The 61762-nt window shown below is 38.7% G+C and overlaps 1 protein-coding gene across 1 annotated transcript; it reads right to left on the bottom strand.

Moving 5' to 3' along the window:
* Positions 1–20574: 20574 nt before the first annotated feature.
* Positions 20575–53138, bottom strand: SLC17A6 (solute carrier family 17 member 6). Its single transcript, XM_036325668.1, has 12 exons — positions 52200–53138; positions 49329–49581; positions 47627–47745; positions 38301–38415; positions 36792–36879; positions 36188–36274; positions 32976–33118; positions 28461–28610; positions 24730–24862; positions 24234–24344; positions 23615–23742; positions 20575–22671 (listed from the first exon to the last, which is right to left on the bottom strand). The coding sequence occupies exons 1-12, from the start codon at positions 52283–52285 to the stop codon at positions 22336–22338; spliced, it is 1749 nt and encodes a 582-aa protein (XP_036181561.1). The 5' UTR covers positions 52286–53138; the 3' UTR covers positions 20575–22335.
* Positions 53139–61762: the final 8624 nt, after the last annotated feature.

Raw genomic sequence — 61762 nt, 5'->3', positions numbered from 1 at the left:
ACCAAATGTTATATATTATAGTCAAGATACTTCGGGGTAAAACAAATGCTATTGTACATACAATAAGCTTTAAACAAATCTTAATGTTTTGCCATATTTGCTTTCAAATTTTAAGATAATGTATTTCAGATAGAAGTTGAGCTACATTTGTATCTCCTTCTCAATCACAGTTTTCTTCTCAATAACTATTTGTTGAATAAATGAACTAATGAACAAAAACACTTGCAATATATCTTCCCCCCTTTCCTTCCTAACAAAGCCATAAGTGCTTTCATCCTCTGCTCTACAAAAACACCAACAGATAAACACACTGCAGATCGGATTGAAGAATCAGAAGGTGGATGTTCTGGCCCACCCAGAGTGTCAAAGAACATTTTTAGGAAATATATTCATTTATTGTAAAGCCCTATTGAAAAACCTTGAATCAGCTCAGACTTTGCTCGATTGCTCAACCAATCTATGATCAATTTACAGGCATTGAATGCATCTGTCATTTAAAAATTGCTATCAGAATCTCCCGAGATCCATTTTTAGAATTATAGAATCACTTCTCTTTAATTTCTAGTTTGATCTATAGGTTGAAATGAGGACTAACGTTTCTGAAAAATCAGTATCCATATGTGGAAGTCACTTTTAGCATGAAAGGTGGGATATTAAACTCTGTTGGAAAGAGCAAGAAAATATAGACATAGGTAACAGAATCACATCAAAGTTTTGTGACCTCCAACATCTGAAGAGCTCCTGTCTTTGAGTTATGCTATGGCTTTCATGTTCATGGAAGAATTGCTTGCAATTGCTGTCTGGCCCTGAACACTGGAGAGATAGAGGAAATAGCTGTTCTCCACCTCGCCAGGGTTCAGAATTCTTCTGTTTAGTGAAGGGAAGTAGAAGTCTGATGTATAGCTGAAAAGAGACATTTATTAAATCAAATACCAATAATAGTCAACAGGTCAAACTCTGAGCTAGGCAAGCTTGGTTTAATATCCTGGTTTTTCACCTGACTAGCCTCATGAAGCCCGAGAAAATGAGCCCTTCTCTATAACTTACTTTCCTCACTTGTGATATAATGAGATAATGATAGTAACTACCTCATTAGGCTGATTTTAATTACATATCTTGCATCTCAAATGCTTTGCATTGTGTGTGACACATAGCTGGGGTGCACCAAAGGTACATAGCTTTAATTAGTATGTTTAAGAACCAGAAAATGTGCTGCCTCTCCAACTCCATTCCCTTTCTAGCAACTCTGCCTTCACAAAGTCATTTCTAGAGCCATCATACAAATACATTATAACCTCACCTGCTGGCCACAGATGATGGTACAGGGGTGGGCATCTGATCAGTCCTTTGCTGAGAATTTTGGAACTAGTACTGAGAGTAACGCTTTGAATTACGTCTGCCAAAGATACAAAACGCTGGAGCTGCCTTCTTGGGAGGCCATGATTATGATGAATAAAATGCCGGTGTTCAGTGGAAGGGCAGTAAAACTTCCACATGCAAATGGAGGTACATATGAGGAGCAATAGTGTGCTAAAGGCATATGAATTGCAGTTGGTTTTGAGATACAGCCACATCCCTGCATTCTGTAAAGTCTTCATGTTTTATAGCATATCCCAATAACTCTCCAATACATTGCCCTTTATACTTAAGCTGAGATTGAGTTTTTATTTTCTCTTACATATATTATCTCATTTACTTTTCAATAATGCCAAGAGATAGATATTATTATCCATATTTTGCAGATAAGGAAACTGAGGTTCAAAAATGATAAGTAGTTGCCCAAGGCCAAATTACTAATCAATTGTAGTACCAGGATAGAATGTGAGCCCTCTGCCTCCAAGCTTTCATTCCTGACTCTCCTTTGCACCCATCAGGTTCTTGCCTTTTCTTGCTGTTCTCTCTCCCTTCACCTAACTTATGTTGGTCCTTCAGGTGCTGTGGAGAGGGGCTACTGTGTCTGGACAGGTTCAAGCTTCAGACTAATAAGAGGACACGATCCTCTCATGGGAAAGCCACACGCAAGTCCCGGCACAATTATAACCAAAGGCTATAGTTGTAAGCTTGACCTTATGGTCTGAACCTGTAGCCCCACGTGGCTAAGTGATATGGGCTGCCGGAGGTACAGCAAGTAAACAAAGCTTGATCAGCTGCATGTACTTGAGTAGATTTGAAACGTGTGAGAATGTTGTGACCACGCCCTTACTTTGCCTCGTGGAATCTGGCTATAAAATAAAGACTCGGGTTACAGGCCGTGGCACTGTCTCTCCATCAGAGAGGGCAGCGTCCCTCCTAGCGCCCAGCTTTATTCTCTTGTCTGTCTTTTCTTAATCCTTCACCACCCCCTCTCAGGCTCATCGAACTTGGCTGTGCCAGCTCGGCACATATAGCGTCCAACCTGGGGCTGAGTATGGGGAACAGGGGCCTGAGTTCGGGGGAACTGCAGGTTCACCCATGGCTGTGCCGGCTCGGCACAAGGTGCCAGTCTATCATTCCTTCGGGAAGCTTTCCTTGGCTCCATGGACTGGGTGAAGGTTTCCATTCCATGCTCCATAGCTTCTGGGCTTTGCCTTATAACACATATCACTTTGTGCCCTGAATGTCTTCTCTTCTGTGTACTCCACTACACTATAAACCATCCAAAGATAAGGGTCTTTTCTCCATCTTTGTATCTCATATCAGACTCAGCCCCAGGCATAAAGAAGGCCTTTATATGTATATTTTGAATTGAATGAATATTTGGAGGAGAATGAGGAGGGAGTTTTCTGTGTCTCCAAATTCATACTAAAGGTATCACCCACTTTCTTATACAGATCAGCTCATCCATCAGACAATCTTTTCCTGGGCCTGATGCTCCTATCTTATATAATACTACAAATCTTCCTTTGACATAGCTGTCCCCTCTTCTGCTCCCCTGAACCCTCACCCCAATCCCCTGCAGCTTTGCACTCTGCTTTAATTGGAGGGTGAGAGTGAAATAACAAATGAAGACAACTTAAACCACTGGTTCTCAACCTTCTGGCCCTTTAAATACAGTTCCTCATGTTGTGACCCAACCATAAAATTATTTTCGTTGCTACTTCATAACTGTAATGTTGCTACTGTTATGAATCATAATGTAAATATCTGATATGCAGGATGGTCTTAGGCGACCCCTGTGAAAGGGTCGTTCGACCACCAAAAGGGTCGCGACCCACAGGTTGAGAACCACTGACACTCTGAGTCATCTCATGACAGTTCTACAGCTTGGAAAAAATGTCTTGGGCTAGTAATGTTTATAGTACTTCTGGTTTAAATTCAGTCATACTGTCCTTTAATCTCCAGGAATAGAAGCTATTGTTTTTCATTAACTTTTACTCCAGAATATAAAACATTACCCAGTTTTTATATATTTTTTTCTTAGCATGTAGGAAATAATGTATTAATATAGTACACACACAGAGAATGTATACTTTGAATAAAATAAATAAAACCTAAAATTACAGTATTATGAAAGATTCTTCAAAATTAAATTAATCCTAATAAAGTTGAAAGAATAGTTTTTAAGATAAAATTTTATTGAGCATAGTCTGCACCTAATTAAACTTTTCTCCCCAGAGATGTTCTCATGCATAGGAAGAACCATTGGAACAGATGCTAAAATGAACTATCAGATGTGTGTGTGTGTGTGTGTGTGTGTGTTGGACTTGGGGAGCCTCACTTCTCAGTTTGATGGAGAACACTGTGTCTTTTTGTGGAGACCATACCAGAATGTTTTTGAATTATTAGAACTTTTGGTAAAGTGTGTCTATTTTGTAAAGGTGAACTGTGCTGAAGCTGTGAGTCTGTCACCATCCTCATTAAATAAAATAGTGAAAGATCACATCCTCATGCAGGTTGGGACCGAAGGTTTCCAACAGCTACTTTGTGGCCCACAGTGATCCAAGTTGTCCTTTGAAAGCATTGTCTCCTAAGCGAATGGAAGGAAGGGGACGAGAGGTCTTTAGCTCTACAGAGGATGGAGCAAACCAGAAGATACGGAGTGTGAGGCTTTCAGAACAGTGCAGCTTAGCTCGGAACACGTGAGATGCCGCCTTCCTTCCTGCAGGCTGGGGGATGGCAGGATGGAAGCAGTCGCAGAAGCACGGAGGTTGACATCCGTAAACAAAAGCTCTCGCAACATAAGGAATAGAATTTGAGGGCAAGAACATATTCCTCAATCACTGTCAAAACTATTTTAAACAGGAGCTTTATAGTTCTCAAGCCCAGAAGACTTATTGTATTTAAAACCTTCCACAAGATGTGTTCCCCTTCCATGAATTTTTTTACTAAAGTTGCTATTTCTAAATTTTGGTGAGATGCAAGAATCTGTTCAGCTGTAGCTCATTTGCTGATTACAACAAGGAAAGGGTTAGTTGTTTCACAAATACAGTTTATCATGAAAGGTGCTAACTCACAGAGATAAATTAGATGGATGTTTGTCTTTATTGCCATGAAGATGAAAAGAGTTACTTGGAAATAAGCTGCAAACCTCCAATCAGAATGCAAGTGGAAATCAATAATTCATTCCCATGCATCTTCCTGCACTTTGCTGGCAATTGCAGACAAAATTAACAACAACCCTGACAGCGAAAAAGAATGACTCTACCACGTTTTCCCAGGAGGCCTATGCCATTTCAGTCCCAGTGACATAGTCTCTACATCTTTCACACCTTTGCTCTGGGTACTTATGAGTCAGCTATTTCCTGTGACAGCTTTATCTATAGTCTGGGCAATTATTATTTTCATGTAGCCAAAAATAATGTTTTTGTTTGCAAGGAACAGCCATTTTGTGGGCATAGCAGAACCAAAACTCAATCTAATTAAGTCAGTCAACAACATTTATCAGCTGTAGGAAGAGTCATCAACACTTCACAAGGTCTGTGGGCTGCAGTAAATGCAGGGTCATCAGGGGTCATATGCAGAAATCACTTGATTTCCAAGAACAGAGAGCCATTACAGCGAATCTAGGTAACGTAGAGTTTAGAATAAGGTTAAAGGGAAGCAATATCATAACCACCTAAGGAGAAAAAATGGAGAAAATATATCCTAGCTTGACTAAAATGTCAGAAACCCCTCTCTTTTTCTCTTGTGGTTGTGGCACAGAAAGAGAATAGATTCCCTGTCTCAGATTTAGTTCAGGTGTTGAAAGTGATAATATCACACACTCCAAGAGACTATAAAAAGATTTATTGTTCACATAATAAAGCTTTCTGGGGAGAGTAGGGCAGGGTCTCAAGCAGTTCCAAAAATGGCTTGAGAGAGCAGGGATGGGCAAGTGCTTTGAGGCTTACAGCTGTTAAGGGGTGGGTGAGGGGGTCTCAAATTGGGTCTTGCCTAGGTGAGACTTTCCACTAGAATGAAGGGAGGCAGCACTGGGCTCTCTTACCAGTGTTCCTAGATGTGGGGCAGAAGAGAAAAGAGGGGGATGCTTGAAAGTTGGCAGTCGTCTAACATAAAAAATGTGGTCAGACTCTTTATTACACTGTCCCTCTCCCATTGGGCCCAAACATTCTGTGATTTCAGATTCTCTCTGGGCATCTGTTCTTTCATCTCTTTTGAGGACCTGCTCCCTCTGTAAGTCTTTTGTTTTCTGTACATGTCTCAGGGCTCTGTTAGGGATGGCAAAAACTATAGCCATAACTCGCCGTGACCTTTTAATATTAGTGTCTATCCCCATGTAAACCTCTGTATTAAATTCAGGAGTGAGATAAACAAAAAGAGAGAGGGAAATAATAAGACAAAGAGAGAGAGAATGAATCCTATGTTTGGTTTTTCCCCCAATCAAGTATCTAGTCTGGCCCATTAGATTCTGTCCAATGAGGTAGTCAAGTGGTTCAAATAGGGCCACTCAGATGCTCTCTCTCTGAAGGTCCTGTGGTCGGGGTGAATTTTAATTAAAAGAAGGCTAACTTAGGAGTGCTTCAAAATACCTTGGTGGTTTCCTTTAACCAAGTCCATACTTTGCAAATAAACCCTGTAATAAACCCTTTTCATTTATTTTGTTTGTGCTGGTTCCAGATACAAACCTGGCTATGTATATACACACATAAACATACATTTTAAATATACTCATATATTTAAAGCAATGAATAGAAACATCTGGAAATTATTGCTTAAATAAAAGCAAATGTTAATTTGCTTTTCCACATTATGGGGGATAAGCTTAAAGTTTAAACTGCTTATTTGATGATCAGGAAATACTGTCCATTGATAACAAAGCCAAATAGTAAGCATCTCCATGGTTAGCCCTGACTTCTTAAGAGATTAAACCCCAATATATCATGTAGGCATCATTGTGTTCATCAGAAACACCATTCTGAACATTAAAAATGCTCAGGTGCTTAAATATTGATTTTATCTCATTATATCACTGTGTGCAATACATCTGATTTGTAAAATTTCTGTTTGTTATTAAATATGTTCCCCATAAATCCAAAGAATAGGCATATTGTTGAATTTTATTATCACTGACACTGTCAGCTGACCTAAAGTCTTACAGAAAGGCAAAGACAAGAAATCAAAACTGTTGTCATATCCAAGCTCAGGTGCGGCCCTCAGGAACATTGTGCGTTTGACAAAGTCCTGGGAGCTCAGACTTCACCACCTTCTCATTGTGTGCCTAACATCCTGTTTTTCTTTCTCAAAACTTACTCTCAAACCTTATTCAGATTTTATTAACTGATAAAACTTGAAATGCCATCTTAAGTAATTTATTCTAATACTCTCCCCTATGGTTTTTTTTTTTTAATTTTTGGAAAATACAATTAACTGAATATATAAATCAAAATTTCTCATGGATAAACACGTATTTTCAATAACTTCACACTCCAACAAAGATGTTTCCATTTCTCTGAAGTCACATAAGTGGTCCTTAATCAGCCCAAGAACTTGGCTAAAATTTTATCCAAGTTATAGTTTAATAACTGGATTTTTACACTCCATTATGTTTTTTAACCTTCTTTATATGGGCCCATCAAAGACCCCCAAGAATTTTGTCACTTATCACTAAATTTCCAAGTCATAGCACTGTTTGTTTGTTTGTTTTACAGATAACCTTTGTTTACTGAGTACTTAACTATATAACAATCTGTGCCCTAAATCCTTAATGCAGACTTTCACATTTAATCTTTACGACCACTATCATCCTACTTCATGGATGAAGTTTTTGAGGTCCCAGAGAGGTGTTTTGCACAAGTTCTATAGCTTTTAAGTGGCTGAGCTTGTTAAAGGAATATATATATGCTTAACAGGAGAAATGGTGCACTTCTGGGTTGTTTCATGGTCCTTATAACTGGCACATGTATGTTTAATACATAGATTTTAATATCAATTACCAGTTCATCCTGATAAAAAAAAATTTGTGGAAATTGTTAGCAAGAAAATATTTTCTGTGTCAATGAGACCTGGATTTCTCTCCTTTATTTCAATTGTTTTTGCAAAGAAAAGCAAAAGTGCCTTGTGGGCCAAAGGACTAATTGTGAAAGTTCTCTTGATCATGATTTTATAGACAATGCTATTCACATCAAGTGGGTTTGGAAAATGGCAGAACTTTAAACTGTCTTCATCAAGCCGTTCCTTAAATATACAGTCTTTTCTAGTATTTAAAGAGCACATATTGCTGTGGTTCTTAAGCTTATCAAAAGGTCAGGCCAAGATAAATTGTAAGTGGAACAGAGGAGAAATGGCAAGGGAAAGGAGTAGGGATTTGAAGCAAAGAGAAATAGCAGACCCAGCAGGGAGACCTTTGGATCAGCGGGGGATAGTCAGGGTTGATGAATATAAGGAGGAAAGCAATCTAATTGCTATAAATGACCATATTTGTAGGACTGGAAAGGGCAGGTCCAAAGCATAGTCATTCCAAAGATGTCTTTCTTACTGTCTAGAAAAAGACCTGCCTGAAAAGGGCCTGAGCCCCCTCATAAGCCCTGTCTGTCGTTTATTGGGCAGTCTGGCCTGCGGGGTCCGCATCTTACCAGGGTATCAAGGCCACACAGCCTGGGAAGCAGCAGTCTTCCCATCAGGATCTTTTTCTTGTTTTATATTTCTTGGCTACTTTTTATATTATCTGTTTGTTTCTCTGAATCTCCTAGACATAAAAACCTGAATGGTTGGCAATTTCCTGATATCCCTTCTGCTCCCCATTCTTCAAAAATGCATACCAGATTTTTTAAAAAAATATTTTTTTATTGATTTCAGAGAGGGAGAGATAGAAACATCAGTGATGAGAGAGAATCATTGGTTGGCTGCTTCCTGCATGCCCCCCACTGGGGATTGAGCCCACAAACCAAGGATGTGCCCTTGACCAGAATAGAACCCAGAACCCTTCAGTATGCAGGCTGATGCTCTAGCCACTGAGTCAAACCAGCTAGGGCCATATCAGCTTTTGGAGCTAATTAGATTTCTCTTCAGGTTCAGGTGTAGAGTAGAAAATTCTTCACCAATATTATCATGAGAGGTTTAATCGAGATTCCTCTTTCTCCCTCACCTTATCATCCAATATTCACTGAGAAATCCATTAGCATTTCCTTCAGAATATTCTGAAACTTTAACAGCTTCTCATCTTTACTATGGCTACTGTCTTTAAGTCCAAGCCCCATTATCTATCAACTGCACACTGCAGTAACCTAACTGGTCTCTTGCCTCTGTTCATGCTTCCCCTACAACTTATCCTCCACAAGGGAGCCTCAGACTTATTCTGAAATTTAAGCCAGATCATATCACTTCCCACTGAAAACCTTCTGTCACCATATAATTGGCCCCCTTTACCCTTTGTTACCTCTCCCCACCCTTCTTCCCTCTGGTAACCTCCATACTGTTGTCTGCATCTATGAGCTTCAGTTTTATCTTGTTTACTTATTTATTTTTAAAAAATCTGTCTCCTGGACATGTGCCGGAAGCCGGTTCATCCTTGCTGCTTGACACAGTCGCTGCAGGAAAGAAACATCTGCACAGCATATGTTTCAAGGGACCTGGCGTATATAGCATACTGTTCTTAATATGTTTGCTCCCCTTAGCGCTGTGTGTTTTAACCAAGGTCACCTCTCCAAGAAAGGTTGTTTCCCCAGGTAGGAATTTTTCCCTGAAGTCAGGGAGGGGATGCCTCTCCGAGAAAGGTTGTTTCCCCAGGTAGGGATTTTTCCCTGAAGTCAGGGAGGGGATGAAACTCCTTAACTAAGTGCCAGGCAGGCAGTTAATCACTACAAACAATCATGCTTAAGCTACATAATCTTTACTCTCTGGAATGGAGATAAGAAACGCCCTAACCTTTGTAATAGAAATTGACAGGATTAAAATCAACTGGGATAAATACGGATGTAACAAGACAATAAACAGCAGAACTTCGCTGGAGATCCAGACCAGAACTTGGCTGGAGATCCTGGCTAGAGATCCTGGCTAGGCTGCTGATCAACTGAACGCTGTCTCTGTGTCATTCCTTCTTCGCCGACTCCATCCACACCTTTGGGGACCCCTGGACCTGCTGGGGTTGGACTCCGGCAGACATGTAATAAACTCCATGACATACATACATATACTTGGAAAAGCACCTGTCGATGTGTGGTCACAGTCAATATTTGTTGACTGAATGGAAGGCAGACTTTACACTCGCATGAGGAGGAAAATGCTTTCTCTCTCCGAACTTCTTACTCTCAAGTCTGGCGTCTGAAGTGGGTAGCTGTTTTTGAGCATAGCTGAAGGTTAAAGGGAAAGGTGACCTCTACCATGAGAAAAAAGGCTAAGAGCAGGGCAGGAAGTTCTCCTTAGGTCTTGCCAGGAAATCAGGCCTGTAATGAATGTGGGACATCCTGTAAGAAATGCCTAATGAATTCCCAAGCCATATAGCCCCTAAAATTGCCAGTCCACAGGTTGTCAAGTGTGAGCCTCAGGGCCAAATTCACCTGGAGATATTTTGTTTAGCTCACATTGTTAAGTTGCCCTTATATTTGCTGACAAAAATAAAAAACAAAAAACAAACAAACAAAAAAACCCAGTTGTGAGATGTCACAGAAACACCTGATTTTTAACCTCTCTTGAAAAATAGTGACATTCTTTCCACATAGCTACCGTCAACGGGAACCAAGGAGCTGCTGCCCCTTTTCAGCTGGCCGTGGTGGGTTTTCCTTGTCAGCACATCCCCACCAGCCTTCCTCCTTCATTTGCATATATGCTTGGTCCTTATAAGCCTTTGAGTTTCTAACTCCAGTTGAAAAATTGCATGAAACTTCTATAATCCTGGGTCCTTTCTCTGATGAACATTTGTAAACTCTTCAGTTTGCCTTGAGCTGTGCTATAAGTAAAGGAAAGACTAGAGTGGCAACTGGAACAAAGGGACAGGCCTTTATGGTTGACACCCAGCCAGACTTCTGCATGCCAAGCAATGTGCCCTGACACCAGGAAACCAAAGCAAAAGGTATCCCTTTCAAATTTCATTGGCCTCATAATAATTCATTGGCCAAGAGCAGCTCATATGTAGAGGGTGAGAACTGGGTAAGCAATGCCCAGTCAGGCCAGCATGGTGAGAGCAGAAAGAGTTTGAGCTGAAACTTTTAGTAACATTGGGTAGATCAGTCCTTTTGCACCAAATGCAACAGAAGCCCAGTCAGTGACTCAGTCGGATGTTACAGCTCAAGGGAAGCCCCCCAAAACGAAAGTTCAGCATTGAGTCAGGAGTAGACTTTAGGTTGAACTGCTGTGTGACCTCATTAGAACTCAGAAGCAGAATGACTTAGAGAGGTTCTGTTTTATTGACTTTCTGGCAACTTACCAGTTTCATACACTTTGAAGATCTCACACTAAAATATATATCGTTGTTGATTCTTAAATAAATACCTACTCCAAAGAATAGCTCTACCTCCTGCGGTGACTGAGTTGTCATTATATGGAATCGCTTCACTGAATTTTCTGAGTGATGTTAAGCACAGACTAAGACACAAACCATCACATGGAAGAAGTCAGACTCATGAATGATTTGGGATACCAGTCACACAGCCAAATACGCTTGTGTTATGCCCTTGTCTCTGGTGCTCATTTTATTTCTTGCCCTTTGATCTAGGACTTCTGCCATCTGATTCTTGAGGGGATCGACAGCGTGTCTTGTCAGACTGACTCCTTGTCAGCAGGATGGCCGCACAGCATTTCTGTGATGTCTTCCTTATTGTCCAGAATGCAGATTAAGTGAAACAACCATTTGCAAGAGTCTTAATACCCATAGTAAAGGGGAGAAATCGAGACATTGAATAGTTGCTTTCTAGTCACTAATTGCACAAGCTCTTAAACAGTTAAGACCAGAGGGAGGTTGTTATGAGTTGTATTGTGTGCCCCCCACCCCCATCAATTTATATGTAGAAGTTCTAACCTGAAATACTTCAGAATGTGACCTTATTTGGAAATAGGGTCATTGCTGATGTAAAGTTAAGATAAGGTCATACTCGACTAGTCCCTAAGCCAATATAACTAGTATCTTTATAAAAAGAATATTATGTAAAGAAACAGACATGCACACCAGAGAGAAGAATGCCATGTGGAGACTGGAGTTATGCTTCCATAAACCAAGGAACTACCCAAACCTAGGAGAGAGGCCTGGAACAGATCATTCCTGAGTGTCTTCAGCAAGAGTATGACCTAGTCCACACCTTGATCTCAGACTTCTGATCTCCAGAACTGTGAGACAATATACTTTGTTGTTCTACACCACCCAGTTTATGATACTTTATTACGATAGTCCTAGGAAACTCACACAGAGGTGTTCTGAATCCCCCTCCACTTGATTCTGTATTTATTATGTGAGAAGTATAGTTTGGGTTCTGTGTGAACATACGAAGATAAATAGGACGTGATTCCTACCTTTGGTGAGTTTGCTCGGGAGTGCAATTTTTAATTTTTAGAGTATGTTTTTATTGATTTCAGAGAGGAAAGGAGAGGGAGAGAGAGAAGGGAACATCAGTGATAAAAGAGATGCATTGATCAGGTGCCTCCGACATGCCCTCCACTGGGGATCGAGCCCACAACCCGGGCATGTGCTGTGACAGAGAATCAAACCATGACCTCCTGGTTCATAGGTAGATGCTCAACCACTGAGCCACGTTGGCTGGGCATTGGGAGCACAAATTTAAGCACAAAGAATAAGACACTAAAAATAAGGACTGCATGGAAATAAAAGTATCTTGCTGCCAGTGAGCAGAGAAAAGAATGACATACCAGCCTTTTAGTCACATCCCCTTCCTTCTCAGTGCTCCCTCTCTCCTCACCCCACAGAGGGCTTCCTTGAAGTCATGAGGCTGCTCCTGCCCACATCCACCCAGGGGTACCCCTATGAAACCCACCATTCCTGAAGAGCAGCTCTGTCCAGTGACCACCTGTCTTAGGACTTACTTCCCTTGGGTTTATCCTATCCAAGAATGAGTACTGTGGTATATCTAAATTAGCACTAGTTCTGGATTCTAGCCCCAAATCTAGCCCCTAAGTCTCTTTTTTCTGTTTTTTTTTTTTTTTATTTTAAAAAAATGGGAATAAGGATCTTTCTCCATTCTATATCGCAGCACTAGAGTGAAGATCAAATAAGGGAGGATGTCTGCAGGCATTTATCAAACCTGTAATTTATCATAGTTACTAATGGTCTAGTATGTTTACATCCAGTTAAATACTTTCCTTTTATTGGGAGCCTTTTGCAAAGAGCTGCTACCTTCACCCAAAGGGATGAACTAAAAATCTCTGCAATTTTTGGCGCCTTATAAAGATCTACCAAGCTTGCAAATCAAGTTATCTTCCTTAGCCAGACACTGTGATTGTATTCACATGAAATTCTAGTACAGGCAAAACTAATCTAAGGTGTAAGAAATCAGGTGGGTCTGGTTGGGTGGCTTGGAAATGTCTGGGAAAGAAATGTCTTTCTGGGATGATAAAATGCTCTGTATCTTGATAAGATGTGGGTTACATGGGCATATACGATTAAATTTATTCATTAAAAAAAGAAAGAAAGAAAAAAAATGTTATCTTCCCTGATGTTCCCTACAGTTCACAGAGCTGTGCATCGTTCTGCCTGCTTTGCAGATGGGGATACTGAGCTCCAAGTGGTTAGAGGCGTAAAGAAAAGCCAAATCCAGTGCTCATCTCATAGGACTTGGCAACCCCGAGTGAGGGGGGTGTTTTGGATTACCCAGCCCTTTCTATGTTTTTAAAAATAAACCCTTAATACAGGCAACTATAATGTCCACCATCACTGATGAAGCACGATTTTGATAGTGACAACCCTCTAGTGATACATCAAGGGTTTATTTATGTTTCCAGGCACATCATAAAGAATCATGTCTGTCCAGAAAGGAGAAAGAAATATAATGAAAAAACGCACAAAAAATGATGGGGATATGGTCAGAGCTTAAGTTGAATCCACCATTAAGAGTCTATTGTTCCCTGGGTTGAGGGCATTGATTTCCTTGAGGAAAGAGACTAACTTGGTTGGGTATACCTCTGGAATAAATCTGTCCCTAGATATGAGAAAGAACATAAAGTAAAAGATTGAGACACTTTGTCTTCTCCTTGTGTATAACCTTGAATTTCAGACAGTATTTTGAAAAAGAAGAGAAAAAAAATGTTATCTCATAAATATTGCCTGTAGTTCTTTTTGAGTAATTTTGGAAGCAAGAGACAAATAGATCACTATACCTTGGAATTATTATGCAAGGGGCAGAAAGCATGAATCATGTACTTGTGAATATATTTTGATTATCCACATCTGCTCTTGGGTTTGAGTTGGAAATAGGTAGATATGGAAGGAATGAATATGCCAGGCCCTTGTCTTGACATCTTGAAAGCATCATTGTCCCCAGGGCAACCACCCCTCGCCCACCCAAGTCTTCCATGGCACTGGTGTACAGAATCAGCTCCCAGTCTCTCCCCACTCCTTGCAACATTTTGCAAGACAAATCTAATCATCTCAGGCCCCACTAAAATGCCTTTAATTATACAATAGCATCTGAACACTTTAGTCTGGCATTTAATGCACTGCACAGTCAGCTTAATTGTCCCATGTAGGCTCATATATGCTCCTAAGTACACTTGATAGTTCACCACATCCCCTGTTCACACCTCCAAACTCACCATGATAGCTACACCTTCATGATCTGCTAATGATGTAGCCTCTGCCTCTATGTCTTTCCTCTACTTATAAGGTGGGCAAACATCTATTTCACTTTCAAGGCCTAGTTCAATGCTTTCTCTCTATCTTTCTCTGACTTCCCTTCTGAAAAGAAGAAATAATTTAATATGGAGGATAATATCATTTTGCTTGCATAGCAAATATGCCATGCATTCTTCCATTCATTATTTGTTGAGTTTCTAATCTATGTTTAGTTGTGGATGCATTATGAAAAGCAAAAGATATGGCCATGGCATTTATGGATTAATTGAAGAAAAAAAATATTTTAGGGTTAAAGTCACAAGCAAACAAATAAATGCCTAATTGCAAATTGTGGTAAATGACATGTAAAAGTGTTCTGAAAACTATAAAATGGTGTACTTACAAAAGGAATGAGCTTGAATACATGTTGATATGCAGACTTTGCTGTCCGAATGAGAGATTTCTTTTTTTTTTTTTTTGCTTGGATGACATTCTATACTTATTTTTATTTATATTCATATTTTTTGAAACTACAAGTTTCTCAAAAGCAGAGACCATGCCTAATTTATTTTTGTATTTACACAGTACAGTTATAGGCCTGCACACAGTTTAATAGATGTTGAATGTAGTAATGATGAGCAAATATTATAGCTCTTGGAAAGATGTCTTAGTATGCTAGATTTAGGCTTAGCTGATTAGCACTTCCACATAATAAATAAATCCCACTTTTTCTATATGTACACCCACTAACGTTTGAGTAGCATTAACATTAAAGTACTTACCAAGTTCTTTCTAGCATGGGGTCCTGGCAAATACCATTTTCTCTTTCTGAAACTTTCTTCCTGTCACGCTCTGCCAGGCTAACTCACACTCACCTTTGAGGTCTCACATTATATGTCACATCCCAGAGGAAATTTTCCTCAATCCATAGACTAGGTCAAGTTCCCCATTTGAAATTATCAAAGCACCTATACTTCTCTTTCAAAGCATCTATCACAACTGTAATTGATTTTTCTGTTCATTTCTTCACTGTCACTCCCACTATATTTAGACTTCTATGAAAGCATAGAATTTAGTCTTTTTTCCCCATTGTATTCCTAGTACCTGCCACATAGAACATTCTCAATAAATACTTATCGTTTGAGAAATTCTCTAACTTAATGAAAGAGTGGTTCTCAATTACCTCAAAAGCACTATTATAAATCTCTAGAACAGTGGTTCTCAACCTTCCTGATGCTGCGACCCTTTAATACAGTTCCTCATGTTGTGGTGACCCCCAATTTCATTGTTACAAATTGAACATAATTAAAGCATAGTTATTAATCACAAAAACAATATGTAATTATATATGTGTTTTCCGATGGTCTTAGGCGACCCCTGTGAAAGGGTCATTCGACCCGCAAAGGGGTCGCGACCCACAGGTTGAGAACCACTGCTCTAGAAGTAATTTCATGCTACCCCTCCATTACTAACTAGTTGGGTAAACTTTAACTAGCCACTTCACTTTTCTAGCTGCAGCTTCCTCATCTAAAATGAGTGGGTTTAAGCAAGCATTTCCATCATTTTCAATGCCAGGACTTTATAATATATCCCATTAAAATAGTAAAAGTTGAGTGTGACCTGTTATTAAAACTTAGATTCATGCTTTCACATAAGGATTTCAACTCATTGCAGGGTGTTTGGTTAATGAATGATCCCATGATATCCTCAAGTCCCAAGTTCTGTAAGAATGTGCAAGGTGTTCCCTATGAGCCAGGAAGAAAGGAGCATCACAGAAAGAAGACCACCAGGATGACAGAAGCCTCCCATTTTGGCCGTACTGTTAGCTCCATTCCTAATTCAAGTCAATAGGAATGTAGGCCGAAAGTAAGCATTTAGTCTTATATTTAGTGGAATTCTGAGAACAACTATAATACTTTTTCAAGTTGGCTTGAGGAACTCAGCTATTTGTCAGCAAGAACAAAGTCAGAAAATATCAGAGCTTCAGAGCTGGGAGGATCTTTAGAAATGATCAAAGCTAACCAACTCCTTTATTTTCCAGGGGAAGCCGAAGCCCAGAGAGCTAACGTGACTCACCTTAGATTATATAAAGGGCAGTGGCAGATCTAGGGCTTGAACCCAAACAATTATACTTTTTCTGCTATCCCACTGCAACTGGAATTGAAAGAGTTAATGTTCCTTTAGACCAGAGGTTCTCAACCTGTGGGTCGCGACCCCTTTGAGGGTCAAAGGATCCTTTCACAGGAGTCACCTAAGACCATCAGAAAACACATATATAATTACATATTGTTTTTGTTAATCACTATGCTTTAATAATGTTCAATTTGTAACAATGAAATTGGGGATCACCACAACAGGAGGAACTGTATTAAAGGGTCGCGGCATTAGGAAGTTTGAGAAACACTGCTTTAGACTAATGATGACATACTAATTCTCACACTATATTCATGGGCAGAGACATATCCCTAACACCCCCTGTTTAAAATCTTTGAGAAACAGTGCAGTAGACTCTGACAAGATCTGTCAGAAAGACGGCTTTCATAGGTGACATTTAATCTCATGCAGACTTTTGTTGGCTCTGTGCAGAACTTCATTTGGATTCATAACCCTGCTCATAAATGTGAAAAATTCTACCCTTACCTTGACTTTGTGAAATAAAAACATTCTCCCAAAGCGGTTGCATTAAATTATATAGCTTCTGAAAACTGTCAAATACGCTTGAAGATCATGATATTATCTTCAGCGGTAGCCCAAATATTTAAAAAACAACAACACACACACAAAATACTGGAGAGAAATAAGACTTGTGTTCACTGAGGAAAATATTTTCTCTGATTTTTGCTTGCTTTTCCATTTTACAATAGAGAAAAGCACCATAAAGATATAACAAAAAGCCATATATAAATTCTAAGAATAAGCCAATATTATTTTCTCATATTTGCTTCATATTCAAAATTAAAAAATAATAATTTTGAAACTTCTTTAATGCTTTTCCCAAGTTCATTCTTTTTTCCTCTCGAGACGCAACCACTATGAATACTTTTGTGTGTATCCTTCCAATTCATGTCTTTATGCTCACATTTTTAGAATTATATATTTATTGTATATAGAGCACCCTATAGTACCTATTATTCTGTGCCACATAAAACCTATAAAATACAATTGGAAAAATAAGCTAGGTAACCAACCTGAGTAATTTTTTATAAGAATATAAATATCTCAAGATAGTTTCCAAAATGGCCCATTGTGATGAATCTGACATTGAAATTATAATTGAGTTAATACCTTATATTTACTTATCATTATGTGAAAGGGGAGGGGAAGTCAGATTTGTTAAACTCTTACTAATGTACAGGGTGCTGAGCCAACTACTTGATATGTTATTTTATTTCATTGCAAAAACAGCTTGATATTAGAGTGCCATATTAAGGATGAAAAAACTGAGTCTTGGAGAAATTAACTTACCAAAGTCACACAGCTGCTTAGCAACAGTGATGAAAAGAACAAGGTCTGGAGCCAGAGGGCTTGTTTTCACATTCGAAATTTACTCCATCAGCTGCGTGACGTTGGATAGATACTTAACTTCCCAGTGCTTCAGTGCCTTCATTTATACAATGGAGTTAATAATAGTACCTAGCACAAAGATTTGTTTTTTAAATATTTTTAAGATTAAATGATTATAAATATAAATATAAGTAATCCTGAGATCGGCCCCTAGCCGTTTTGGCTCAGTGGATAGAGCATCGGCCTGAGGACTGAAGGGTCCCGGGTTTGATTCCAGTCAAGGGCACATGCTGGGGTTGCAGCTCAACCCCCAGGAGGGGGCATGCAGGAGGCAGCCAATCAATGATTCTCTCTCATCATTGATGTTTCTATCTCCCTCTCCCTTTTCCTTCCTCTCTGAAATCAATAAAAATATATTTTAAAAAAGTAACCCTGATCTAGACACTCTATCTGGACATTTTTCACTTTAGCCATATTTCCCCACCAACTTGTTATTTTTCTCTCAATAAATTCCCATTCTTTTTCTGGAAAAAAAAAAAAAAAAGTAACCCTGAGAACAGTTTCTGGTGTTTCATGTACCACATATGAATAATTACTATCATTATTATTATTGGATCCCTCATTCACTGCCTCTTTTAAAAGAAAGTCAAATAAATAACAACTAAACAAACAATGAAAAAAACAGAAACTAAATAAAACTGAGGAAGGGAGAGAAAAACTGCAATTGAGCCAAAAAGTGCGTCTCTAAAGCTTCTTGTGGAGACAAAGGAGATGTGGCGGCCCCGTGCCCTTTCATACCTAATTACTGACAGTGCTGTAATGCATCAGGACAGCATTCTCCCAGCTCCTAGAACTGTAAGCATCTTCATCTTCTGCATATTGAGCAGAGCAATAAAACAGGTCCTCAGACGTGATTTAACAGAAGTACAGAGTCTCTTCATTTTGCCTGTTCTTGGTGAAAGCCGAGGAGGTGTTCATTCAACAAGAGCTGCTGAATTTGGATGAGGGACAGGGTGATATATCCAGATTATGCAGCTTTTAGGTGCCTGGCTATAATGAGGGTGTATGAAGAGGGGAGAGCATAGAGAAGCTTGAGCTTTAAGGAACTGAATAGTGTAGATCAACCTACATCAATAAAGTATTTTTGATAGTAGCTGAATGACAATTCAATTTTGAGGTCTTGCATGAGAATAGAGAGAAAAATAATAATAAAAACCCTCACCCTGATCATTGTATCACTATAGTAGAATGAAATATCAACAGCCACTATTTGTTATTAAAGCTGATGGAGGCAGCATGTACATAAAGGGGGCGGGGGGAGGAGTGAAAATAGATAGATTATTAGAAATCCAGGGGAGAAACAGAAACAAAAGCAATTTGAAGCATTGGATGGAAAATATGCTTAATAAGTTCAGCCCATCCATCTCCCCTCCTGCAGATTCAGGCACCGGAGAAAAATGATGCTGATCTCCCCTCAAGACCTACCCTCCCTGCAGCATGGGAATGTCTGAGGCTGAGAAAAGCATTGTCACCTGAAACTATTTTTAAAATGACAAGGGAGCACCTCGATAGCAGCCCCGCTTTGGGAGTTTAGGGGCTTCAGGAAAATCCTTCCTCAGGAAGCTTAGCAAGGGCTGCATGTCCAAGAAGAGTCTCTTGGTCACATCTCTGTGGCCTGACTGGGCAGCTGGACATGCTGCAAACACCTTAGGGAGGAGACTGGCTTAAAGGTCCATGATGGTAGAGTCTGGATCTGTTTTCTCACCACTATATGCCCAGGGACTTCTTTCACAGTATAAGGGCTTAATAAACACCTGTCCTATTGAGTGAAGAAGTGAATTCGTAAATGAATCCCAGGAAAGCCAATAACCGGTAGTCCTCTCTATAGACAAACACAGGAATAGTAAACTATAGATAGTAACTTAAATATCCATCATGGTTATAAATGTTAAACATACTTTGCATCCCCCCATGCAGAATGAAAAAGAGAAAAGAAGAAATACTCATAAGTAAGGTATTGGATAAATAAATACCTTAAATATCGCTCATGGTATGTAATATTAGACTACAGAACTCTGTTACTCAAATAGAAATATTCACATGCTGAGATGTCAAATGGAAAAAGTAGATTGCGATAATAGAGCAAGTATGAGTTCAAATTTGCAGATTACAAAATATATGTGAGTTTTCTGTATATGTATTTTTTATAGAAAACATTCTGTATATATGGTTTTAACACTGATTATGTCCGGATAGCAAGGTTATTGATTATCTTAAATTTTTTTTATTTTTAATACTCTACCTAACAAAGGTCCCCTTTTACCCCATACTACCTTTATAATCAGAAGATTAATAAAGTGATTAAAAAGTGAAAATACTGGTGCTGAAAGAAAACTCTTTATTGCATCCTTGTCTGGGGATTGTGCAAGTGGCAGCTGTCACTCAATAGCACAGTGGGGAAAAAAGTGAGCCCTAGCCTGTTTGGCTCAGTGGATCGAGCATTGGCCTGCGGACCGAAGGGTCCTGGGTTCAATTCTGGTCAAGGGCACGTACCTTGGTTGCAGGCTCCTCCCCGGGACAGGTTCTGGTCGGGGCATGTGCAGGAAGCAACCAGTTGATATGTTTCTCTCACATAGATGGTTCTCTCTGTCTTTCCCTCTCTCTCCCACTCTCCCTAAAAATCAATGGAAAAATATCCTCGGGCAAGGATTAACAACAACAAAACAACAACAACAAAAATTCTCTCTACAGAACCATCTCCCACACAATTTAAAGAATTTCATGTTTCTCCATTAAATCTCGAGTGGCTAAAATGAGGTTCTTCTTGAGCCAAGATTTGGCTTCATTGGATCATACACAAGCTAAATTCACATTAAAACTACAATCTCAATAAAATCAACCCAAATTAAAGTATTGCTTTTTTATAAAAGGATAAATAGAGCATTTTATTAACACTTTTTTTTTTGCAGCAACAAAATGAAAGCCCATATCTTTTCATTCAATACAACAAAAGCTGTGATCACATAACACCACTTTGAGACACAAAGCAAGAGATATGGTTTGCATTTTTAAAACAGACTTTATGTTTTATATTTGCAGTAGCAGAGCCTCCAGTCACTAGCACAATACAATGAACAGATCAAATATCCAGAATAGACAGTTGAATACACCAATAATATTTTGAGTTGAATTGGGAAATGCATTATTATCATTTTAGAACACGAAAAAGAGGTCTGATGTTATTTTTTTAAAAGAAAAAAAAGAATCATTCCAACCACCCAAAAAAGCTACCACAAGCAAAATAAAGATAAGATACAGACAGGAAATTTTATGCATTGCACTTATTGCTTGGTACACAAATGTTGCGATTACTGTTGAGTTATATTAAGAAGTGACAAGCAAAATGCCTCTGCCCCCATCTAAAATTCTATGACTCTATGAAAGTAGAAATTTCAATCCCCTAACCCAACATTAGGTGTATGCTATTTTTTTGTATGAAGATTGTTTATTATGTTTCTGTGTATGGATATGTATAAGATATACAGATATATAGAGATATAATTTTAATATAATTTGTTGTCCTATATAAGACAAATATATTTTAAATGGGACTTTAAATAATAAAATTATCTACTTACAATCTCTCTATTAAATTTATCTTTTTATATTATATATAGCTCTGTGGCACAAGTTTTATATAGCATTTAATTATTAAGGAAGAAGAATATCTAAACCATTTTCTATTTCTTTTGTTGTTAATATTGCATTTTCAGGGCTCTATTTCCATAGTAAATTTCTCATTAGATTCTTTATGGTGTGTGCATCTTTTTTTTTCCTAATTCAAGTTACAACCTGTACAAAGTTGTAATAAAAATACATTGAAGTCTTTTTCTAATTTTTTTGCAAAAAAGTTATGTGATATGCTACATGAAAAGTCCGATTTATTAAAATGTGGAGTGTTTTATACTGTCAGGTAAATAAATGGAAGAACATGAAGCATACCCCACACTTTACAAGTTCTCGTTCACAGGTATGTGTTTGTGCCCAGCATTTCATATAAACCACTGCAAGACATTCCTTTTGATAACCAACAAAATAGCCCACATTATGTAATAACAATTATTTAGTATGCCTTGCTCATTGCTAGCCCATAATGTTCTCTAATTGAGAGATATTCCAAGTTCATGATTTACACCCAATAAACGTTGTCAACATCTGCTGCAGCCAACATGACAGCATTATATTGTTGTGTTTTGTTTTGTTTTAACACGACTTCTGCATGAGATCTTGCAATACAGTGTAACAAATATAGAAGTGCATTTGACATGATCAAGTAGCTTTGGCTTCCTAACTTTTGTAGGATGAAATGTGCCAACTGTTTTAGCTGTGCTTTATTAAATGGCGATGAGTTTTAGCTCCTATAAATCCAATGAGTAACTACTTGTTTCTACAGTTTTTGATCAGTCAACCTTGAAAGCACAAATGCAAGAATAGATGACCTGAATGGAAAAGATGGAATTTCACAACTTCTACAGATTGCACTTGATGGTAACTTCATGAGTTTGTTTTCATTTCATTTTTACAGCAAGACTTGCTTGGTTGATATGTTTACATGTTCACACCACATATTTTAAAAATTTTTGTGCAATCACAATTAAGTTAATCACAGACACTAAAAATAAATCCAGCGATTAGTTTTGTTATGAATACTCATCTCGGTCCTTATAGGTGTATGTGTCTTGTCCTTCTTCTTGTACAAATTCCTCTTTCTTTTCCCAGCCATTGGGCCAACCTCCATTGGCCTGTGTTGTGGCACCATAAGACTTGGTGGTACCATAATTGATATAATTTTGAGTAATGTCCCCTGTTTCTTCATCGAGTTCATCTTCATGGATAAACCCACATTTTTCTTCACTGGTTTCCTCAGGGTCTGCCCACGGTTGCTTCTCTCCTGAGGCAAATATTCCATAAAATATAACTCCACCGTAGTGGACGAGGGCAGCAATCAGGAAGACATATTGCCACTCCTCGCGTGACTGCAGGGACAAAAGTGGCTGTGTGAGAACAAACTCCCCATGTGTGAGACATCTTCTCTAAATGTTCCACCAGCGAGCTTTTCATAAAATGCTAGCTGTAGGGGAAACCTCTCTTCTTGATCATATGAAGCAAATCCTATGACAGAAACTTCCTATAACACTGTAACTTTCATTATTTTAAAAGTAATTCAAATCTCATGTTTTGAAATAATTCCAAATATATCTGTGGTCAGCTAATTTTAAAAATATTTATCATTGAATTACTTAATATCCTCTTCTCACTCCTTTTATTTATTTTCCTCTAGTAAACCACAATTTTGAAGCTCTACACATAAGGACAACTAGCTGATAATTAAATTCTTCCCCTGATAACTACAGAAGGGTCCAAATTGAGTCTTGTAAATAATGCTCAGAAGATTTCTCTTGCCTATTTTAATAAGCTGAGGGCAGAAGGTTTGATTTGTTAACTACATCAGAAGTATCAGAAATATGACAAGGTGCCGAAACCGGTTTGGCTCAGTGGATAGAGCATCGGCCTGCGGACTGAAAGGTCCCAGGTTCGATTCCGGTCAAGGGCATGTACCTGGGTTGCCGGCACATCCCCAGTGGGGACTGTGCAGGAGGCAGCTGATCGATGTTTCTCTCTCTCTCATCGATGTTTCTGACTCTCTATCCCTCTCCCTTCCTCTCTGTAAAAAATCAATAAAATATATTTTTTTTAAAAAAAGAAATATGACAAGGTGTTAAGGAGCATGTTGCTTATTGGTTGGGAAAGAGGGCTCACTCAGAGTTCTTGGATATTTTTTTCTGAGCCTCAATCCTCTCCCCTACTCACAAGTGTGGGGAGTGGACCAGAAAAGAAATGCCAAAGAGAATGTATTAATCCTTTCCCAAACCATGAGAGAATCTTCTACAACTAATCATCTCTTTTGTTCCATCTTACCTTATTCTTTGTCATTGCACCCACAATGATAGGGCAAACCATTCCTGACAATGTGCCAACACCATTCGAAATGCCCATTAAGATGCTGGCATATCTTGGAGCAATATCCAGGTGGTTAACATTGAAACCTGAAATACATGTAGAATCTTTAATTCAGAGAACCCCAAGCCTCTTAGAAGTGCCTACAAAAATATTCTCTACCATACTCACCACCCTCCTTAAAACATACTAGGTACACAGCAGGTGCTTCATAACTACTTTTTGCTAATTTAGCTCAGGGATATAATGAGAATAAAATGAGGTGTACTTTCTTATATTATGCTTAATATGTGATGCTCACTCCACAGAAGGAAGGAGATATGTTCTCATAACCAAAAAATAAATGAACTAAATAAAAAAGTCAGAAGGGAGAAAGTGAGTAGTAACAAGTCTAAGTAATGATTTCTAAACGTTTTATTATTTTTAATATAAATTTTAGTGGAAATATGTTCAGTAAACGTTCTTAACTCAAAATATTTAAATAGGAAAGTAGACTATATGGAGATAGATGGATAGATCGTCTTATTATCACCAGCCAAAATGAGATGTCACAAGTACAAATTTTAAAAATGTATGTTACCAGATATAGCAAATCCGCTGAATCCCACTGCAAGTACCAGGAAGGAGATAGCTACCCCTCTAGTGTGAGAGTAGCCAACGACCAGGAGCAGGGTTGCCTCCATGCCAAAACCTTCAGAAACAAATACGTGAACACACTTCAGAAATTTGTGTAAATGTTTCCAATGAGCTAGAAATGCTCTAGCAAACCACTTCTGGCAGCCCACTTAAAAATACTAACAACACTGATAATTTATATGCAAAGGTTCCTGAAACCTTCCATGTGCTGAGTAAAAACATCAAAAGCAACCTTAAGTTTCAGTGGTGGCAAGGTCAAGTTAGTTATGCAGTTATTTAAAAGTAGGAGTTATGAAAATCTAAAATAAGATAGGAAAATGTTTATAAATGAACAATGACACAAATGTAATGGCGCATGTGATATGTATAGAAAAAGTTACGCAGATTAGAACTTCATGAACTAAAAGTATGTTTTTAACATCATGGATGTAGGTACTTACCACCACAATTCATGATCTTTCTTACTGTAGTAGTTGAAAGAATTTGCCTGCTTCTTAGAAAGTCTGCAATCTGCCCTCCAATAGGTACAATAATTGTCATTACTAAGTGTGGCACAGCAGACAGCATGCCAACCTGATGACAAGAGGGGAGAAATATATGTGATCATAAGTAATGTGAGCAATGTAATGGTCTTGATTTTCTTGAACATCATCATAAAACTCTTCATGGGCAAAGGCAGGAAGAATACTATCTCCAAATGACCACTTATTCCTAGAATAAGTAGTAACTTTCACAGAATAAATGAGAAAAGCCAAGTAATTTTATTTGTATCCCTTTTTGTGTTCTGGAGAATACTTTTCTTCTGTGCTATGAGTCAGTACATTTTGAGTTTCTGAATAAGCTACCTTGAATCTTATCACAGAGTGATTCACATTTATGTGCCCATTTTATATTCTTAAATATGTTTTCAAAAATGTATCATTAGCGCCAAAACCGGTTTGGCTCAGTGGATAGAGCGTCGGCCTGCGGACTGAAAGGTCCCAGGTTCGATTCCGGTCAAGGGCATGTACCTGGGTTGCGGGCACATCCCCAGTAGGAGATGTGCAGGAGGCAGCAGTAGGAGATGTGCAGGAGGCAGCTGATCGATGTTTCTCTCTCATCGATGTTTCTAACTCTCTATCTCTCTCCTTTCCTCTCTGTAAAAAATCAATAAAATATATTTTAAAAAAAAAAAGTATCATTAGCAAAAAGTGGGGAGTAGAAGAGAGAGAGACAGAGATAGAGAAAGAGTCAGAAGGAAAAATATAGTACATTCGACAAAACCTTGAAGAGGCTGTAGTTTAAATTCATTTTTAAATTAATAATAAGTCTAACAATGTTTATAGTATTTAAAAAATATATATCTTATGAGTTTTATATTTAGATTCTATAAGAGCCCAGAAAATATAGATCAATTATTCAATTTTAGGCATTTTTTTTATGTCAAATATCAATATTTGGTCACATTGCCATACAATAAAATATATAGAGTGTGCCAAAAAATATATACACACACTTTGAATAATTACAAAGGCAGTGTTTTTTAAAATACATTTCATTTTCAAAATTGAGCTATCAGCTATTAAAGTGTGTATGCATTTTTTGGGACACCCTGTAGTTTCTATGCAATCTAAAAATCTAACCCACCTGCACCAATTCAACACAGAGTTTCTTAGCAATAATTATGTGCAAGGCACTATTCTCTAGACATTATGGAGGCAGGAAGTATAAATAAAATGCATTTTAATTATGTACTGTATTACCACATATGTGGACTTAGTAAATTTTAAATATAAGCATATAAGGAGGTTTTTCACTATGTATACTAGTACTTTGAAGCACAGTTCCTGACAAGTGCAGGATAAGTTTATTATTTGATGTAACTATGTCTTTCAAATTAGACTACTGAAGGTTTGAGACAAAGACTGTGTTTTATTTTCCAAGGTGTATAATGTGGCGCCATGACCAAAGATTTGGGTTGTTTGGACGATTAATTAAGATGGTGAATGACTCTAAAATAGGTTAAATGTCCAAGCTACTTAATTCTCTCTTTCACTTTGGATAGAAGTGTTTTATATTGTCATTATTATAGTTTATCGTAGAGTTTAGTTCCTGAACCATGTCAGCCTAGATCCAAAGCCCATGATCTATTTCCTCCATCACCTCCTTTACATGTTTTTCAGGGAAGTCTAGAGTCTTTTTTTGTTGTTGTTATCGGTATAATCAAAATCATCAAGCCAATCTGTGTGTGTAGAAGTTATCCATAATTTTAAAATATAATAAGTGAATCAAATCAACCCATCTGGTTATTATATTTAGTTGTTGTAAAATACCATTGCTTTCACTCACGCATTTTCAATTAATTGGAGCTCCAGGGCCAGAATGACCATGCAGTTTCATTAACATCAGTTGGTTCCTTCACTCTCCCCCGGGAGACCTGACTTTATTAATAGCCTCTCAGTGTCATAGTTGGCCCAGATTCTGAAAATGGACTCACACCTCCAGCAGCCTTTGTTGAGAAGTGTAACACCTCTCAGAGCTCCCAAAGGCTACTCTGCTGTGTTTGATCAGCTACAGGGAGAAGAGCCTTGTCTAAAGCAGCATTATTATTCTCAATAATGGAGGAAACAGTTTCCTTAGAAACAGGGATGACAAAAGGGCTCTTAGAATAGCTACTCCTAACTCAGGTTGCCTTCAGTTCCAGGCCTCAGATAATCTTTCAAGTAGAGGCATAATATGAATAGTGAGCCCAGCTGGACTTAGGTAATGACATGAAGAGAAATGGCAAGTCCATTGCCAGCACAGACAAGTGTATTCAGGACTCAGCAAAGGGCTAGGCGCAGAGATGGCATTCAACGAATACTTGCTAAATGCTTAAGTTAATATATGGTTTACCTGAATTTGAATGGCACAGTAGAGGGAATTGAAACAAGTCAAAGGATCTGGGCTTAAAGTTGATTCTGTCATTTATCACCAGCTTGGCTTCAGGCAATTTAAATGCTATCCCTAGCTTCTGGTTCTACATCAGTTCAAGAGAAATGGTGATAGTTACACCCTATTTAATCATACAAGGTTGTCCATGAATATGAAAGGACCTTGGAGATTTCAAACCCTTATATAAAGTAGTAGTATTATCTTCATTTAATCCTTATAGAAAACCTCAAAATGATTATATTATCATAGCTATGAATATATGCCTAAATATAATAGCATTTAGCATACTGTAATTGGTAGCGTCCTCTTTTTTTTTTTTTTTTTTTTTTTTTTTTGGTCTACACCACCAATCTATAAATTCTTGAGGACAGAAAACATATTTTTATTTCTGAATCTAACACAAAATTTCACATATCATGTTCAACAAATGCATAAATTGGAGAAACACCATGTAAGCATGTTTTCAAATATTTTTTGTTATCCTCAAATCTTTTAGCCAGACAAATTTCTGAGAGCACTGAAGAAGAGTTAGCTTGGTAATAGCAATTCCACCTTAATGAAGTACTTTTACATTCACTGTTACATAGTCTCTGATATGATTTAAAAGAAGTTATGTTTGCCCTGGCTGGCCAGTGTGGCTCAGTTGGCAGGGAGCCATCCTGTGCACTTTAAAGTTGTGGTTTAATTCCCAGTCAGGGCACATGCCTGGGTTTCAGGCTCAACCCCGCAAACCCCCCCCCCCCCCCCCCCCCCCCCCCGCCCCTGCCCCCCACCGTGGGCCTGTGCAGGAGGCAGCAGATGGATGTTTTGCTCTCATGTTTCTCTCTCTCTCTCTCTCTCTCTCTCTCTCTCTCTCTCTCTCTCTCTCCCTCCCTCCCTCCCTCTCTCCCTCCCCATTCCCTCCCTCCACGCCTCTCTCTCAGCATGTCCTCTGGTGAGAATTAAAAAGAAAAAGTTATGTTTAATTGCAGAGAGAGGGCAACACTGCTGCCCACCCCAACTGGGATGTAAGCTCCACGTGGGCAGAGAGTAGGTCTCTTTTGTCTGTGTTCCCTGCAAAAAAGGAGAGCAGATTCTAGCAGATATTTGAAGGCAGTAGATAAACATCGTGCTTAGCCTTTGTTTCCCAGAAGTTACTTATTGACCGAATATACAAATAACTCATGAAATTTAGAAGATAAAATCTTGATAAAGAAACTTAATATTCACATAAGTACAAAAAGTATGCACTAGTTACATAGAGATAATTTTCACATACCTTGCTGATTTCAAATCCAAAGACTTCCTCAAAATATGCTGGCTGACTAATAAGCAATAAATAGAAAGTCCAGCTTCTACAGAAATTGGCGACAATTATTGCATAGACTGGCATAGATGTAAAAAATTTCCTCCATGGAGTCTTGAATTTCTGAAATCCCAAAAAGAGAGCCATTCTGACCATTTCAAATATATTCTAACGGGCTTTGCATTTTTATGATATGTATGTTGGGGTATGAGTAGGATGGTAGACAAAAAGTAGTGAGTCATTAATTGCAACAGTCCAGTTAACCTTAGTTATATGAATGATCATTAGAAGAGAAAAAAATGTATTATTAGCTTCATATTTTGATTAAATTGTTTCAGTGTTGGGGATATACAAGATTCCATATTTATCTAAAACTAATTCCAGAAGCACAGATCTCAGTTTTTAAGATTTCTTTCTTTTTTGCAGTGACAAGATCATGCCTCAGCTAAAACTCACTGTAACCTTGTTGGTATCCAAACCGGTGACCTTGTTGGTATCCAAAATATTTTGTCTAGAATATTGAAAATTCAATGTACTTATAAAAATAAGAAAAATTGAGTGCAATAACCTAGACCCTATCTAAAGACAATGATACCACTACTTATCTATAAACACTCTTGCTAGTCAATGGATATCGGTATAAATTCTGTGACACTGGAGTGCAAGGCTCTATAAAAGTTACATGATGGATATTTGGTTAAAATATTTGGCTTTAACCCAGCATACCATGCGCACATCATAACTACAGTCATGCATTGTATAACAACATTTTGGCAATGGTTTACCACATATACTATGTGGTCTTATAAGATTACAATAGAGCTAAAAAGAATTCCTATCGCCTAATGACACCGTAGCCCAACACATTGCTTGCATGTTTACAGAGATGCTGGTATAAACAAGCCTACTGCACTGATAGTCATATAGAAGTATAGCACATCCCTGGCTGTGTGGCTCAGTTGGTTGGAGCATCATCCTGTACACCAAAAGGTTACAGGTTCAATTCCCAGTGAGCACACATACCCAGATTGCATGTTTGATCTGTCAGGGCACATGCGATTTTTCTCTTTCACATTCTCTCTCTCTCTCTCTCTCTCTCTCTCTCTCTCTCTCTCTCTCTCTCTCGTCAATAAAAATCTCTTTGGGTAAGGATTAAAAAGAAAAATACCGCACATACAATTACAGTAGCAGGCTGTGCCATCTAGGTTTGTGTAAGTGCACTCTATGATGTTCGCACAATAACTAAATCACCTAAAACTACTTTTTCTCAAAATGTATTCAGTCATTAACTGCACATGACTGTAGTTATTTATGACATACAAGACATTCAAAATTAACAACCTAAATATGATTGGCTTTGCTTATAATACCCATTAAAAATTGCATCCAATATACTTAAAGATTCTGTGTTTGCCCAAATGTACAAGTATCCTTCCCAAGACTAATTTTTACACCTTAAAATGTCTCTCATATTTCTAAACACTTTTCAATTACTTTACTTTGAACACCAAAATACTGTTTGGTGAAGAATCAATAGACTACAATAATTTTGATTATTTCTAGCTTGGGATCCTTGACCTGACCAAAAGAGTAAAAGAGGAGGCACTCATCAGTGGAATATAAAACTGAAAGAAACAAACAAGACAAACAAAAACTCTTGGACACAGACAGTAGGATGGTGGTTACTATTGTCTGGGTCTATGAGGAAAGGAGGGTGAGGAGGGGGAGAGGGAGATTTGACTTTGGGTGGTAAGCAATGCAATATAGAATTGTACACTTGAAACCTCTATAATCTTACGTCACCCCAATACATTTAATAAACATTTAAAATTAAAAAGAGAGGAGGCAAACATGCTTTTTACACAGATTTAGTAATTATTTCTGGATGGAGAATCCCATCATTGCTATTATTGATTGTGATTCTAATGAATCATTTTAAAGGTCACTTTAAAAGTAACATAGTAGAATGCTATACTGTGGTGATTACAAATATAATATATAATATAAAAAAGAATCAAAACATCACAAAAGCCCATCCTAATAATATGTAATGAGTTCTATGGCTTTGGATAAAAATGTTAAGTGTCAGCATTAGAGACGGGTTCCAAAAGTGCAGGGTTGTTGTTTTTTTCTCCTTCAATTCAGAATGTTCTGGAACAATGGTGCCAGATGAATACACTTATTCACTGATAATAAAAATGTCCAAATAAGGAATGTTAGCATTATAGATATTTGTACAAGAAATAAGTTTAGAATATTATTAGAAGTAAATAACTTTTTCTTGCTCGACTGGCATTTCTTTTATTTACATCAGGGCCCTGAGGACTTTATTTTTCAGGTTGCAAAACATTTCATCAACCATAAGAGAAAAGTATCTAATTTCATACCTTAAAAAGTGGTTGGGGGTTGTTGGAGGATTTATGGTATTCTGATAACATTCTACTACAACACAGGTGTATTTAGTTTATTAAAATTTAGCAAGCTATTTGCTTATGATTTTGTGCATTTTTTCTGTATATATGTTGTATTTAATTATTTTTAAGAGAGATTCAAGAAACATTAGAGTCAGCTGCAATGTGTGTGATCTTTAATTGGAGCCATACTCAAAACAAATAGCTATAAAAGACATATGAATATAGACTATGTATTCGAATTTGCACTGGATATTAGAAATTTAAATATCTAGGTATTAAATAATGCTAGGAAATTATTTCTAATTGTGTTAGGTATGATACTAGTACTTAGATTCTGAAGGAGGATATTCTTATTTTCTAGAGACTCATGTGAGATATTCATGAATAAAGGTTTATGATATCTAATTTACTTTGAAATTATTCAGCAAAAAAATGAAATAAGTAAAACAAGATGTTAACAACTTGCATCTATGCAGTGGGTATCTGGCTGTTCTTGCATATTAAATTTGTTCATAATAAAAAAGTTCAAAATAAAATGTAAGTTCTATCACCACTGGTATATTTTGAATAATTTACCTTGAAGCTAAAGTATAAAATACCAATAAGTCATAAAATATTATGTTTAGAAAAGCAGTAAGATATAGAAAATGGGAATTTTGAGATTATGTTCTTTTATCCATCTGGCTGTTCTTTTGAGGGTTATTTCAGAAAATTTATGCCTGATCTAGACGCACAGTATTTCAAGAACTGGTAAATAAAAGAAGCACATTTAACTAATGAAGATACAGGCTGGTCAGGTTGTTTTGGGCAGAAATTGAAGCTAAATTCTGAACTCACCTTGGACCAACCTACTTTTAGCTTCTGCTCACAGCAACTGCGGCTGGTGGGCACCAGAGCACACTGCCAACACCCACCCCACCCCCACATTTCCTCCTATCTTTTGAGTAGCCACCACTAGAAAGAAATTATCAATCCATTTACAGAAGGAAACAGGAAGGGGAAAGTTTTAAATATCAGTCTACTCAGCTCATGGAACAACTATAATGTAAGGATTATTTTTAAGTACTGAAGTTTAACTTCTGAATAATATCCAACATGGAATTTTTCTTATTCATTAAAAGTCAAGATACATGTCTTCAGTAACAATGGGCAACTGACCTTTTACTAGAATGATATGTCAAAGACAGGCCTTCTCTAACAAATGAAGTAGGGAAACAGAGCTGGAATAATATACAATTCAAATGTGGGAGGAGAAACATAATGTATAAAGGGCATTGGTTCCTCAGCCAGTGAATGTCACCTTCCCACTCAGCATAAGGAAGTTAGGTTACTGATTAAATGCTGAATTACTAAACCTGTCTAAATACATGACTTTTCGTTTACTAGATTTATCGTAGTATCATATGGCTATCTGCTACTTACTATTTATGATTTATTAATGTCACATGTACTAAAATAGTTGCATTATTGACATATAACTTCATTTCACTCTCTATAGGCAGATCCTGTCCAAGAAGCCCAATCATAATCAGGAAAAGGGCTTTACAACATTATCTATATAATGATCTCCATAACAATGATTCTAAAAATGGATTATATCAATAAAAGGATTATGTTAATAATATTTTCACATCAGCTCTCTGTTATCAGCATTCTAATGCTTTAGGACTTACTAAACCACATGTAATATAAATACATATGTATGAAACCAACATTTAGACTATTTGACGAACAAAAAAAATCGCCTTTTCCATGACTGAATTAGGTGATTTGGCATTTCCTACAATCTAAAATTAACTATTGGTTGAATTTGTTTAAATTATGGCCCATATTGAACTGTTTTTAAAAACTCACTTAGGTTTATAATCATAGCTATAACACAGGGCAAATTTGAAAATACTTAACAAAGATAAAGAAAAAAATATAGCAATAATTCCCAAGTATATCAGGGAATATGAATGAAGTAAAGAAAACACTCATGATTGATACCATATTAGTTTTGTTGAATTGGTTGGTTGAAGGGAGATGAGATGGAGAATAGGAATAGAAATATACACCATAATAAAATTCTTACTTCCATTGCACCTAAAAGATTTGCACTCTCTCCAATGCTTTCTTCTATGTACCTACGTTCTTCATCTGTAATAGTAGGATGCTTTGCAGGACTCTCATAAGACACCAAAAGCCAAAACATGTACCAGACCATCCCAAAACTTCCTGCAAGCAAGAGTTCAAAAGGAGCAAGTCAAAGAAAACCATTATAAATACTTCCATTTAAAAGTCATTTGCTGAAATAACACTACAAAAAAATCTCATGACAATCATATTCTATAGAACGTGAATTCAAGTTTCTGTTTCTACAACTAACTTTAGTCACCTCTTCTTGTCGTTTGCCACCAGACTTCAATCTTCCTGAAGGGTGGTCCTGGATTTACCTCTGTCTCTAAATAATGCTGATACGCAAGAAACTCACAACAAATAATTATAGAATGGTGTGGTCTGGAACACATTCACCCATCCAACAAATATTTATTGAGAAGTTACTTTCCCAGGCACTCTCTTAAGGGAGAGAAATATGAGGAACAAGACAAAATCCCTGTCCTCAAAGAATTCTAGGAGGTTGATCCTTTTGTTATTGGCCTGTCTTGAATATAGAAGAGGGGTCTGCATTTCCAGAGAAAAGAAATGCCCCTTTACTTCTTCTGATAGCATTTCCAGATCTAGTAAACAGACTATTAAGTAAAATAGAGAAAATTATTTCAGTCTTGAGTGGCTATTGTACATTTAAAAATGGGCTTCTGTAATTAATATAGGAACATTTCCCACTTTATGTGACTGAATACCATATTATTTTCGGGACATGCTATTGCCTATTGATCATTTTTGGGGGGCAGATGAAAGTTATAAATTTCAGTACAATAAACTGTTTGCAAGTTCTTTTCATCCCCTTCTTTATTTACCTCTCTCACCATTAAACATGCCCTTATTTTGTGATATAAATCTGGACACATTAATAATACAAAGAATTTCAAGTGATTTATTCTTGTTTCCCAGCAGCTGGCCATTTCATTCTTGCCTCAGACTGTTCTTTCTCCCTTGGGCAACAATCCCTGATCCCCATATACCTTTTTTTTTTTTTTTTTTGCTTGCTCAGTCTCTCCGTGTCCCTTAATAATGCCATAGTTTCTGATGTGGCAAGCTTCTTTCAATTACTAAACATGACAGTGAAAATCTGATATAGTGTACTGGTTATGGAATATGGCTCTCCCAGATTCAAATCCTGGCTGTGTCATTCATTAGCTACATAATCTGATCAGGAACTGAATCTCTCTAAACCACCACTGTAAAATGAGATAATAATTCATTTTTTATGAGATTGTGGCAAAGTAAAGTTAAGGCAGATAATGCATAAAGCAACTAGCACAGTGGAGGGCTGAAAATAAGAATTCAATAAATGGGAGCTCTTGTGATTTAGAAATAATTATCATTACTCCTCTCTGAATGCATCTGAAGTGCCTAATATGCAGCTAATTGCTTTTTACAGGATGTAGCAAAAGAAGGTTTACAGTTGTAAGTACCTGAAACATAGTTTATCCTGGTATTATTATTTATTAATGAGTGTATTATTTTCCATAAGAACAACTGTAAATCTACTTTTGCTCCCACCCTGCATGCATTATCTTTTTAAACCTTAGTCACTACACAAGTCTTATCTTACTGAGTTTTAAAATATCAATATTAAATGTATGACTCAAAGACCCAAATTTTGTTACACACAGCAACTGAGCAGGTACCATGATAGGATATTTTCAGATTACCTAATATTTAAACTTTGAACCATTCAAGGATAAACATAAAATAAGTTATAACTTGAAATAATGTGGCTGATTTTCATACATGCTTTGTGGAAATTAGTCTCCTTACTTTAAAGCCACACCATGTTTTCAGTCAAACACATCAGAGGGTTTAATGGATGGCCCTCCCAACTTGTACTCTATACCCTAGAAATAAATGCTTAAAACTTCTTTGAATTATGAACTCTTAAAAATCTAATGAAAGATATAGATTAAAATCTGATAAAGTGATCTCTCCAGGGGAAACAATGTACAAATGCATGCATGGCTTATAATTTAGAGCATTCATAAATGCAAAGCCATCCAGGGCTTTTGAACCAGACTAAGAGCCCCTCCTATAAAGTATATTTAATAACACTCTACAAACATAAGTGTTTGCTCTGATGAGAACATTTCAAAATGGAAATGGATCTCAACAAATTTGGAAACAGCCAGATAACTATTCTGCTCAACCACATGGCTTCATTAATCTTTCAGGTTCTCATGCTCATGCTCAGAGATGGTATTAATCAGTGACAAAATCAGTTGGAATCCAGCTCTCTTATGTTTTTCCTGTCCTCATTATTATAAAAGTGTCTCTCAGAAACCTTAGGGCAGCAGTTCTCAACCTGTGGGTCACGACCCTTGGGGGTCGAATGACCCTTTCACAGGGGTCGCCTAAGACCATCAGAAAACACATATATAATTACATATTGTTTTTGTGATTAATCACTATGCTTTAATTATGTTCAATTTCTAACAATGAAATTGGGGGTCACCACAACGTGAGGATCTGTATTAAAGGGTCGAGGCATTAAGAAGGTTGAGAACCACTGCCTTAGGGGGACTTTCATTGTTAAGTTTTCAGCTTCTAGTTAGAAAGTAAACAGAAAGGGAGTTTGAATTTAGGGTTTCTTGTATTTTTTATTTCCATGTGGGGGCTTAATCTCCTTTAATGCAAAAGAAATGAGGACTCAAATGTGCTACTGCTGCAAGGGACTGCTAATATTTCTTCACAAAATTGAATTGTTACATTAGCATTACTATAGCCGTCCAGCTCTCTAACACTGTTCAGACTTGAGGAGGCACAATCAGGGAAATGACCAAGGAAACAGTAGTAAGAAAGAGAAGTGGGGGCTTCCTAGTTCTTTCCTCTTATTCAGCTTTGACTCGAGCTAACTTAATTTTATTATTCATAATCAAGGGCAATATCCATCATACATCACAAAGTTTCCATCAGCAATGAGGTTGCTTTTTAAAAAACAATAAAAAACAATGTAGGAAAAATCATAGAGGTAGAACATTTTCCTTGATCTTCCCAGAATATAAGGAAAGAACTCATAATGGGGAAAAAAATTAGTAAGTAAACACAGAAGTTACATTTAGTGACCTATCTCATTGTTCTAGCTTATGCAGAGTTCTTTGAACTCTAGGGTATAGAAATGTAACATACCATAGACATAGAATACTGAAGACCAGCCGGTATACTGTACAAGAATGCCAGCTAAAGGCATTGCAATCACAGCTCCAGCATAGGAACCTAAAGGAGGAGGGAGAATGGGGAAAAAAAATTAAATGAAATCAATAAAAATTCTTGACTTTATTTCATGTTCCTTGATTCACTCACACAAATTTCCACTTATACACTTGAGTACATGCACACTCACACTCATATATGCCTACATATTTAGCCACGAATACAGGACTACACAAGTAGATATAACTTGCCCAAGACACAGCAAAGATTTAAAAATAATAAGACTACAATAAAAATTAAATTTAAAAGACTATAATAAAAATAATTCATAAACAAATTTGAAAACCTAGATGATGTGGATGAACTAAAAAAACAACAGCAAAGCACAAGAAGAAATACAGGATGTAAGGAGACCAATAAGAATTAAAGAAATTGAAATGGTGGCCCCAAACCTTTCCTCATATACACACACAGGCACTCCCCAATTGGTTTTTCAGGTGACCTTTACTAATTTAAAAATCTTATTCAAGTCGTTCCTAAACTTTCACCCACCACAACTACATTGGCGCATAGTATTTACCACAAAAGGAGGTGGTTGCCAATCTACTTCTCTCTAGAGGAGGGGCCCATTTGCTCCATATTCCATGACATGCTGGGTAGGTGACACCCTGTGATGGAGGAAGATATATATCACCATTTAGGATCCAGGGTCATTGGAAAATAGGCACATTCCCTTCTCTGATGCAGTTTCCTTAGAATGGGCACAAGGGAAAGTTGCTATTCATGAGACTTTGCTGATTCCCTGAAATCCCATCTTAGAACTTTCAGCCCAGACCAGGTAAGGCCTGGCCTCTTTTTAGCGACCTGTTCAAATTTCCCACCCTTCAAGTCTGATTTCTACCTCAATTTTCTTCTGATCAAGGCAAAATGAGAGATCTTACACTATTCAGTTCATATGTAATTCTGAACAGTTTGGGAAATTTGGAAGACCTTCCTGTGAGGCATTAAACTCAGTGATTCTTAATATAAGGAATCCATACAAAGGAAGTTAAAGCTTAGACCCTTGAAATTCACACTTTCTGAAAGTAGTATCTAGAACTTAAGACTCTTAAAGCATAGTCAGCCCTCTGCAGCCACAAATTCTACATCTGCAGATGCAACCAATCTCAGCTTGAAATTTTTAGGGGAAAAAAATGCTACATTTGTTGCTGACATGTACTATGTAGTTGGGCCTACCATGGTTGTGTCTGTACCAAAAATGTATACATTTGTTTTTCTTGTTATTATTCCCTAAACAATAGAGTATAACAACTATTTATATAGTATTAACATTGTATTAGATACTATAATTAATTTAGAGATGGTGTAAAGTACAAAGGAGGCTGTGCACATGTTATACCCAAAGACTACACCAGTTTAAAGGACTTGTCATCCGTGAAATTTGGTATCCAACAAGGGTCCTGGAATGACTATAATTCTCCTTTTTCTGTTATTGCGATCCTATTAATTTTTCCTTGTTTTTGGAGAGAGGAGATTGTTTTCAGTGCCTTTATACTTATCTGACTTATCTATTCCCACCATACTCCATAGAAAGAGAAGGGCAACAGGTAGGCCAACCTCAAGTTTTTAAATGCAATTCTTTCAAAGGCAGTAAGCTGATGGAGCAAAAGTCAGTCACTAGAGTTACATGCCCATTTCAATAAAATGCATCAGTGAAAACTCAAATAATGTTTCAAAACCAATAGAGTGACTTGGTATAAAATTCCCAAAATTCAGTATTGTGGCCAGCAAAGAATACACTCAAAAATTTTTATTACAGCACATTTAAAAAATGCCTGTTTTTTTAAAAAGTGAAATAGTCACTAAACATTTCTTTAATACCACTCAATTCTAGAGAAGGGGAGGTAAGCAGTCACAGTTGTAATTTATCATCACTTAAAGACAAAATAGCTGATTGCCTAACTTTTCCAATATTTTACATGATGTAGACACAACCAAATAAGACATATTTATTTGTAGATCAAGACAAAGATTGCTGGTTCTTAATAACATGGCAGCCTTAGCATGCTGTCATCCTGCAGTTTCATACCTCAACAAGTCCCTGCAATATCCTAACAAATATGACACATCCATAATGCACTCTGGCTGCTGATGGGATTAGCATATTCAGAGTAGAGGTGAGAAGTATGGCAGCTCCAAAAACCCTGAAAAACAAAAGAAGTTAATAGATCTAAATTTCTCTGGTTAAGTTAATCACAAGCACTTTTTAAAGTAGAATTTTTTTTTTCTCTCAAAGAATAAAATACGTTCTGGACTTGATTGGCTCGAGCCATTGCAAACAGATTTGTGGACTAACTCAAAATGCTAGGAATACAAGAAATAAAAGGAGAATCTAATAAAACTGGTTATACTTACTTGTATTTATCGTCTTTGTAGATGTACTTACAAAGTACTGCAAATATTTAATGAATCAGAGAATATGTTTTGGTCTGTATCTCCATCTACAATGGAAGCTGCTTAAAGGATAGAGTGTGTTTTCAGATACACTGTTATATCCCCAATACTAGGTGCCAGGCATATAGCAGATACTCACTGAAGAGCTATTGAAAAAATAATCAATGCCTAAATGGAGCTGTGCCTTACATTATACAACTATTGTTATCATCCTTAAATCAGTATATTCATAAAATTTTGTGGATGATATCATATTGTAAATGCTCCAAGGAATCACATGATCAAATCTCACAGCACGTTTTTGTTTTTTGCTTTTTAAAATATTTTTATTGATTTCAGAGCAGAAGGGAGAGGGAGAGAGAGAGAGAAGCATCAATGATGAGAGAGAATCATTGATCGGCTCCCTCCTGCACGCCCCCTACTGGGGATTGAGCAACCTGAGCATGTGCCCTTGACCAGAATTGAACCCAGGACCCTTCAGTCCTCAGACCGATGCTCTATCCACTGAGCCAAACCGCCTAGGGCAGCACATGTTTTTATAATCGAAATAACTATTACTTAATATATATGTCTCAGTTTTGTTTTTTTTTGTGTGTGTGTGTTTTGTTTTGTTTTGTTTTTGCATGTGGGTAGGTGGGGAGATGGTGTTTGAGTAGCATCTCTAGATGCATACATATACATTACAATTCAAGAAAAAATTGCTGAAAATATGATGCTAGGCCTTTTATCCATCTACAAATAAAAAGTCCATTTCATCACAATACATTTTTTAATGTTCATACTAAAGCAAGAAAAACATCCCCCAACTGAGTGATTTTAGAAATATCCTCTTGCCTGGAAGTTTTGTGACATATTATCTCTAATGAGCTTAGCTGTGTGTTCTATGCAAGTTTTCTTAAGGCGCACATTGAGCCTTTTACTCAGTCAAAATTTGGTTGCCTCAGAGAACCTCAGATTCTTCCAGGGGCACGTTGAAATGTGACTGTGAAAGGCTTGAGCTTCTGTAAGGAGCCTTGATTGTGATTCACCTGCTACTGAAATGTGAATGACTTTATGAAGGGTTGAAGAAGGTAAGCTCCTTTTCCATGAATCAAAGACCTGGACTGAGCCAAATACTTTTGTTTACTTGATGCAGCCAAATAGCCCCTGTCCTCAGAGAATTCTCTCCAGCGAAGTAAAAGGTGACTCAGGAGGTGAATGTCCTGTTCCATTTTCCCTCCGTTCTGTCCGCTGAGTAGATATCTTTGTGTTTGTGTAAAAACATAATTTATTTCCTAACTCTTTGACACCAAATAGAAACTTTCTATTTCTAGAAATAACTCTTCCCATGAAAATGCCACACACCCAGTAATATTAAACTTCTGCTAAATATAGATTTTTTTTTTTCAGAAAACAAATGCAAAAATCCCAGAACCTGTCTTGTAAAATAAGAATCTAAAATTATTATAAGAATTGCTTTTAAAGTATTTTAATCCTTAATTATTCTTTTTGAATTAAAAGAATTTTCACCTCTCTTAAGTCTACAATCTCAATGTTCTTGTGTGCCATCCCCAGAACACCTTGGGTCCTTTAGGGCTGAGAGGAAGTAGGAGGGAGTCTTTGGGGCCTGTTTGAGGGACCTGGTGTTAAACGGGGCGTGTTCCCAAAGGCCAGTGAGGCAAACATATCTTCCCACTTTTCTAGGAGTTTGAATGTGGTACCTGTGCAGCAGAAAAAATGAAGGTGGAAAGAACAAATGGCACAGGAGTTCAGGCCACGTGGGTAAGCTGTCTGGGTGCTGGCAAACCCGTGCTGTCTTTCTGAATATCCATCCCACTTTGTTCATTATCATTGATAATAGTGAAACTGACTGCTTAGGGCTTTAAGGATAAAGAGAACCAAAGCTACATAATGCTGCAGGATTCTTGAAAGTGTTTGTATGAGTTATGCATCCACTCAATTCAGCCCTTTCAAAGAATTCTTGCAAACTGTCATCTATAAGCCAGATGCATTAGAATTCGCTGAGTGCTCATTAAAAATGTAGATGTCTCCCTCCACCCGCTCCTCCCCCCCAAAAAAGAAAATATCATTTCACATCGAAAGACAAAGAGAGGAAAGCAGTGTGTGTGTGTGTGTGTGTGTGTGTAGGCTCTATATTAATAAAGAGATTACCAAAATTGAGACCCACATAGTATGGCTGATACAGAAATCTTGGGAAAAGGAAAAGCTGTTGTTGAAAACCTGTGCCACATCCTGCCTGATGATAAACCTTCAGTGTGTTCCAAAGTGAGTTAGCTGTGGGATTCGCAGTCATACCCTTGTTTGATGAGCCATAGCCGCAAACCCCGCACATATCAAGCCCACCCCACAAGGATTTTCCCGGAAGAGGTGACAGAAGCACTGGTGACTTGTCACTTCTATGGATTATATCCATTTTCCCGGAATCAATCAATCAATCTCCATTTGGGCAGTGGCTTGTCACTAACAGGGAACTAGTGTTCCGCACCCCAGGTGTGGCACTAATCCTCTCCGAGAGCGTCTGCAGGAATAGAGTGATTCAGGCTGTTTAATCTATTTAGTCTAATCAAATCCGTGCTCAGCCACCTCCCTTTGTCACATCCGATGCCCCCACTCCCATATTAAATAAGGACTACACCAGCACACCAGCCCTCGGGCTCCCTTGGTACATCATTAAGTTGTAAAAATGACTTCATCACTCATGACAGAGAAATTGGACAGCCCCAACAGCGGCATATGGCAGAGGGGAAATCATTCTACCAGCTGCCCACCTCTCTCCTCCCTCCCCTCCAGGGGCTGCCATTGTAGGATGTGGCCACAGGGGAAGACAGAGCTGGTAAGGGGTGAGAGGAGGGGAAAATGAAAGGCCAGAAAAGCTGAGAGAAGCTCATGTCAGCAAACCACCTGCAAGCCCTTAGGGACCCCTCTCCCTCTCCCTGCATCTATTCATCTTGTGGAAAGGGTATTTCTTTTGTCAGAAAAAGGAAGGCCTCTTCTGCATTGCCCTAGATACCTAACCTATAGGGCCCACAATGGGAAGGCAGCTAGATGTTTGATAGGCAGCTAGATGAGTGAGATAGAAATAGTCACCTCTGACCCTAAGAGACTGAATGACTACAAACTGTTTTTCCATTATAGCAGGATAGTGGTCCCTTGCAGCAGGCTTTATGTTTATGATCTGAATTATTGTCTCACACAAAAGGAATTTGCAAATGTTTCTCACAGGAAAGGTTAAGGAACCATAGCTTGTAATTTACTTCAATGTTGTAGAAAACAAGTAAAAGTACAGAGGAAAAAAGATGAGACATAATAGATATATATATAGATGATAGAGATAGATAGATAGATGATAGATAGATAGATAGATAGATAGATAGATAGATAGATAGATAGATAGATAGATAAGAAGATAGGGTGTATTTGTATGTGCATGCGTGTTTGGCGATAAGACTTAAGATTTCCAATAAATGCTTGTTCCAATAAATAAAACACACTTTTATTGTTTTATTTCTCTGAAGGAAAAAGAATAGCTCCAGCAAAATGGTTTCTTTCTGGGCTTAAAATATGAAGGTGTTGTGTTTAAAATATCTTTGTTTCTCTCTTTCTGAAAATCACTCTCAGCGGGGGATTTTTCATAATTAGGTTAGCGAGAATATTTAAAACATATCAAATTTTCTTTCTATAGATGCAAATGCACATTAATAAACAGTTTTAAAATCCATCCATTTGAATCTGTGCATGTGTAAGCCTAAGTTCTCCCCTCTTTTATATTAGTAGTATGAATTAAATTGGGCCATTTGAAATCCCAAGGAAGAACCCTTCTTCTTTGACAAAAGGTCTAAACTCCCCCACTCCCCCAGACATGCTGGAACCCCTACAATCTTCCAGGAGCCCAAATTGCCACAGGGGCTGAGTAGGGAAGAAAAGTTCTAAATATCATGTTTTCCTCTCCAGATAATTATACTCTTTGTTTAAGTCATTATCAAGTTTGGATATTGTTGGATGTTGCCTTTTGTAGAGCGAAGAACAGAATCGCTCATGTTGTGGCCAAATAGTTTGGGAGCCAGTACACACACACACACACACACACACACACACACACACACACACACAAATACAGTATGTTTCTCCTGCCACAAAAATCTAAGGATCCCGTGGGCCTACTAAAAGCTTCTCTCTCTAATTCACGGATTTCTGTCCAGGATTTGGGGCATGATAGATTGTAGGCACTGATTCAGAGAACAGATGGCTCAGCCTGCTGCTGAAAGTGAACTTGGAGATGAAGCCCATACCATCAGGCAGAGATGTTCAATTTCAAAGTAGCTGTGGCTGTGGTCATGTACTAGGGGACGTCTGAGTTTTAGTCTCAATCTCTCTGTGACCTTGGGCCAGTCACCTCCTCCCTGATTCTCTATTTCCTTTCCTGGTCTGTAAAATGAGAGGATTGGATGTGATGAGTCCTGTCCAGCTCTCATATGCGCTCCTTCTGGTTCAGGGAGTGAACTCCATGGGACAAACATATGCAACCCTCAGTCTCTTCAAATACAGAATTATTTTTCTTTAGCAAAAGTCAAGTTAGAAACCCAAGAGATTCCCTGAAAGACAAAATGTTGCAGTAGGAACTGAATCTTCTTTAAATAAAGAATGGGGCAAGGGAAAAAGAAATAGTAGCTTTCAAGAGAGTTTAACCTCCAGCCTGTGGATTTCTTAGTGCATTTACAATGCCTGGCTAGAATTCAGACATCGCATGCACTGGAGTACCAACACTCTCAATACTCTGGGCTGAAGATATTTTTTAGGACAGCTCTTTATGAGACATGATATTTCCGGTGAACAGTAATATGAATAGTGTGTAAAGGAAAACAACTTTAAAGTAAGAAATCTGATCTGAAAAGAGGCATTTTATCACAATAAAAATAATCCTTTGCATTACTAATACTTAAGGCAAATTTAAACACAAGCAATGCTGAATGTTCATAAGAGCTTTTTTCTTTTAATGTCTTATCTGGATTTAAGATTTTATTAATAATGAATGACAACAGCAAACAATTATTGAGTGCCAGACCCTTCTAAGAATCTCACACATGTTCTCTTATTTAGCTGTCATGATAACCATATCAGGTAGGTATTTTGGTGAGTCCCCTTTTACAGAAAAAGAAACTGAGGCTTAAAGAGGTTACACAATGTGTAATGCCACTCAGTTATTAAATAGCATATTTAGGAATCTGAACTTACACCGTTTGCTTTAGAACCTACATCCTAACCACTACGACGTGATCCTTTTCTTTTTAAGCCACAAACATTCTGTTGTGATGTTCATTTTATTTGTTAACAAGGATCTATCATGGACCAGGCACTCTCTGAGATGTTAGGTATATAGCAGTAAAAAGAACATGAACAGAAACACTTGCTTTGTCATGAAGCTTACTTACATTTTATTGGAGAAAGGCAGATATTAAAGAGAAAAATAAGGAAACTATTGGAATGGCAGGTGGCAATGAGCGCTATCTAAAACACTACAGCAGGGTTGGGAAATCCCGGACAGGAGCATATTAGGGGCAATTTTTAAATAGGGTTTAAGTAATATTGCCACCTCGAATAAAGAGGCAAGAATAGTCTGTGTGTATATAATATCATCCATTAGAAATGTCATGTTGGCCAAACTTCCTTTGGTAATTCTGACCTTCTTTGGTTATGCCCACTGCAAAATCCTGTTGTTTCTCACATTAAGTATTTGCCCAGCAAGGTTCCTCCTCATTCTCTCACTGCAAGGTACAAGCAGTCCTTAGCCATCACTGGAAGCTCCAGGCTGCATTGTTTAAAGGCAAAGTTAATTGTCCCCAACACCTTTCAATCACTATGTTAAATATGTTCTCATCTGAAAACAATACAGATCTTGTGAGAAGTCTTTCTTTGATGCCCCACCCTAAGGCCCTCCATAGAGGTGACTAAATTCTCCTGACCAGGATGTGCACTAGCCCTTTAAGGAAAGACAAAGGAAAAAAATGATGCATTTTTGAGTTTTCTCTTGGGAATTGAATTTTCTCTTCCAGGGACTCCCTCATTTCCTCCTCTCCATGAGTGGGAAGGCAAGAATGTTTAGAATTTGACCAGAAAAAAAGAACCAATAACCTGTATTCTGTCCTTTTGCTTCATCCTTAAAATAGAGGCACCAAACCATTGCTGTTTGTTTTTCATTGAGAACTGCCTGGAAGTGTAACCAGGAGCCCTTCTCTCTTGAGGTGCTGTCTCCACACACCTCAGTTCCTCTATTCTATTTCCACCCGACACAGTGATGGCAAACATTTTCCAAAGAAGCTTCTTTCATACCTGGAGGGAAAGGAGTCTGTGCCCAGTATCCCACCCAAGGGGAATTTTATTCTATTATTAAATGATCTCTAGGGAGAATCTTATTTGAATGGGCCTCAATACTTGTAGGTGGAAAACTGGTCTTGCTGTGCTGTTTTTACTGTGTTTATAATAGAAAACATACACTTTTCAACCCAATTCTAAAAATCTCTCAGATTTTGTGTTAAAACAAAACCAAACCCTTCTAAGAGTAAATTCCATGTAGCAGGTACAAGACTAATTAGGCAGTCACCAAAATGTTAATAATAGGTGACTCTGGGTGATTAAATTATTTACAATTTTATTATCATTTCTTTTTTAATATATTTTTGTTTAGTATGTCATGCTTTTATAATTAGAAAATGGAATGTTAACATATTTTTAAAACCTGTTTTCACAGGAAGTTTCAACTATATTTGTACTGTTTTGCTATATATTTTTTCAAATGTAACCAAGATCTCAAAATCCTACGATATAACAATGAGCCAGTCAATGATTTTTCCATCGGTTCATAATATTTTACAATGAACTTTTAGTTTTCTCAGTCTGGTAGAACACAAAACATTGCATGTGAAAATATTAAGTTCCTCTCCCTTGAATACCCATTTAAAGGTAAGGTGTATACAGATCCAAATAAAAATTTTAAAATTCAGAAAAAGTTTCCTTTGTGGAAAAATGTACCAAATTAATGAGAACCTGAGTCAGTATTAGTCAATTCTTTGCTAAACATGACACAAATGATAGCAAATAGCTTGCAAAAAAAAAAAAAGCAACAACAATGACAAAAACTAATAGAAAAACCTGTTTATTGACCTCCCAGTCTTACAACCAGAAAAGCTGGGACATCCCTGGTGCTGTTTTCTTGGCAGGAAAATGTTAACACTGTAACATTTGGCAAGCTGGAGGCTTTGACTCTCAAAACACTTACAGGCACAGCCATTATATTTTCATTGCACATTACATTGAGTTCCCTGAATCATTTTTGGGTTTTGGTAAATTTTTTGTATATTTATCCCCTAAAGTGAAAATATTTCATGTATGTATTTGGAGTATCTTTCTGGGGAAGTTTAGTTTGTTTTAGAAAATATTTTATAGGACAAAAAGAAAGATTCAAAACACAACATGTTAGGGACATGAAAGCCAAAAATGTAACAAGTTCATTACCAGTAATATTTAAGGGAATATTTCCTTAGCTTTTTCTAATATAATTTTTCTTTGATTTATCCCATTTAAAAATTGAGTCCTCTACACAGTTAATGATTTTCATTTTAAACTGATTCCTTAAAAAAAAAAAAAAAAGAATATTTGTCTCTTGTTGGGTCTAAGTGCTAGCCATCCATAATCTCAGAGTAAAAACAATATTCAAAGGGCACTATTCTTAATCAATTGCATTGTCCTCTTAACATTTTGAAGGATCGTCCCAAAATATTCACCATAGAATCATTAAGCCTAAAATAAATTTCCAAGAATTCCTTCCTAGGCCTTGGAAAGGACTGGAAAATCTTGGGAAGGAAGGCACGGCTAGGAATGGGACTATAGGTAAAAAAAGGTCCTGGACTATTTCACTGAGAGATGAAGAGGGATATTTCACTGAGAGATGAAGAGGGGCCAGTTTACAAAAGCAGAGGAGATCAGACTAGAGAGGTGCCCGATTCTAGATTACTTGCCACCTTTTGGGGGGAAGAAGGGGAGTAGTCATAGGTACAGGGTCTGATGGAAGACCCAAGTCTCTGTGCAGCATTACCTGGCCGGGCGAGTATTCTTTATCAGTTCAACAATTCAGATTTAAAGAGCCCTTCCTTTTATTTGTCATCATTCACACAGTGAAGGAAATGAAGCCGTCTCTCACCCTCGGGTGGCTGGGTTCTTTGATACCCCCACCCCACCAGTTCCTATGCCCCGGATTTGGGGTGCCTCTCCAGGTGGCGCTTGGGGCAGTCCCGGGGGCCGACACTAAGGCCTGGGCTCGCAGCCACCGCGCAGCAGCAGCACCGCTGGAGGCCGCAGGCCGCAGGTGGCGCCGCCTCCACCCCGCCCCAGCTCAGCGGAGCTCATTAACAGGTGGAATCTCCCCCCCCCCTCCCTCCCCGGAGCCTGAAATCCCTCCTGCCTCCATAGAAACAAATCCTTCAGACCTAGAGCCCCATCTGGGCGGGCGCCCCGACTCGGCTTTCCACCGCCCTGCCGGGGGAGGGGGGGGGGTCAGTGCCTAAAGGAGCCGGGGCAGCGGGGGGACGAGCCGGGGCGAGCACGGCGCGTGACGCCCCCACCCCTGTGTGCATCTGGCCTCGCTGTCCCAGCTCCGCCTGCTCGCCCCCAGGCCTCAGCTCCCTCCAGGCCTTAAGGCACTGCCTTCGACTATTTTGCGAAGGGCGGATTCAGACAGGGCGCAGAGGAAGCGACAACGTGCGCCCTCCCCGGAGACCCCAAATCCTTTAGGGCGCCTTTATTCTGGAAGGAGGCCCCAGCAATTCCTGCTCCGAGAGGAGGGTGCCAGGGAATTAGGAGACCTGGCCCAGGTGTTCCCAACCCCCACGGGGCGGTGGTCCCTGCCCCAGTCTGCCCTTCTCTGGGTTCCACCACCCCGACCCGAGCCGGGCCCGCTGGGCGCGTTACCTGTTGGCCGCCAGCCGAGAGGCGATGTAGCCGCCAGGAATCTGGGTGATGATGTAGCCCCAAAAGAAGGAACCGTGGATCATCCCCACGGTTTCCGGGTCCCAGTTGAATTTGGCTTTCTATGGGAGAAGGAAAAAACAATTAAATAAAATTTAATTTACAAAACTGGGGTGGAGGGAAAGGGTAGAGTCAGCGCCTGGGCTGAGGGTCACTTTCCGTGGTTCGCCAGCCGAAGAGCCCCCCGTTCCCGGGCACTCTCTGCATTCGGGGAGTCTGGGTGACTTGATTTCGTTTCTTAACAAAACAGAACCAATACCTTCTTATAGAGAGGAAATGTCTCTTCTTAGCGGAAAACCCGTGCTCATTTGCAACGTATTGTGATGAATTGAAAAACTAGACTCCCTAGCTTTGCTCTTGGAACCATGTCAGCTGGGTGGACACTCCTGGACGAGTGGGGAATGCTTAGGGCTCCGGTTTGGGAAATGGGACTTCCCAGGGAGAGATTCCGTTAGCCCGCTGGGGGTAGAGACCCTGCCGGGGCGCATTGATTAGACGCCAGCCAGTGCGGACCCTAGTGGAATGGCTTGGAGAACGGAATCCAATCCAGGAAATTTTGGGGAAGGAAAGTGGGGAACTTGGGGTGGAAGGTGCGGAGGCCCATTGGAGGAGTTAGGAAGGAGGATGGTCCCAGCAAAAGGGGGATAGGCCCGGGCAGGAAGGACTAAGAGTCGCCCTGGGGATTTGGGGAGTCAGTGGAGAGGGAGCTGTTGCTCAGGGGTAGGTCAGGAGAGCCCAGAGGGGTGTGCCTGAGGGACAGGGCCCAGCTCTGCCTTCGCCTGAGCAACTGGGGCCCCCTTTCTCCCTTGGAATAACATTCTGAAGCCGAGCGCACTTTGCAGGGCCTCCGGGAATCCCCAGGGCCGGTCAGCGCTCACCGCTTCCCCTCCAAAGCCAGTGCCAAATGAATCCTCCCAACCCTCGCCAGGTTTACGGTGGCCGCTCAAATCCCTAAACTGGAAATACAGACCCACTGGTTCCTGCGACCTTGACATTGACCCTTCTCTCCCTAGGGGTCACACACACACTGTACGGGAAGAGGATTGGATTCCAGAGACCCCAAGTTGCCCTGGGTGGCATCCCCTCTCCTCTCCCCGCTAGCCACGTGGATTTGCTTTCCTTTTCGGTTTTGTTTCATTTTCATTATTAAAAATGTTTGGAGGAATTCGGCGGGAAATCATAACTGATATGCTGCTCCATTCCTTCGAGTAAAAGAAAAATACTTTGATTTTAGAGTCTGCGGATATGACTAAACCCCAGCTTCTTGCATGAAGTTACTCTTCTCAAAAACCTAGTGAACTAAAACAAATAATAATAATAATAATAATAATAATAATAATAATAAGCCTAGTGAGCTACACGCGCGTTTCCATTTTGCAGGTGAGAAAAGGAAGGCCCAGAGGGCAGAAGCCACTTGCTTCAGGAGCAAAAATGGCAGGTGATGATGATCCCAGAGGGTCCATCCTGGAAGGGCGGTCTTAGAAGGGCCCTAGAAGGGCCGAGGGGCACCCAGGCCTTCCGTGTGTGTGTGTGTGTGTGTGTGTGTGTGTGTGTGTGTGTGTGTGTGTTGGGGGAGCCGAGGGGGGTAACCGGGCTCTAACAGGGGCTGTGGGTTAGCGCAGCCGCGCGGCCGGCTGTCGCCCACCTCCTTGATGACCTTGCCCCCTCGGTGGATGGTGCTGTTGTTGACCATGTCCACGATGGCCACGCCCAGGTTGCAGCGGATGCCGAAGGAGATGCAGAAGCCCAGGCCACTCATGATGGCGATGATGTAGCGGCGCGGCAGGCCGAAGCACGTGCAGTCGCACAGCGGCGCCTTCTTCTCAGGCACCTCCAGGGGCTTCCCATCCTCCGTCAGCTCGATGGTCTCCCCGGTCTCCTGCTTCTTCTCCAGCACCCTGTGCGGCAGAGCAGGGGGGCGGGGAGGCAAGGACGCCTCTGGTTAGGCACCCCAGGCGCCCTCCTGTCCCCAATTCCCAGGGCCAGGCAGGGCTGAGGGGAGCGGCGCTGACCCACTCCCCGTCCCTCCGGGATGAGCGTGCTCCGGCCTCTCCAGCCTCTGCCGGTCCCCTCCCCCCGGAGCCACCCCCGCAGCACCTGGATTCACATGCACAGGCCGCTTGGGCCTAACTTTTTTGCGGGGTGTGCAGTTTACGAGGATTACCCCAAAGGCGGCTTCTGAGCGCCTTCTGAGCAACTGTGTGGACGCCTCCCAGCCGCGGTTAGTGCTTTCCCCGGGATTTTTTATCCAGCTGCCCAGCCGAGGCCCCGCACCCGTCCTACCCCTTCCTTCCCAGACAAGTAGCTTTCCGGGATGGGGACCCCGCGATCCCGCCCACAAAGGAGCCCGGAGCCTCCGGGGACTAAGACCTCTCGGGTGCGGGGCCCACGCGGCAGTGGTCTGTGAATGAGCCGCGCACTCTCCGGCCCCTTCCCCCAGCCCCAGGTGCCAATCCAATGTTTTCTCTCGGGTTACACATTTTTTTCCTTGTTACTGGAGTTGGAAACAAAGGCCTCCGCAACATATGGCCGACACCTAAGCCTCCTACTGCCAGAACATGAATAATTAATTCTTCACTATCTTGCGTCATTACTATCTCGGTTACAAACACTGAAAAAAATGTCACCGGCCCATTTCCAAAGGTTTGAAATGCAACTCCCAGGTATACAAACGTGCCCCCATATCAGCTCTGGGAGGATGTTCCATACCCGGGTAGAAGGTCTCACATTTAGTTTTTATTTTGCGTTTCTTTTTTTTAAAAAAAAATTAGCGTAGCATCTCACCAGATTCCACCCTTCTGATTCCTTTTAGGGTTTTGTCCTTGGGGGAAGAGGGTAGGGAAAAGCTGAGCGACAGAAAGCTTTTGCTAAAAGCCGATAGTGTTGTTCTAGTCCACCATTTAACTGTGAAATGTCTGTTTTAAAAAAAGCATGTGAACGGTAACGTTGCCATGGACCCTTGAGGTGAATACTCTCAATATTTAAACAAAGAACCTCCCCGTTTAAAATGGGCAGGTATTTCCAATCTACCATATAATGGCCTTTTATGCGTGCCCTTTAAATGATATATCCAGACACAATTGTTGTCATACACACGGGTAAAGCAAATGAAATTTTAATATCAATTCCAAGAATGCATGGCTTGGGAGATGGCTGTCAAGCAATCTGAGGCTAGTAGGGAAAAAAAAGTCGAATTTCCAAATTCTGTAAGTAACACCTGGGAATAGGTCACAAACATACTGTTGGCTCTGTTTGTTTATTCCTAAAGTCCAATCCCAATTGTAGAACACAGGGCAACAGATACTGGGAGAGAAAAAGGGAACTAATGGGATTTTATTTATTTATTTCACTTTGGCTTTCTATACTCATAATGCAAAGTCCAGCTCTGCACCTGAACTGCCCACCTGATGGCAGTTGGGCTGGAGAGCAGCTCTTTCCCAGGCCGCTGCGGGACTGCAGGGCCCTTGCAGTATGCACTGCCGCATAGGTGCATGACCGAGCCTGCAGGAAGCCCACCAGAACCAAAGAGATTTGGAATGTGGGGAGGCACATTGGTCAATTTCTTTACATTTCCTATACATTCCCAAAGGCTTCCGTTTCCCAAATGTGAACATTAGCGCTCTCTTGAACTCATTTATCCTTTCATTCCTGCCCTCTCTTCTTGATTTGGCTCATATTAAGAAAGGGTGTAGTCATTCAACATCTTGAAAGGGTATAAAGTGGTAGAATTGGCAGCATAATTGGTGCAATGACTATAGGGAGGATGAAATTATTTTTTAAAAATTTCCAGTACTTTCAAAGTCATTTAACTGGTTATTGTTACGGTTTTTCTTATAAGTAATGTGACCTTTCTCATACAAGAAATAGACTTCTATGAGAGGTCAAATAATAAACACATACACTGTTCTGGGTTCAGAGAGAAGAACTGCTTTTGCTATCAATTATTGATATGTTTTGATTCTTCTTCCTTCTTTAAAGAAGGATAATTCCACTGGGGGATTCACTACTCAAGTGGTTTTAAAGCTACAATCTAAATTTCTTTTTTTGCCATTACTCTTTGGAATTTCTTGATTCATTTTTAAAGGGTTGTATTTTTTATTCATTTGTCTGCATAAATTTTTTTTTAACTTGGTATCACTATAAGCACCAAAAAAAAAGGGTTTTTTTGTTTGTTTGTTTGTTTGTTTGTTGTTGTTTTTTTTTTGAACAGGTACTGGTCATTTTTCAATTGTAAAGAGGATAAATCCTGGGCAGGAAAGGATGAGAATCTGCAGGTACAGAAACAAAAATCACACACACACACATACACAAAGCAGACAGGTTCATTTAGTGCAACATTCCTGAATAAACAAGCAGGTTTCCAGAGCAGCCCCGCTCCAGCAATGAGCAAGAAAAAAAGACTTTCCGATCATATTACAATCTCTCTAAGCAACCTAAGCAACGGGGTTTGCGGAAATAGCCCTGCAGATTTTTTGCATGCCGAGCCCCAGGCAAATATGGGTTTGCTTTCTCTTACCTGTAGATCTGGCCGAGGGATTTTCCAGCAAGATTCTTTAGCCCCTCTTTTCCTGGGGTCAAAACCCTTTGTTTTACGGATTCCATTCTTGCAAAGACTGGTGCAGGGCTCTTGCCAGGTTTAAATAGTGATCGCTATAGAAGGCGAGAATTGCGCATATTGTCTTAACCCCTTAAGGTAGTTGTGGGTTTTTTTCTTCTCAGCGGAATGGTATTGATGTGCCTCCAGCAAGAGTGCGAGTGAGCAAGGAGAGGGAGAGTGAGAACAGAATACAACAGAATAGCTGCATGCAACCCACGGGTTTCCTAATAGGAGAGTTGGTAGACACAATCAGAAAGTCTCATTGGAAGGGGAGGTTCCGGTGGCAAAGGGCGCATGGTATTTGGGCGGGCGCTGATGAGTTCTTGTCCTGGAAGTCAGTCCACTGAAAAACAATTTAAATTCCTGGTGCTGAAGCCTTATTGCTGTCCAATCTTCTGGCTTTTTAAACGGAAGGGTGGAACTATCCCAGAACCATTGTGTAAGGACAAAGGCAAAATAAAAGCACTTTGTAAAAATATGTGTATTTGCTATGAGGAGCAGAGCGCTTGCAAAACTCATGGGAGCATCTTAGGTCTCAGGTGAGCAATGCTGCTATTCGTTTTGTCTCCTTGCCTATGATCTCCTCCCACCACACCGGCGCAACTCTGCTCTGCGGTAGAGTCGAATTAAGATGGAGAAAGCTCACTGCTCTTTGAGGACGCGAGTCAATAAGAGACTCACAGTTCTTCTGATTTGGGCAGCTTCAGGGAAGATTTTTTTTCAGCCCAGCTGACAGCGCTGCCGTCGCAGCGCCTTCGGGGGCGCGGCTGGGCAGAATGTTTCAGCACCACGGACAGAGTTCCAGGAAATGGGGATGCTTCTTTTGGCTGACCAGATTGCCAACTTTCTAGGGGAGCTGGGCGGGTCGCCCTGAACAAGAAGCCTTCTGGGGATCTTCAGACACGGATGCTATGGAGACCAAGTGGGAAGATGTCATCATCGCCCTAGTTTGCAGGAAGAATGGTGCATTTGGCGCTGCAAGGGAGGAAGACTATAAAAAATTGACAAGTGACTTTTCTAATCTCCTGCATTTTGCTCAGCACGCTGACACCAAATCTGTTTGTTGTAAGGAAGGAAGATAATATATTTTACTTAAGTTTGTGGTATTCTGGGGGCACCTGGGATCCGTTGGTTTAAAATATATGTACAGAAAATGCATAATTATATTGCTCCTGCTTTTTGTTTTAACCCCCGATAGGAAGGAAGGAAGGAAGGAAGGAAGGAAGGAAGGAAGGAAGGAAGGGAGGGAGGAAAGAAGGAAAGAAGGAAGGAAGGAAGAGGGAGAAGTGGGAGGGAGAGAGAAAGGCAAAGGAGAGAAAGAAAGAGAAAGAAAAGAATACCTGCAACCTCAATGACCTTGGTTAAATAAAACACAGGTAGTTTAATATATATTCCTTGGAATTTTATGATTCCTCACTTAATTCACAGCACACCACTGAGATATCAATATACTGATGAAATTTGTGGCCATACATTGTGCTTGTCAATAAATAATTACTAATGATATTTTCAAGATTTATTTTAAGTTACATATATTCCTTTAAAATATGATTTTTGTCTCATTTTCTCCTAAAGCAGAATTATAGAAATTCATGTAAGACTTGTTTTCACATATATAGGTAAAACATCAATGAATCTATTTCATTAAGTAAAGCAAGAAAACTATGCTAATTTGATGTTAATTATTAATGCATTTGACATGAATCACAGTCCTCTTAGATGCAATTCAGGCAAACGATTACAAAACAGTTTGTCCTTAAACCACATTCTCAAGGTTGAAATATTTGGATTTTATTTAAACCAACAGGGGGAGTAGATTTTTCTTAGGGATCCTGGGACCAAATCTCAGAAGTATGAATCTACATACAGAATCATGGAAGAATGTTCCCTGAACAGGCCAAATAATACAATGGATATTAATACACAGAATGGATAGCTGAAAAACAATGTAAAAAATAGCTAATACGATCTACCATTATTAAATCTGATAGTCATCATATAAATATGTATTAAATATATATCTTCTATAAAATAAGAAATCATATTTCTAAAGCTATGGAATGCCTGAAAATAGTATCTATCCCCAATGGTGATTAAGAATGAGGAGGGGAAAAAACCTAACCCAACATTAAACTACCTCCTTCCAAACAAAAGATTCAAGCTAGTCAGGACATGACTCATCTAGGTGCTTTTCAAATCGCCTGTTTCCCAAATCATTAGTGATCAAATTCATTACATGTATCCCTAAAATCATTTAGGGACACCCATGATTTTGAAATTCTGGAAAGTTATGCAATAAATAGAGGTTAAATGTGTGTGGAGTTTAGGTGGTGATAAAAAATGATTCTCCTACGTGCACTGAGAATGCCTAGAGATCTAAACCACCCAACTGCTAAGTCTGCACTATACATAGCTCACGGGACACAAACAATACAGATCCAGCATGAAAGCACTGTTTTCTAGAGTAAAATAATTACATTCACCTTTATTGAAATAAATGTCATCTGGATCTTTCCTCCATTCTCTCAATAACTGGGTGGGTGCTTGAATAAGAATTACTGCTGATATTGATGTATTCATTCTGAAACTATTCACTTAGTGCCTAGCATTGCACTAGAGTCTGAGAATGTCCCCTGAAAGATTTCACAAGCTAGATGGGGAAACAGACAAATTACAAATAGTTATGGATAAAGTTGGACAAGAAACCCAGCCTTGGAGTGAAAGTACACTGGAAAGATTTTAGGGGGTGATGTTTCCTTGTCTGTCTTAAGAGAAACTTAGCCCTAGGAAGGTGAAGGCAGCCTTGTGGAACTGAGTCGGGGATAGGTGGGGAAAGCATCCCCACCAGAGGGGACATTTTGAGCAAAGTCACAAACAAATGGAAAATGCTGTGTGCGGAAAATTACAGGAATTGTTACTAGGCCACCTGAGACCAAAGAATGCCATTTAGGCTATTCTGAAATTAATAGCTACTCCCGATATAAGAGACATATATTCAGACATTGCTTACCAACTCAACAAATTTTCTTCAACTGTGGTTCCAAAATCCAAACACTGAACATGTACTTTTGTGATATTAAGTTCATCAGATGTATCTTTATGAAAGGAAATATTAGTGGGTATACATTTGGTATTGATATAGTGATATTGAAAAAGCCTTTCCTCCTCTGGACACTCTCCCTTATCCCTAATATCTTCCATTCAATGTTAACAGTGCTTTCATTTGAATTAGTAGACACCTCTTCCTATAGGAGAATTATCCCCTCTTCCCAAGCGCTCTTTTATTGTTTTTGTTAATCCTCACTCGAGGATATTTTTCCATTGATTTTAGGAAGAGTGGAAGGGAGAGGGAGAGACAGAGAGAAACAGAAATATGAGAGTGACACATTGATTGACTGCTTCCTGCAGGTGCCTGGGCCAGGGCCGGTGATCAAGCCTGAAACCAAAATATGTGCCCTTGACCAGAATCAAACCCATGACCCTTCAGTCTGCAGGCTGATACTCTATTCACTGAGCCAAACCAGCTAAGGCTTTTCCCAAGCACTCTTAAAAATAAAAGGAGAAGTTTCACTGACTACAACTAATAAGTGTAGCATATTAATATTTACAAGTGACTTTCACTTACGTGATTTCATTTATTCCTTGTAATTATTTTTCAGAATAAACTAGTTTTATTCTAATTTTATTGAGGAAGAAAATGAATTTTAATGAATTGCCTGAAGTCATGAAACCAGTGATGAAGAAGCAGCATGTGTTAAGAGTAGTTTCTCACCATTTAAGATCTTGTTAAAATACAGATTCTGATTCATCAGATCCACAGTGGAGCCCAAGATTCAGCTATTCTAATAAGTTTCCAGGGCCGCTTGCCCATGGATCGCACTTTGAATATCAGCAGTGTAAAGTATGAAATGTGAAACTAGCTGACCTGGATTTGGGTCCTGACTTTGCTGATTATCATCCCTGTGACTTTGAATCAATCACTGAACTTGAATAAACTTCAGTTTCGTAATTCGTACAAATTTATGCTGATAGTAAGTGATCTCTAGCATCGCTTCCACTTGTAAAATTCTATGACTTTTTCATTAATTTCTTCATTGATATAATACCATGTTTTCTTTGTTCCTTTTACCCCAAGATTTTATTATTGTATATGGTTATAACCATTTTCTAAATGGTTAATAATGAACAGAGAAAATTGCCAATAATATAGAGAAATGTGCTCCTTTCTCAAAGTTCAATCTTCTTATATATTTAAAAAAGAGTAAATTTATTGTTTGTTGTACTATGAGTAGATGTAAAGTTTTATATGCAATTGTTTAAATAATTGCTTCCTAGTATTCATTGAAATTCACATAAGATATTACCTAATAGCTCTGTAATGGGCTTTCATTTATGTCCTTGTGTGAAGAAATACTTTGGAGAGATGATTTAAATATCTTGTAAATGTTGCCCTCTGGTGGAAGGCTACATTATTATTATAGGAGCAATTTTAGTACTTAATTATGTAATTAAAACTACTATTTTCTTTCTTCTCCTCATCCTTCTCCCCCTCATCCCTTTTTAAAATTTTTTTATAATCCCCTCATCCTTATTTATGAGACTTGAATAATTAAAATATACACTATATCTAAAATGTAAAATATCTTTGTGAGCAATATATTTGCTATTGCCTGACCAAGTACTAAATGTCTTTTAGAAATAACTTCTTTTTTTATGAAAATCCCTCAGTTAACCAAAGAGTTATTATATGAAACTTCACTCCATTAAGGAGATTTACAAATGGCATAGAAATAATGTGGAAAATGGGTTAAGGTTTCTAATCACAGTAGAATAAATTGTGATAATTATATGATTATTTCAAAATTGTAATATGTTTGATAAGTTTTCACTGAGTGTGTATGTATATACACATATACATATACTAGTATAAGGCATCATATTTAATGCTATTTATAAATATTGCTGAGGTATTTTTAAGGAAAATTTATTGCAAAAATATTTTAAGGTGTCTAATTCTGAGGTTACATTTTCCATTTATTATTTCAACAAATATTCACTCAAGAGATATTTGCATCTATTATAGGTTTGGTCCTTTGTGGTATTTTATAGTAAACCAATTAATTCAGCAGAGTTTTATAGCTTTTTATAATAAATGTAGAAAGTGCACACTCCTAAAGAGAACACTGCTTTGAAAGTTTTACAATATGGTTTTATTTAACTTTGAATTTCTAAATAGATGTGCATGCTACCAATCCTATACATCTTTCATGTTGAGGCTATACAAATAAGCTCTAGGATTCATCTGTTAATTTTTTTCTTATCAGGGATTTTTTAAGGAGACAGTTTTTAGATCAGCTTTATTTGACTTTCCTTTCCAGTGTTAGTCTCAGAGATATTTCCAAGAAATTATCATTATAAAATTCCTTCAGGGCCAGAGATAGAACAATCATTATTTGTCTTACACACATCTGTGCACATAATGCCTAGTACTCTGCGCTGCTATATTTAGTGACCTAGTATAAAATAACTTCTGATTTCTCTGTGATCTGTCTGGTTAAAAATCTGGAAGCAGAAAGTTTTAAATAAATGTACATTGTAATCTTAAAAATATATTTAACTACCAAAAATGTATGTTTATAATTACATATGCAATGTGTTGTATCTGTATGTATCTTATGCTGTATAATTTACTGTTAGAAAGATTTATACATTTAATTCTAGTTCTTTATTTCTGTATTCAAGGAAATAAAAACCCTATTCACAGCATGCCATTGAGCCTTGGGAAAATCCACCTTTTAAATGAACGGAGACTAAATACTGGTTTTTTTTTTATTGTTAGAAAAGTCTTTTGTTTTTATTTTTGCATCTCACACTATATACATAGAGTTATACAGTAAAATCAGAGAAGGACTTTGAAAGCATTAGTGTCTTTAAGGTCTCAAAAATATTTTCCTAAAATAAAAGGTTTGATTGTATAAGAGAATGTTGGGGGAAATTACAAATAGAAAAGAGGTGCAACTTGTGAAAAAAATAAAAGAAATACTATATACTTCAATATGAATAAGACCAAAGGCAGAGATCACCATGGCTAAAGGTATTTTACAGATAAAGAAATAGATTAAATGACAAATAAGATATAATATTTGAGGGGGGGTGGTCTGATGAACTCATGTCTGATTAAAATGTCTCTCTCGTCCTAAGTTTTATAAAATCCTACTTTACTTTCATCATCTTGGGTTACTGATTCCCTTCCTTGGGTACCATATGCTTGTCATGCCAGGTTGTGGAATACTGTCTTCCTTGAAGAAAAGCAACTAATATTATTGAAATCTCCCACTTGGCTGCAAGCACCTAGGGATTTTCTGTTTAACTTCTTCACACTATTTTCCAAGTTACTTAAACTGTCAGAGACAGAAGGTGGGGGGATTTCACTTCTAGAATATTTAGAGTGACATATTCCAAAGTAAAGATCTGAATATATAGTTGGGTAATAGGACAGGATAATTAAAGTACCCAAAATTTGTTTGCTATACACATACTTTAATCATAATTTTGAAGAAGTAAAAACAATAACAACAAAAATATAATGAAATAGTCATGATAAATATTTACTCATTGCTGCTCTCTAGTGGTCATAAAAAGAAAAGGTTTCTTTGCCTTGTAAAGGCTGACCTAAAGTAGGTTGATTTAAATTGTTGAAAATTAAACAGGTAAGCATGTTTCATATTAACTGTGTAGCTTCTTTACTAACATAAAAAATAAAATGGCAGATAAATTTGTGTTTAAAACTTGTGCCACAACTTGAATAATTTTTTGTGCTTGCCTGTGGGACTATTACACTGTGGTAAGAACCATAGTGGGTAGTTCTTAATGTGTAAAATGGAGAGGCTGTGGTCCTTCACTGAGACTGGGTATTCAGTGCCAATACCTTCAGTGGTTTATTGTGGAGAAACAAAGTCAGAGATTTATCAAATCACACCTGAAACCTGCTCAGTAACTGGACTATCCAAACTTTTGAGTCAATTAACCCCTTTTAATTAATATTTAAGCCAATTTGAGCTGGAATTTTCAATTACTTGCAACTGAATAAATGCTGATATGTCACCTTAAATATACTTGGATAGATAAATGAATGAATTAAATGAAAATGGATAAAGAGAGTCAAGTTTTAGACTACAAATTTAGAAACACTTGAAAGAGGGTAGGGTCATATAAGAGTAATCATAGAACATTATATTCAAAAGATTGAAATCATGAGCCTCAAGCCTCCAAAATATTTTCTTATAATACTTAATATTATAAAGAATTTTCCCAGGTTTTCCTGACACCCTCATTGGTCAACAACTGTTCTGAAACTACCATTCCAAGTCAATTGCCCACTTTTTCTGTTTAGTATTCTATACACTCTGATGAATCAGAGCATGGTGTTACCAAAGCTCCATCCCCTGCTCTTCTACCCTATGCTCACCTTTACCCTTCTGATAATACCACTTCCCTTTCCCTGCACTCATCAGTGTCCACATTACTCATCAATCAAGACCCAGGTCACATGCAGTCTCTTTAAGGAAGTTCTTTCTTTTATTCACTCACTAGAAATTGAGATCCAGCCCTGTCATTAGAAGAAATGTACCTCAGATAATGTAATTGCAATTAATGGCTCCTTAGTTTATTTATTTTATTTTATTTTTTTTAATATATTTTATTGAGTTTTTACAGAGAGGAAAGGAGAGAGATAGAGAGTTAGAAACATCGATTAGAGAGAAACATCGACCAGCTGCCTCCTGCACACTCCCCACTGGGGATGTGCCCGCAACCCGGGCACATGCCCTTGACCGGAATCGAACCTGGGACCCTTCAGTCCGCAGGCCGACGCTCTATCCACTGAGCCAAACCGGTCTCGGCTAGTTTATTTTTTTAAAAAAAATATTTTTATTGATTTCAGAGAGGAAGGGAGAGGGAGAGAGAGATAGAAACATCAGCGATGAGAGAGAATCATGGATGAATTGGCTGCCTCTTGTACGCTCCACATTGGGGACCGAGCCCGCAACCCAGGTGTGTGCCCTGACTGGGAATGGAATCATGACCTTCTGGTTCATAGGTCAACACTCAACCATCGAGCCATACAGCAGGGCTGCCTTAGTCTCTTATCTGTTAGTTGGAATAAGGTATAGCTACCTTTAACAGAATCAATTAAATAATGCATGCAATCCACCTTTCACAGTATCTGGCACATAATTACATAATAGATGAGAGAAACCATTGTAGTGGGGGTTGTTATTATTTATCTAAACCTCTTATATGACATTTGTCACTTCCTACTGTTTGGTCTTTGCAAATGGAGTCCATATGTGCATTACATGCATATTCCATAATTCTTGCCATAATATCTGACGACATTACAAACTGTGAACAGGGATGAATAAATCAATCCTCTAATCTTTATTTCCAGCCCCCCCCCCCCCACCATTGTGGCAAAGGGAATTGTATTGATTTCCTAGGGCTGCCATAACAAATTACCACATTAAAATAATGGAAATTTATTCTTTTGCAGTTTAGGAAGCTAGGTGTCCAAGCTCAAGAAGTCAGCAGGACTGGTGTCATCTGGGAGGAAGACATCACCCGTACTTTTGTCCTAGGTTCTAGTGGTTGTTTACAGACGTGTCACTCAGATCTCTGCCTCTGTCTTCACATTGCTTTCTTCTCGGTGTCTCTCTGTCCTCTCTTCTTGTAAGACCAGCAGTTCCAGGATTTGGGGTCTACTCTAAATCTGAAATGATTTTATCTCAAGGCCCAAATGTCACCTCATGACCCGTATAAGGTCACATTCTGAAATTCTAGGTTCACAGGAATTTTGGGGAGACACTACTCAACCCACTACAAGTATGTATAAGGTTCCATCTCACTTATAAAAACATTTAATGAAGAATATAAATTTTACAGCTAGACTGTATAGGTCCAGGCCCTGCTCACTCTTATTGGATGTCTGGCTTTTGTTACATTATTAATTATACCCAATTTAAGTTTCTGCATAAGTGAAATGGGGATTATAATAATATTTACCTTAAAGGGCTTCTGTGTGGGTTAAAAGAGACAATCTTTATAAAGGTCTTAATATAGCCAATTGTTATTAATCAATCAATCAATGTTGGCTTCCTCTTTTCTTTTTATAGGCAGGTCTCTCTGCCTGGAAAGCTCAGGATCCTCCCACTTTTTACCTAGCTCCTCAACATTTGCATCTCAGTTTAGGTGTTCCTCAGGGAGGCATTCTCTGACATCCTCAGGAAAATCTAAAAGTCCTCAATCCTTCGTTTCAGCCCTTGTCACAATCGTATACTGATTAATTATTGCCATCAAATAATAATTGAATGCATTTTAGGTAATTATCATTTAGTATCTGGCTCCCCGTGGAGCTACACACTCCATAGAGACAGGGATTCTCATTGGTATGATAAGGATTCAGGTTGCCTGGGATTGAATCCTTC

The sequence above is a fragment of the Myotis myotis genome, unplaced genomic scaffold (assembly GCF_014108235.1).
Source record: "Myotis myotis isolate mMyoMyo1 unplaced genomic scaffold, mMyoMyo1.p scaffold_m19_p_10, whole genome shotgun sequence".
Classification (NCBI taxonomy): Eukaryota; Metazoa; Chordata; class Mammalia; order Chiroptera; family Vespertilionidae; genus Myotis; species Myotis myotis.
The sequence above is the reverse complement of the archived record's forward strand: the minus strand, read 5'-3'. Positions and strand labels throughout refer to the sequence as shown.

Excerpts from the sequence above, each read along its gene's own strand:
- SLC17A6 (XM_036325668.1), bottom strand. The coding sequence starts at position 52,285 with ATGGAATCCGTAAAACAAAGGGTTTTGACCCCAGGAAAAGAGGGGCTA. Across the intron at positions 38,416-47,626 it reads TCTCGGCTGGCGGCCAACAG|GGTTTTTGGAGCTGCCATAC; the intron begins GTAACGCGCCCA and ends TTTGTTTTTCAG. Across the intron at positions 24,863-28,460 it reads TTGGATTTGAAATCAGCAAG|GTTGGCATGCTGTCTGCTGT; the intron begins GTATGTGAAAAT and ends TCTTGTCATCAG.